This window comes from Pelobates fuscus, chromosome 11 (genome assembly GCF_036172605.1).
Source record: "Pelobates fuscus isolate aPelFus1 chromosome 11, aPelFus1.pri, whole genome shotgun sequence".
Classification (NCBI taxonomy): domain Eukaryota; kingdom Metazoa; phylum Chordata; class Amphibia; order Anura; family Pelobatidae; genus Pelobates; species Pelobates fuscus.
Genome location: NC_086327.1, coordinates 21,062,251 through 21,128,187, shown reverse-complemented (window position 1 = coordinate 21,128,187; position 65,937 = coordinate 21,062,251). Strand labels below are relative to the sequence as shown.

Genomic DNA, 65,937 nt, shown 5'->3' with positions numbered 1-65,937 from the left:
GCCTTGCTTTCTGAGTGCACTGTAAGGGGGGGCCTTGCTTTCTGAGTGCACTGTAAGGGGGGGGGCCTTGCTTTCTGAGTGCACTGTAAGGGGGGGCTTGCTTTCTGAGTGCACTGTAAGGGGGGGGGCCTTGCTTTCTGACTGCACTGTAAGGGGGGGCAGTGGCTTGCTTTCTGACTGCACTATAAGGGGGGCCTTGCTTTCTGACTGCACTGCAATGGGGGGGGGGGCTTGCTTTCTGACTGCACTGCAATGGGGGGGGCTTGCTTTCTGAGTGCACTGTAAGTGGGGGCCTTGCTTTCTGAGTGCACTGTAAGGGGGGGCCTTGCTTTCTGACTGCACTGTAAGGAGGGCCTTGCTTTCTGACTGCACTGTAAGGAGGGCCTTGCTTTCTGACTGCACTATAAGGGGGGCCTTGCTTTCTGTCTGCACTGTAAGGGGGGCCTTGCTTTCTCACTGCACTGCAATGGGGGGCCTTGCTTTCTGAGTGCACTGTAGGGGGGGGGGCTTGCTTTCTGACTGCACTGTAAGGGGGGCCTTGCTTTCTGACTGCACTGCAATGGGGGGCCTTGCTTTCTGACTGCACTGTAAGGGGGGGGGGCTTGCTTTCTGACTGCACTGTAAGGGGGGGGGCTTGCTTTCTGACTGCACTGTAAGGGGGGGGGCAGTGGCTTGCTTTCTGACTGCACTATAAGGGGGGCCTTGCTTTCTCACTGCACTGCAATGGGGGGGGGCTTGCTTTCTGACTGCACTGCAATGGGGGGGGGGCTTGCTTTCTGAGTGCACTGTAAGGGGGGGGGGCTTGCTTTCTGAGTGCACTGTAAGGGGGGGGCCTTGCTTTCTGACTGCACTGTAAGGGGGGCCTTGCTTTCTGACTGCACTGTAAGGGGGGGCCTTGCTTTCTGAGTGCACTGTAAGGGGAGCCTTGCTTTCTGACTGCACTGTAAGGGGGGCCTTGCTTTCTGACTGCACTGTAAGGGGGGGCCTTGCTTTCTGACTGCACTGTAAGGGGGGGCCTTGCTTTCTGACTGCACTGTAAGGGGGGGCCTTGCTTTCTGACTGCACTGTAAGGGGGGGGCCTTGCTTTCTGACTGCACTGTAAGGGGGGCCTTGCTTTCTGACTGCACTATAAGGGGGGCCTTGCTTTCTGTCTGCACTGTAAGGGGGGCCTTGCTTTCTGACTGCACTGCAATGGGGGGCCTTGTTTTCTGAGTGCACTGTAAGGGGGGGCTTGCTTTCTGAGTGCACTGTAAGGGGGGCCTTGCTTTCTGAGTGCACTGTAAGGGGGGGCTTGCTTTCTGAGTGCACTGTAAGGGGGGCCTTGCTTTCTGACTGCACTGTAAGGGGGGGGGCCTTGCTTTCTGACTGCACTGTAAGGGGGGGGGCTTGCTTTCTGACTGCACTGTAAGGGGGGCCTTGCTTTCTGTCTGCACTATAAAGGGGGCCTTGCTTTCTGTCTGCACTATAAAGGGGGCCTTGCTTTCTGTCTGCACTGTAAGGGGGGGCCTTGCTTTCTGACTGCACTGCAATGGGGGGCCTTGCTTTCTGACTGCACTGTAAGGGGGGGGGCTTGCTTTCTGAGTGCACTGTAAGGGGGGGCCTTGCTTTCTGAGTGCACTGTAAGGGGGGGGGGGGCTGATACCGGAGAAACTGACGGAAGCCAAGCACAGAGAGATGGACACAGGTTTCTTCAGGAAGGAAGAGATTCTTTATTGGATCACCGATCGGGACTCAGAGGGACTAATGTCACCAAAATACAGCAAGTTCTGAGCCCCGGACAATAATGCAGGCTCCTTATATAGGCACATAACTCCTCCCATATTAAACTCCACCCGCACATTCTCTTGACCAATCAATACAAATAAGAATTAACTTCCTGCTTGACCGCATGGCTTGTCCAGCACAATGGAGGAGGGGAATACTATATCCTGTATTCTTGCACATGCTCCGTACACTACTGATCGTATCTTGCCTCGTGCAACCAACTGATCGATACGTCAGCATATGCACGTACACATGCCACGTGGTAATCTCGGCCTACTAAATTTATTTTTACCGAGATTCCACCACATTCCCCCCTTTGATGCCTCTTGATATTTCACAATTACTTGAGGCATCACTTAACCTTGGTTTGCATACACCGCAAGTTACCTTGAACCAGACCAGACTTATCTTATGATGTGAATCTTCAACACTCATCTTCCTGCATTGGTTCTCCCTGATCTAGAGCCTTATATTTATTAATTGCCATTATCTGTGCAGCAGCCTTCCTCTCTGCTATATTTTCTATCAGGCTTTGCACAGACCTAACTACTAAGGGTATAAGACACGACAGGAGTAGACACAACATTAAAATCAGTAGGACTCCACCTACCACTGCCTTAAGCCCTCCAAACCACTCATACCAGCTACCAAACCAACTACTTGGATTGTACCCTTTCCATACCTGAGTAGGCACATGCGCTAGTTTAACCATATGGCTAGTAAGCTCAGCTATTGCTTGCCCTTCGTCATCTATTTGAAGACAGCAATTGCTCAGGTTAAACTTCCCACATACACCTCCCTCTACTGCCAAAAGGTAATCCAAGGCTAATCTATTTTGGTATACTGCTGTCCTCATCCTGGTATTGTGCTTCGCTAGAAGATTGAGCGCTTGTGAGGTCTCAATAGTAATTATCTCAACCACCGCCTGTAATCTTATAATACGGTTGAGCATATAAATTGGGGTTCTATAACCAAAGGTACCGTCCTCTGCCCACGTGGCTGGCCCATAGTAATCTATAATACGCTGGGGAGGCCATTCATTATCTTCCCAGGCGCCTATCTCTATGGGTCCTCTTTTCTTCCTATGATTCACATCATACACTTTAACACCTAAAGTCTCACCTGTTTCAATAGGTAACAAGAAGAAGGATGGTTTGAGCATACCCAACACACATGCCCCTTCCCAGTCCTGTGGCAACTCCGAATAGGCTTTCTTACCACAGATCCAGTACAAATTTGCTGGGGCTCTCCAGTTAGATGTGATGGATAAATCAAACCACACATACTTTAAATTGGCGTATCTAGCAAACGGGTTAGATGGTTCTGAGACATTTGAAGCCGACCACCAAGTTGTATTCTTCGTATCATCATCATAAGCTTTTTGCCCTAGACAAGTTAATTCTCCTACAGAAGTATTATACATCATTCCTTTCCTTGCTATGCAAACATAACCTATGATGGAGGTCTTTAATCTCCACTCAGATTTACCTCTAACACTCATATGATAATCGGCTTGTGTAGATATTAATTGGTCAACTGCCTCAGAACCGGACATTACCTCCTTTGCTTCCCAAGGCCATTGGTCTCCCATGTTAGTACCTCCACACACATAGCAGTTGGTAACATTAAGACTACCGGCAATACTTTCAGCTAAATCAATAAACAGGTTTTTAGCATTATGGGGGATCTTATTATCTATGCTCATCTCTTCATAAAAGGAATGGTATACTTGATGAGTCTGGGAGGATACCGTATCAGTCTCTATCCCTATAAACAATACTGTCCCAGGATCTAAACCCGTCCCATATATTTGAAACCCAAATAAATTACCATATTTATCTAAGAACTTGTCGGGGTTATTTATAAGTATATGGACTGGATTGCATTCCATAGACTTACAATTGGAATTGGAACCGGGAAAGGAAAGACCCGTCCGCGTGCACCAATAGTGATCCCCCAACCTCCGGCCTCCGGGCCAGGTACCCCGCCACTGGGCACAGAGTGGAGCCCGGCAGGGCCCTCAGTGTCACGTCCCGGCCCACGCCCTTTACGTCCGTCTTGGATTTTTCCAGGTGTACCACCAATTTCCCCTCCAGAACTCGGACCCCCGACACCTGTATGCCCCCGGCCGGGGCACTCACCAGCTCCCCTATCCGGAAAAAGGCCAACAGAAACGCTGCCTGGAACAGCGACGCTTCGAACCTGTCAAAGCAAATTTCCGGCAACACTCACACCGATACCAGGCGTCTAGTGTCAGGAAGTCTGCGGCCCCTCCGATACCCCTTTAGCGCTTACCTAATGACGAAGGTCTTAGTAATATCCTCCATCCTGTGTAGCTTAAACCAGAAAGCCATCGCCGCCATGGACCTGTCAACCATCGCCGGGGACGCACCCCTTGCAAGTAATTGACAGGTGTACCAGAAGAACGCGTCCGTGAGCGATTCCCCCACCGGCGCGCGGTCCAGCCCTTCCCATGACCGTTCCCATGACCCCCAGACCTTACTGTATGCGACCCACGTGGCCGGTGCCAGCGAAGCCTTCACAAGTCCCCCAAGCAGGACGCTCCTAGCCGCCATATCTCATCTGGGCACGCCTGACCCGCTTCCTGTGCCTCCGGTGCCACCGTCCGAAATCAGGACCACTGAAAACGAGAGAGCGTCAGCCACTTCGTTCAGGAACCCAGGCACATGGCGCGCGCGAAAAACTACATATAGTGACATGCACATTAAAATGAAGCGCCGCAGCAACCTGACCTCGCCGATTGATTATTCACTGCGTGCACCACGGCCATGTTATCCGAGAAGAAGACCACCTTCCATTCCCGCAGCCCCTCCCCCCACAGAGGCATCGCAAGGACCAGCGGGAACAGTTCCAGGAAAGCCAGGTTACGCATGAGGGGCTCGGTCCCCACTCCTCCGGCCACCTCTCTGCACACCATCTCCCCCCGAAATAGGCCCCGAAGCCTACACTGCCCGACGCGTCGGTGAACAGCTCCATTTCTGCCACTAACACGCCCTCCTGTCTAAAGAACACAGTCCCATTGAAATCCCGCAGGAAGGTATCCCATAGGGCCAAGTCGGCCCTCATGGCTGACGATACCCGTATGAAATGGCGTGGGGACCGCACCCCCACCGTCGCTGCCGACAAACTGCGGCTGAAGACCCTACCCATTGGGATCACCCAGCATGCAAAGTTTAGCATCCCGATCAATGACTGCAGCTGCCGCAGGGGGAACTTGCGTGCTTGCGCCACCACTGCCACCTCCCCTGTGCCTGTGCAGCTTCGCTATCGGCAGCCGACACTCCCCTTGCACAGAGTCTATCTCCATCACTAGGAAAACAAGGCACGCTGCCGGGCCCTCAGTTTTTTCTGCCGTCAGCGGGACCCCGAAATGGCCCGCCACCCACTCGATCGTTCTCAGCAAGTGCAGGCAAGTGGAGGAGTCCGCCGGCCCTACACAGAGAAAATTGTCCAGATAATGCACCACTGTTCCACTCTCCGCCTCAACCCGCACCACCCACTCGAGAAAAGTACTGAATTTGTCAAAGTAGGAGCACGAGATTGAACAACCTATTGGGAGGCATAGATCCACGAAGTACGCCCCCTCGAAGAAACACCCCAGCATGTGATGACACGCTGGGTGGACCAGAAGCAGCCTAAATGCCGCCTCAATATCACCTTTAGCCATCAGCGCCCCGCGCCCGGCCCTCCTTACCAGCTTGACTGCCCTGTCGAATGATGCATAGGAGACCGAGCATAGATCCCTGTCAATGTCATCATTCACCAACTCTCCCTTCGGGTAGGAGAGGTAGTGAATGAGCGCGAACATCCCCGGCTCCTTCTTGGGGACCACCCCGAGCGGGGAAACCCTTAGGCCCTCCAACGGTTGTGCTGGTAAGGGGCCCGCCATCCTTCCCAACCTGACTTCCTTACCCAGTTTTTCCCGCACCACTCCTGGGAACTCCGCCACCGATTTAAGGTTGCGCAGTACCCCCGTCCTCCCCCTGTCCCGGAAAGGAATAAAGAACCCCTGCCCAAACCCCGCCCGGAGCACCGCGGCGTCCGCCCTATTACCATAGCGGCTTAGCCATGGCTCCATCACGTCTAGCCTCACTGGGGTTAGGCCCCGGGGCAGGTGGAGCCCCTCCTCCCGCCCCGACCGCGTTGGAGACTCCGGCGTTCCCCGACTTTCCTTTCTTGAAGCACCGGTTGAGCCCACGGCGCCTCCACAGCCTGAGCACTCGTGCTTAAAGCGACAGGTGTTTCCCCATTTGCACTGGCCCTCGTTGAAGAGCCAGCATAAGCCCTTTTGCAAGGCGGCCAACGAGAAGGACTGCCCCTTTGCGCCGGCCATGGGCTGAAAGGGCTGCACCTTCTGCGCCATCATCAGCTTCATCCAGAGAGGTAGGTCCATTTGATCCCACCTCATACCTGGATTGGCCGCCAAACGCTGCCGGAACTGCTCGTCGTACCGCCACCATGCCAGCCCGCCATAAGTGCGGTACGCCCCCCAAATTCCATCCAAATAACAGAACAGGGAGGAGCATAAACCCGGCGATTTTTCAGCCAGAATGCTGGCCAACACGCAAAACGCCCTTAGCCAGTTACCGAAAGACCTTTTCTCCTCCTCCTCTTTCTTCTCGTCTTTCTTATCTTCCTCCTTGAGGTCGATAAAGTCTTCCAAAGGGAGGAGAGAAAATATCTCGCAGAATTCGCCTTTCCAGATCTTATCCTTCACCTCCTGCTTGAGGTATGCGTGTTGCCTGGCCGCATTGGGAACCCCCCTGCCAACTCTGCCCGCTCGCCCGTCGTGTCCGCCCCAGCAACCGTCGCCCCGGTGTCCCCGCCCGAACTCTGTCCCACGGAAGTAACCTTGCTAGAGCCCGTTACCCCGGCCCCCTGTGCCCATACCTGACCCAAACCTCCCCCCGTGTCACCACCCGCTCCCAGCGAGTGGAGAAGCGCTTGTAGTGTGTGAATTAGCGTACTGGATTGCAATGATGCACAGGACTCACCGGCCAAGCCCCTCGCCTCAGGAGCGCCCGGGGCTGCGTTGTCAACTGTCCCATGTCCTGGATGAGCGGCATCTTTCAATGACCCTCTGAATGGGGAGCCAACCCAGTGCAACCCCTGAGCTGCCATGTGCCCCCCCCCCCATGCCCCTCTGTACCCAACCCTGTAGGGGCCTGTCCGCTCACCCCCCCACCCCTGGGCCTGGCACTCCGTTTTCCGCCCACACCAAGGGGGCCCCTGCCGAAGCCCCCTGCACTTGCCTGTGGTTCCAGGGGCCCTCCGTGTGCTCCTTCCACTCTGACCCCGTGGTCCCCCGACATGGGTGCAGGGGGCGCCCTCCCGGGCCGCAACCCCGCGCCATCTACGAATCCAGGGGGCCGCCGATGTCCCATGCGGCCCCCGCTCCAGGTGCGGCCCTCCCTAAACTGGGAGCCGCGCCGTCCTCATCTCTGGCAGCCGCCCGATGGTTCCTGCTCCACCGATGCCTCCGGCGCCGTCTTCACCGGGCCCCACGCCCGGGCTCAGCCTGCTCTGTGGCCTCCTGGCCCGCACTGGACGACCACCGCCATCAGGATCCGCTGCTCCTACCAGGGCCGGTCCAAGTTGGGCCCGCAGCCAGTCCACTCCATGCCCTCGAGCCGCCAACCGGATCCTCTCCAACAGCTTCTCCATGTCGTCCATCGTCCCTGCAGAAACGAGAAAAACAAGGAACCCACCAAGCCAAATCCGTGGACACAGGAGTGTACACAAACTCGGCCAGGTAGGAAATTAAAAGTGAATCACTTAAATTGGATGCCTATTTAAATAGCCAAGCCTACTTACCCATAACTCCATTCCTTCCTTGCTTCCTCCTATGCCCGCCTCTTAACCTCTGTCAAGGCCCTTTTCTGCTTAGCTGTGCTTCAGCTACATGGGGCTACATTACATTTTGCAAAGTTACCACAATTACCAGATTATCAAACTCCCTGTTTAGGTAGTGAATAGTCACCTTTTAATCAGTAAATATGGAATGATTACTGTGCAATTGTATTCATCCTCGAGTTAATAGTTGTATGCATCCCTGTGCATGGAAGAAAACAGGAAACAAGAACAAAGCAAGACAAGACAGTGCACAGCCAAACCTTATAAATAAATGAATGTCATTTGAGGAGCAGTGTCAGAGTACATAGGCCATTGTTATTAAACTGCAAGGTATCCTGGAGTTGGCAGATAATGTATGTCTATGTATATATGTGTGTAGCAGCAAACTGTGTGATCATTTGACTTTACAGGATAGGAGGGGTATGCTTCATTTTTTTTACACTCGAGAAGTGCATATCATAAAGGTTGCAAAGTTACATTTGAAATTTCAAGTTTGAAATATAACAAATATATTCATTTGAACAGGCTTTTCTGTGTAATGCAAATATGTTGTTTTTTATTGAATACAAGATGTATTCCTAATAGTATAGTGCTGGACTACCTATTTAGGTGTCCGACCCACCACATAATGGAGTAAAAAGGTAGCTTACTTACCTTTTCTCCATCGCCATAATGGTCTTGCCATGGCTGACCCTGCCTCCATGGCTGAGATCCTCAATCTTGATGATCTTAGCCAATCCAATGCTTTCCCATCCATAAGAAAGCATTAGAAGGCTATTGCACATGCACGAAGAAACACCACTGTGAGCCAATCATCATCTCCTCATAGAGATGCACCCCTTTACTTCTATCCAGTGGCGGAACTACCCGCCTGCCAAGTGTTGCGGCCCCGGCCCGCACAGTAGAACCGCTGGGGCAGCGCGTTCAGTGGCCCATCGGGTGGTCCATGCTGTTAGGGCCACCCGATGCGAATTTATTTCCAGGGGGCCCGGTCAGCATTGCGGCACTTTAAAAGCGCGACCGGGCCCCCTGTAATGAGGTCAGAGGCTGGGAGGAAATGACTGCCCTGGTCACTTCCTCCGAGCAATCACCATGCCACATAGGAGGAGGAAGGAGAGGAGGGAGTCAGAGTAGGAACTTTGACTCCCATCCGCCTGAGCCACTGGACCGCAGGGAAAGTCACCCTCCTGAACCTAAAAGGTAGGAAGCAGAAGGGTGACTAAAATATTTAGCATGTTTGTGTGTTAGTGTATGTGTGTCTGTATGTATGTTTCTGTGTATGTGCATGTACATGTGTGTCTGTATGTATGTGTGTCTCTATATGTGTGTATGTGTGTGTTTGTATGTTTGTATCTGTGTGCATGTGTGTCTGTGTGCATGTGTCTGTATGTGTGTGTGTGTCTGTATGTGTGTATATGTATGTATGTGTGTCTGTGTGTGTGTTTGTATGTATGTGTATGTGTGTCTCTCTATATGTGTGTGTGAGGGACACACACACGTATGGAGGCGGTGGGGGGTGGACATATGGGTGGGCCCCTAGGGCAATTTTCGTATCGGGGCCCAGTGGTTTCTAGTTATGCTCCGGCTTCTTTCCTGCCTGGCTCTCTGCTGAGCTAATGTAAGCTCCTGCCAGGAACCTCCATATGCCATGGCTAAGCTCTGCAGTACATGACTAGTTCATTGGCTGAGATTACTAATAAACTAATAAACTTGCAAATGGGAATTCAGGCAAGTAAATACATGCATGCTTTCATTGGGGGTATCCCAGCTCCAGGGAACATACAGTTTTCTACAGGCAATATTATATGTTATTACTAAGGAGTATATCATTTCAGTAGAGTGAAATATTCATCTCTTTAAACATGCGTTGTTTTCTAATTTTTCTGAAGAAGTGAAACATAGGATCTTAAAAGCTACACCAGATTTTCAGAGGGGGTGAAGATTCTTTACCCATCCCACCACCACCACCTAACACACCAATGCCTGCTATTCCTAGTTACTGTCTCCACTGACTCCCCTTTCTTTGCCTATTAACCCCGGCTCTGGGGTATCGTTGTAGCACATCGACAGCTGTACATCACCAACTCTGTCTGTAACTCTACACTCTCTGCAGGATACCTGATCTTTCTAATGATTCATCTCCCCAGGATGTGCTCACGACACAGAGGAGGGTGTCAGTGTTTTGTGCGTGCTGTCATTGGAATTTTATGAACTGTTACAGTTATCGGTCTTATTCGTGACCAAGGTGGGATCACAGGTACCAGGAAGAAGATAAGCCATGGAGTTGGCACATAATGGTCACCTTATGGATGTGTTTGGCCCAGAGGACTAAAAGGATCTTCTGCCAAACTTATCTTCATCCATCCCAGGGCTTGAAAGAAATAACTGGAATGGACTCCTCGCCATGACCAAGGTACAGGAACAAGGGGAACTCTGTATTGTGAGGAGAGAAGATAGAAGTATTTCGAGTACGATGATGAGGGGTACATAATGGGCTATGTGCAAATCTGTTTAAATGAGAAAAATATTCCCTGCTGAAATACTATGTTTGCACATATGCAGCAGAACAGCACTAATTACTAATTAATTGCATTAAATTAGAAAATAGATCTAATTTGGGGGGAGAAAGGGGCATTTGTGTATATAAAAAAGTTAATTACTGGGCATCAAATTTGAAGTCTTATACTACTAGCCAGGCCTTAAAGGTTACTAGCCACTGCAAGCCATAGCATACTCACCAAGGGTAAATTTCTACTCGCCAATGGCTAGCGGCAAGTGGATATATTGTTGTTATTATTATTATTCTATTATTTATATAGCGCCAGCAAATTCTGTAGCACTGTACAATGGATGGACTAACAGACACGTAATTGTAACCAGACAAGTAGATCCACAGGAACAGAGGGGTTGAGGGCCCTGCGACACCCGTAGAGGTGACGGAAGTAGGTTGCTAGAAAAGTATTCACTGAGGGCTTAGTAGGTAATTTTTGACAGTTGCAGGAGAAGAGTCATGGGTGGGGGGGAATGAAAACCTGCTAACAGTTTAGTTGATAGGCTTTCCTGAAGAAGTGAGTTTTCAAAGATTTTTTTGAAGGAGTGGAGACTGGGTGAAAGTCTAACGGAGAAGGGAAGGGAGTTCCACAGAAAAAGTGCAGCCCTGGAGAAGTCTTGGAGGTAAGCATCAGGAGGAGGAGCACCAGGAGACAGCAGTATCCCGTAGACCAAGATTACGGAGTATGAGAAGAAACTGTTGATGATCAACAGTGTAAAAGGCAGCAGAAAGATCAAGGAGAATTAGGATAGAATAATGGCCACAAGATTTAGCAGCGATTAAATCGTTGGATACTTTGGTCACAGCCCTTTCGACAGAGTGACTAGCGCAGAATCCAGACTGAAGGGGGTCAAGCAGAGAGTTGGATTCGAGGAAGTCTGTCAATCTCGCATACACAACTCTCAAGGATCTTGGAGGCAAATAGCAGTAGCGAGATTGGCGGTTGTTGTATGGGGAGTTGTGGTCAAGGCTAGGCTTTTTCAGAATCGGGGTTATGGTTGCATGTTTGAAGGGTGAAGGAAATGTGCCAGAGAAAAGGGAGAGATTGAAAGTTTTAGTGAGAGGAAGAGCAAGAGAGTGAGACAAAGTGCAGATGAGATATAAGGGAATAGGTTCTTAATATGCATTAATTGTTAGATCAGTATTGTATTACAGTTCCCATCACTCTCTATCCAGCATTATAATTTTAACAAGGGGCCCCACAGATGCACCTATTGGGTTTATGTGAGATGCCTTTTGAGATTCAGTATCAAGTCAGTAATGGGTCCTAAAATAACAGTCAACCACAGCTGCCGATAGCAACCCCTATCATGCCAGCCACTGATAATAGCTGGTATAATATACACAGTTACAGTGTCGGATTTTATTCTATTGAAACTGACAGTCACTTTATCAAGTACATCTTTAATGAACTACAGCATCTTTCATCACGTTCATCAGAGGATGTAGGAGAATGATCGGAATTTTAGCCCCAGTTCTGGGAATTTTTCCGCCTGAGGATATTCATACCATGTATGGTGTACAGGTATATAGAAACAAAAAGCTAAATTGTTATTTCTTCATATTTATTGCAGACACAGAAAAGAATCTCTCTATTTGATATTTTTTCGGGAATCAATGAAGAAGAGGTAAGATTTCGATGTGTGTATAATAAAGTCTATCTATCTATCTATCTATCTATCTATCTATCTATCTATCTATCTATCTATCTATCTATATATCTACACATATGTATACAAATTTAAGGTGTAATGTTGAATGCATTCATGCTAAACTTATTAAAATCCCAAAATTCATTATTAATAAAACAGTATTATTTATTTTCACCATTGCATACATGTTCATTCTCAAACATTTACTGTCTCTGTGTAACTTTATTCCTTATACACACACCTGTATTATTTTTGCATACCTGTACTCTCTGGGAATGCCTGCCTGTATGCTCTACATACCTGTACTGCTTCTATACCTGTACTTTCTACACACCTGTACTGTTTCTCTATACCTGTAATATGTACACACCTGTACTGTTTCTCTATACCTGTAATATGTACACACCTGTACTGTTTCTCTATACCTGTAATATGTACACAGCTGTACTGTTTCTCTATACGTGTAATATGTACACACCTGTATTGTTCCTCTATACCAGTAAAATATACATACATGTACTGCCTCTCTATACATGTAAAAAGTGTACACTTGTACGGTTTCTCCCTAATATATGTATACCTGTACTGTTTCTCTATACGTGTAATATGTACACACCTGTACTGTTCCTCTATACCTGTAATATGTACATACCTGTACTGTTTCTCTATACCTGTACTTTCTACACACCTGTACTGTTTCTCTATACCTGTAATATGTACACACCTGTACTGTTTCTCTATACCTGTAATATTTACACACCTGTACTGTTTCTCTATACGTGTAATATGTACACCCCTGTACTGTTTCTCTATACGTGTAATATGTACACACTTGTACTGTTTTTCTATACGTGTAATATGTACACACCTGTACTGTTCCTCTATACCTGTAATATGTACACCCCTGTATTGTTCCTCTATACCTGTAATATGTACATACCTGTACTGCTTCTCTATACCTGTACTTTCTACACACCTGTACTGTTTCTCTATACCTGTACTTTCTACACACCTGTACTGTTTCTCTATACCTGTAATATGTACACACCTGTACTGTTTCTGTATACATGTAATATGTACACACTTGTACTGTTTCTCCATCCGTGTAATATGTACACACCTGTACTGTTTCTCTATACCTGTACTTTCTACACACCTGTACTGTTTCTCTATACCTGTAATATGTACACACCTGTACTGTTTCTCTATACCTGTAATATTTACACACCTGTACTGTTTCTGTATACATGTAATATGTACACACTTGTACTGTTTCTCCATACGTGTAATATGTGCATACCTGTACTGTTTCTCTATACGTGTAATATGTACATACCTGTACTGTTTCTCTATACGTGTAATATGTACACACCTGTACTGTTTCTCTATACCTGTAATATGTACACACCTGTACTGTTCCTCTATACCTGTAATATGTACATACCCGTATTCTGTTTCTCTATACCTGTACTTTCTACACACCTGTACTGTTTCTCTATACCTGTAATATGTACACACCTGTACTGTTTCTCTATACCTGTAATATTTACACACCTGTACTGTTTCTCTATACGTGTAATATGTACACACCTGTACTGTTTCTCTATACCTTTAATATGTACACACTTTTACTGTTTTTCTATACGTGTAATATGTACACACCTGTACTGTTTCTCTATACCTGTAATATGTACACACCTGTACTGTTTCTCTATACCTGTAATATGTACACACCTGTATTGTTTCTCTATACCTGTAATATGTACATACCTGTACTGCTTCTCTATACGTGTTAAATTCCCCCCCTTAACTGTTTCTCTATACGTGTAATATGTACACACCTGTACTGTTTCTCTATACCTGTAATATGTACACACCTGTATTGTTCATCTATACCTGTAAAATGTACATGCATGTACTGCCTCTCTATACATGTAATAAGTGTACACTTCTACGGTTTCTCCCTAATATGTGTATATCTGTACTGTTTCTCTATACGTGTAATATGTACACACCTGTACAGTTTCTCTATACCTGTACTTTCTACACACCTGTACTGTTTCTCTATACCTGTAATATGTACACACCTGTACTGTTCCTCTATACCTGTAATATGTACATACCTGTACTGTTTCTCTATACCTGTACTTTCTACACACCTGTACTGTTTCTCTATACCTGTAATATGTACACACCTGTACTGTTTCTCTATACCTGTAATATGTACACACCTGTACTGTTTCTCTATACGTGTAATATGTACACACTTGTACTGTTTCTCTATACGTGTAATATGTACACACTTGCACTGTTTCTCTATACGTGTAATATGTACACACTTTAACTTGTACTGTTTCTCTATACGTGTAATATGTACACACTTGTACTGTTTCTCTATACGTGTAATATGTACACACTTGTACTGTTTCTCTATACGTGTAATATGTACACACTTGTACTGTTTCTCTATACGTGTAATATGTACACACCTGTACTGTTTCTCTATACCTGTAATATGTACTCACCTGTACTGTTGCTCTATGCCTGTAATATGTACACACCTGTACTGTTTCTCTATACCTGTAATATGTACATACCTGTACTGCTTCTCTATACGTGTTAAATTCCCCCCTTAACTGTTTCTCTATACGTGTAATATGTACACACCTGTACTGTTTCTCTATACCTGTAATATGTACACACCTGTATTGCTTCTCTATACCTGTAATATGTACACACCTGTATTGCTTCTCTATACGTGTTAAATTTCCCCCCCTTAACTGTTTCTCTATACGTGTAATATGTACATGCCTGTACTGTATCTCTATACCTGTAATATGTACACACCTGTACTGTTTCTCTATACCTGTAATATGTACATACCTGTACTGTTTCTCTATACCTGTAATATGTACACACCTGTACTGTTTCTCCATAACTATATTCCATATACACATGTATTGTTTCTGTGTTCTTTCTTCCTGTTTATTCAGGATGTGACTTCCAATGCTTTATCGGACCATGGTTTTGGGTTCAGGATCCCAGTGGATGGATGCACCCCACCAGCAGTGGATGAAGCTGCCATAATTATACCAACTCTACCCGATCAGCTACACCAGAGTGAGACATCCACACAGGGTGAGAGAGGGGAGCAGAGATGGGATGAACATTCAATAGTCAGATAATTCACATTCGGTCTACTGAAACAGGCTTATTATCTTCCTATACAGATATTCCCGGATCAGACGTGCCCTGCACTCCCAAAGAGCCCACATCATTGTGCTCCCTGCAACACCTCTCCAGGATACTAATTCACATTTCAGTGATACTATCTATCGCAGCAACTTCCCTGTCAATCTGTCTCCTCTGTGAGTCTTAGGAACGTCCTTCACCCCATCCTGTCTTATTCTATATACACCCTGCACCCCATCCTGTCTTATTCTATATACACCCCGCACCCCATCCTGTCTTATTCTATATACACCCCGCACCCCATCCTGTCTTATTCTATATAAATCCCACCCTGCCTTATTCTATATACACCCCGCACCCCATCCTGTCTTGTTCTATATACACCCTGCACTACATCCTGTTTTATTCTATATACACCCCGCACCCCATCCTGTATTATTCTATATACACCCCATACCCCATCCTGTATTATTCTATATACACCCCGCACCCATCCTGTCTTATTCTATATACACCCCGCACCCCATCCTGTCTTATTCTATATATACCACGCACCCCATCCTGTATTATTCTATATACACCCCGCACCCCATCCTGTATTATTCTATATACACCCCATACCCCATCCTGTATTATTCTATATACACCCCGCACCCATCCTGTCTTATTCTATATACACCCCACACCCCATCCTGTCTTATCCTATATACACCCCGCACCCCACCCTGTCTTATTCTATATACACCCTGCACCCCATCCTGTCTTATTCTATATACACCCCGCACCCCATCCTGTTTTATTCTATATACACCCCGCACCCCATCCTGTATTATTCTATATACACCCCATACCCCATCCTGTATTATTCTATATACACCCCGCACCCATCCTGTCTTATTCTATATACACCCCACACCCCATCCTGTCTTATCCTATATACACCCCGCACCCCACCCTGTCTTATTCTATATACACCCTGCACCCCATCCTGTCTTATTCTATATACACCCAGCACCCCATCCTGTATTATTCTATATACACCCCGCACCCCATCCTGTCTTATTCTATATACACCCCGCACCCCATCCTGTTTTATTCTATATACACCCCGCACCCCATCCTGTATTATTCTATATACACCCCATACCCCATCCTGTATTATTCTATATACACCCCGCACCCATCCTGTCTTATTCTATATACACCCCACACCCCATCCTGTCTTATCCTATATACACCCCGCACCCCACCCTGTCTTATTCTATATACACCCTGCACCCCATCCTGTCTTATTCTATATACACCCCGCACCCCATCCTGTCTTATTCTATATACACCCTGCACCCCATCCTGTCTTATTCTATATACACGCCGCACCCCATCCTGTCTTATTCTATATACACCCCGCACCCCATCCTGTCTTATTCTATATACACCCCGCACCCCATCCTGTCTTATTCTATATACACCCTGCACCCCATCCTATCTTATTCTATATACACCCCGCACCCATCCTGTCTTATTCTATATACACCCCACACCCCATCCTGTCTTATCCTATATACACCCCGCACCCCACCCTGTCTTATTCTATATACACCCTGCACCCCATCCTGTCTTATTCTATATACACCCCGCACCCCATCCTGTCTTATTCTATATACACCCCGCACCCCATCCTGTCTTATTCTATATACACCCTGCACCCCATCCTGTCTTATTCTATATACACCCCGCACCCCATCCTGTCTTATTCTATATACACTCTGCACCCCATCCTGTATTATTCTATATACACCCCGCACCCCATCCTGTCTTATTCTATATACACCCAGCACCCCATCCTGTCTTATTCTATATACACCCTGCACCCCATCCTGTCTTATCCTATATACACTCTGCACCCCATCCTGTCTTATTCTATATACACCCAGCACCCCATCCTGTCTTATTCTATATACACCCTGCACCCCATCCTGTCTTATCCTATATACACTCTGCACCCCATCCTGTATTATTCTATATACACCCTGCACCCCATCCTGTCTTATTCTATATACACCCCGCACCCCATCCTGTCTTATTCTATATACACCCCGCACCCCATCCTGTCTTATTCTATATACACCCTGCACCCCATCCTGTCTTATTCTATATACACCCTGCACCCCAACCTGTCTTATTCTATATACACCCTGCACCCCATCCTGTCTTATTCTATATACACTCTGCACCCCATCCTGTCTTATTCTATATACACTCTGCACCCCATCCTATCTTATTCTATATACACCCTGCACCCCATCCTGTCTTATTCTATATACATCGCACACCCCATCCTCTTATTCTATATACACCCCACACCCCATCCTGTCTTATTCTATATACACCCCGCACCCCATCCTGTCTTATTCTATATACACCCTGCACCCCATCCTGTCTTATTCTATATACACCCTGCACCCCAACCTGTCTTATTCTATATACACCCTGCACCCCATCCTGTCTTATTCTATATACACCCTGCACCCCATCCTGTCTTATTCTATATACACCCTGCACCCCATCCTGTCTTATTCTATATACACCCTGCACCCCATCCTGTCTTATTCTATATACACTCTGCACCCCATCCTGTCTTATTCTATATACACTCTGCACCCCATCCTATCTTATTCTATATACACCCTGCACCCCAACCTGTCTTATTCTATATACACCCTGCACCCCATCCTGTCTTATTCTATATACACTCTGCACCCCATCCTGTCTTATTCTATATACACTCTGCACCCCATCCTATCTTATTCTATATACACCCTGCACCCCATCCTGTCTTATTCTATATACATCGCACACCCCATCCTCTTATTCTATATACACCCCACACCCCATCCTGTCTTATTCTATATACACCCCGCACCCCATCCTGTCTTATTCTATATACACCCTGCACCCCATCCTGTCTTATTCTATATACACCCTGCACCCCAACCTGTCTTATTCTATATACACCCTGCACCCCATCCTGTCTTATTCTATATACACCCTGCACCCCATCCTGTCTTATTCTATATACACCCTGCACCCCATCCTGTCTTATTCTATATACACCCTGCACCCCATCCTGTCTTATTCTATATACACTCTGCACCCCATCCTGTCTTATTCTATATACACTCTGCACCCCATCCTATCTTATTCTATATACACCCTGCACCCCATCCTGTCTTATTCTATATACATCGCACACTCCATCCTGTCTTATTCTATATACACCCCACACCCCATCTTGTCTTATTCTATATACACCCTGCACCCCATCCTGTATTATTCTATATACACCCTGCACCCCATCCTGTCTTATTCTATATACACCCCGCACCCCATCCTGTCTTATTCTATATACACCCCGCACCCCATCCTGTCTTATTCTATATACACCCTGCACCCCATCCTGTCTTATTCTATATACACCCCGCACCCCATCCCGTCTTATTATATATACACCCCGCACCCCATCCTGTCTTATTCTATATACACCCCGCACCCATCCTGTCTTATCCTATATACACCCCGCACCCCATCCTGTCTTATTCTATATACACCCCACACCCCATCCTGTCTTATCCTATATACACTCTGCACCCCATGTTGTATTATTCTATATACACCCTGCACCCCATCCTGTCTTATTCTATATACACCCCGCACCCCATCCCGTCTTATTCTATATATACCCCGCACCCCATCCTGTCTTATTCTATATACACCCCGCACCCCATCCTGTCTTATTCTATATACACCCCGCACCCCATCCTGTATTATTCTATATACACCCTGCATCCCATCCTGTCTTATTCTATATACACCCCGCACCCCATCCTGTATTATTCTATATACACCCCGCACCCCATCCTGTCTTATTCTATATACACCCCGCACCCCATCCTGTCTTATTCTATATACACCCCGCACCCCATCCTGTATTATTCTATATACACCCTGCACCCCATCCTGTCTTATTCTATATACACCCAGCACCCCATCCTGTCTTATTCTATATACACTCTGCACCCCATCCTGTATTATTCTATATACACCCCACACCCCATCCTGTCTTATCCTATATACACCCCGCACCCCATCCTGTCTTATTTTATATACACCCCGCACCCCATCCTGTCTTATTTGTAGATGTCATGTTTTGCTATGCATTAGCCTATTGTGTTCTCATATACTGTGCTCCACGATGATATTGTCCTCAGTGCAGTATTTCTACCACCCTGAGATTCATCAAGCCTGTCCTGATTTTCTGGAGATTTGTGCTCTTTCGTTGAACTGCTCCTTTGCAGAAGGTGCCAATCTCTGTCCTCCAACCAGACTCCCAAACAATCGGACCGTTGCCAGTGGTGGTGAGTAGAAGGGAGGAAGACATTTTGGGAATTTTATAAGATACAAATGAAATCATTGTTTTAATAGTTTATACATCACAAATAAGTGTAAAATTAGTAATTATTCCATAAAGAAGCACTAGGAAACACTCATATTGACCCATTTTCATGAAACATTTCTCTAGACTTTAGCATAACCTGAGTTGCAAAATTAATAGATTTTTTTTTAAAATTTTAGTTACACAGAGACTACAAGCACTAACACAATGCTTATGTTTAACTGTAAAAACAAGAAAAAATAATAGCTGTAATTTTTGCATGCTCAATTTATATATTTTTTAAACATTTTTGCAATATTCTACATTGTGTCTACATCTACATCGTAACATCTGCCTCCTCTCTCTGTCCCACCAGCTCCAGTTTAAAAAAATGTTTCTTTCTGCTTTCTGTGCCTGTGTACAGCTCATTGTCTGTCATTGCATTTGTGTGTCTCTTTCTACCCCAGCCCCTTTGTGTGATTTTCTTTCTCCTCTTCCCACCCCCTCTATATCTTTTTCTACCTTCAGACCCTTTTGTGTCTCTTTATCCCCTAGCCCCCCAAGTGTCTCATTTCCTCACCCCGTGTGTCTTATTCCCTCCTCCATGTGTCTCATTCCCCCAGCCCCCCAAGTGTCTCATTTCCTCCCCGTGTGTCTTATTCCCTCCTCCATGTGTCTCATTCCCCCAGACCCCCATGTGTCTCATTTCCTCCCCTCCCTCTATGTGTCTTACCCCCTCTCCCCCCATGTGCCAGCTCACCTCCCTCTTGTAGCCTGGCCAAGCCGCAGTCTGAGGTAGAGGAACCTGTTTCCCTTTCCGTGGTCTGACAGGAAGCAGTTTGGTGCTCCCTGCACGAACTCCCTGTCAGACAGGGTAGAATTAAATAGAAGTTCCTTTACCACGGTCGAGGGCTTGGCATGGAGTGATCAGCAAGAAGGGAGTGCTAGCTATGCTGTGTGTTTTCATCTTGCCAATCAGCCAGATCCTGCGCCCCCTGGGCAGGTGTGCCCTAAAGCGGTCGCCTGTGCTGTAGTGTCGGCCCTTCTCATAGGAAAACACTGAATCAATGCTTTCCTATGTAGGCTTCTGGGTCATGTGAATGAGTTTTATTCCATCAATGCAGCAGAAGTGCCTCTTGTGGCTGTCATACTCACTAGCATTGGACTTTGCAATGTAAACATTGGAGTTTCTAAAAATACTGCAATGTTTTACATTGCAGGGTAAAAAGGACAGGGACACTGCACCCAGACCACATCATTGTGAAGAAGTGGACTGGGTGATTATAGTGTCCCTTTAAAGGGTTACTCCAGCCACCATGACCACTTCAGTTATTGGAAGTATTGATTGTGGTAGGAGTAAGTATGTTCAGTTTTTATGCTTAAAAAACTGCACATACTGAGATATTTTAATTGTGTGCCAGGGGCTAGTTGCACCCCCAGCAGATGACATTAGGTGACATTAGCAGTTGACATTGGCAGCCCAGAATTCGGTTCCGAGCTGCCAATGTCAAATCTGTGCAAAAAAAATATCTGTCGTTAGTGAGCACTGCCCGCTAACAACAGACGTCCTAATATTCCCCCTTGCAGAAAATGTCTTCCTCCCCCTATTGTATGCTCCTCCGGCCTCCCTCCATTTCCCTCAGTATTAAATTTTTTTTTAAAAACACCTCCCTCCCTCCCATTCACTCGCTGGCCCAAAGCGTGCATGAACTCTGAGCCGGTGAAACAAACAAAACAAGGCTTCTCATAGAGCTGATTGGACCGTGCAAGGCTCCAGTGACATCAGAGGAGGTGCGGAAGTCAGCACTGGTTGCTTTGCCAGGTGTTGAATTCCAGGTAAGTAAAAACCTTTTCATTTTCAGTTTATCGTACAAACGGAGGGGGGGACCTTCTCCATAGTACACAATATGGCATTTCACTCTGGAAAGGTCCCTTCCCTTTCAGAAGGGTTAGAGTAGCCCTTTAATGTAATGTTTTTAATTGGAGACTATAGGGATTATCCAATAAATATTGAATTGTGGAGAATCAAAAAACAAATTGATTTGCAGGTCATTGCAACTCACTGTTTAGTGATTAAACCCTAATCCCTTTGTCTTTCCTGATCTCTCAGTGACTCCTGTCTCTCAGTTTTCCTAGTCTCACACTGATTAACTTGTCTCTAGAATTAGTCACTGAACGCTTTATCTTCCTGCCGGATCCCCAGAATACAGGAACCCGGTGTTACTGCTTACAGAGCGCTCCTTGCTGCAGGTATACAATGTGGACGCAGGGAAATATTACACTGTCTGTCACCAAGGATGGATGACGACCCATGGGTGGACAGTATGCCGAGAGCTGGGGTTCAACAGGTAATGTGTGCTGTGTGGTGGCCTCTTCTCTGTACCTTTTACAGTGTGATTCCAAATTCCTTCTTGTCTTTTATACAGTTTTAGATGGATGGGAGGATAGATAGAGAGATAAAGAGATAGATAGGTAGATAGATAGATAGATAGATATAGAGAGAGATAGAGAGATAGATAGACAGATAGACCACGCAGATTGGGCTCATTCCCTGCCTCTACCCTTTCTTACCCCCTGCACTCTTCCCTGACTTCCTGCTTCTTTCCTCTAACCCCCTGCACTCTATTTTGACTTTCTGCTTCTTTCCTCTAATCCCCTGCACTCTGTTTTGACTTCCTGCTTCTTTCCTCTAACCCCCTGCACTCTATTTTAACTTCCTGCTTCTTTCCTCTAACTCCCTGCACTCTGTTTTGACTTCCTACTTCTTTCCTCTAATCCCCTGCACTCTGTTTTGACTTCCTGCTTCTTTCCTCTAACCCCCTGCACTCTGTTTTGACTTCCTGCTTCTTTCCACTAACCCCCTGCACTCTGTTTTGACTTCCTGCTTCTTTCCTCTAACCCCCTGCACTCTATTTTGACTTCCTGCTTCTTTCCTCTAACTCCCTGCACTCTGTTTTGACTTCCTGCTTCTTTCCTCTAATCCCCTGCACTCTGTTTTGACTTCCTGCTTCTTTCCTCTAATCCCCTGCACTCTGTTTTGACTTTCTGCTTCTTTCCTCTAATCCCCTGCACTCTGTTTTGACTTCCTGCTTCTTTCCTCTAACCCCCTGCACTCTGTTTTGACTTCCTGCTTCTTTCCTCTAACTCCCTGCACTCTGTTTTGACTTCCTGCTTCTTTCCTCTAACTCCCTGCACTCTGTTTTGACTTCCTGCTTCTTTCCTCTAACCCCCTGCACTCTGTTTTGACGTCCTGATTCTTTCCTCTAATCCCCTGCACTCTGTTTTGACTTCCTGCTTCTTTCCTTTAATCCTCTGCACTCTGTTTTGACTTCCTGCTTCTTTCCTCTAACTTCCTGCACTCTGTTTTGACTTCCTGCTTCTTTCCTCTAACTCCCTGCACTCTGTTTTGACTTCCTGCTTCTTTCCTCTAATCCCCTGCACTCTGTTTTGACTTCCTGCTTCTTTCCTCTAATCCCCTGCACTCTGTTTTGACTTCCTGCTTCTTTCCTGTAATCCCCTGCACTCTGTTTTTACTTCCTGCTTCTTTCCTCTAATTCCCTGCACTCTGTTTTGACTTCCTGCTTCTTTCCTCTAACCCCCTGCACTCTGTTTTGACTTCCTACTTCTTTCCTCTAACCCCCTGCACTCTGTTTTGACTTCCTGCTTCTTTCCTCTAACCCCCTGCACTCTGTTTTGACTTCCTGCTTCTTTCCTCTAACCCCCTGCACTCTGTTTTGACTTCCTGATTCTTTCCTCTAACTCCCTGCACTCTGTTTTGACTTCCTGCTTCTTTCCTCTAACCCCCTGCACTCTGTTTTGACTTCCTGCTTCTTTCCTCTAATCCTCTGCACTCTGTTTTGACTTCCTGCTTCTTTCCTCTAATCCCCTGCACTCTGTTTTGACTTCCTGCTTCTTTCCTCTAATCCTCTGCACTCTGTTTTGACTTCCTGCTTCTTTCCTCTAATCCCCTGCACTCTGTTTTGACTTCCTGCTTCTTTCCTCTAACTTCCTGCACTCTGTTTTGACTTACTGCTTCTTTCCTCTAACTCCCTGCACTCAGTTTTGACTTCCTGCTTCTTTCCTCTAACCCCCTGCACTCTGTTTTGACTTCCTGCTTCTTTCCTCTAATCCCCTGCACTCTGTTTTGACTTCCTGCTTCTTTCCTCTAATCCCCTACACTCTGTTTTGACTTCCTGCTTCTTTCCTCTAATCCCCTGCACTCTGTTTTGACTTCCTGCTTCTTTCCTCTAATCCCCTGCACTCTGTTTTGACTTCCTGCTTCTTTCCTCAGATCTCCTGCACTCTGCCCTGACTTCCTGTTTCTTTCCTCTAACCCCCTGCACTCTGTTTTGACTTCCTGCTTCTTTCCTCAGATCTCCTGCACTCTGCCCTGACTTCCTGTTTCTTTCCTCTAGCCCTCTGCACCCCATGCCACTTTTACCTCTACTTGCCTGCTGTCTATAGTGTGACAGCTTTATATACGGCCACCTGCGGCTTACTATGTAAACGTGACCATTTCCTATCATTTTGAATTATGTCAGGTTTTATTGATCCTTATCTGAATGTTATCTGTATTTATCAGTGTTGCTGCCTCACTGAGACTGACTCCATTAAAGTAATTCATTAACACAATCTCTCCCTACAGTCACTGTTTGTCAACACCAGCGCCGCTCATTCCCACAGACTCCACCTTCCTGCAAGGCTTTGCTGTGGTCAATAAAAGCACTGCATTGACCAGTAACCTGGACAATTTTCTGAGCCCAGTGTAAGTAACCCCATCTGAAAAACAGAAAAACACATCACTGCCACCGGGGGGCGCTGCTTTCAAATCATTAAGATTTGCAACTCCTTTTTACAACTCTGAGAAGTATAAGACTGAAAATTGTTCAATAGTTGTCTCCGGACACTGTACTAGCAGAGAAGATAAATAATGTGCTCCTTTCCCCCTCTGCTCGTATTGGGCTGAGGAATTTTAATGATGAAAAGTGGGGGGTCCATCGAACACCAATGTTTTGCAATTGGAGGTGGGTAGGCCCTTCTATAAGCAAATTCAGAAATTAGCTGTCCAGGTATTGTCGTTATCTCATAGGAGCAATAGTGGAAAATACCTAATTTGTGGATTGTCTTTTGTTTTGTTTTTTAATTCTTTATTTTTTCTGTGCACAAGATAATACAGAGGTTCACAATGCCACGACAGCATAAGCAAACAGTGATAACAATGTAGAGCATATACATGGCATGAGAAAGTGGCACAGTTTTTAAGTATATTAATATACAGGCTAGTCGTGTTTGTCGTTATAGAAGTCACATGAGTAAAAATAGATGCAGGCATAAGACAAGTAACAATAAAGACCTCGCTTGGTATTGTGGATTGTTTTTAGGGATGAGAGTGGGGTTCTGACCAGGGTCGGGGCTGTTCTGAGAAATTCTAGGTAACTTATTAATAACAATTTATGCAGCTAAAATGTAGTTTAGGACAAGAACAATGTATCTTTATTTACGAAGAGTGATTTCTAAACACATTTATTGTCATTTAAAGAATTAAGACTGTGAGTATTGTTGCTGTGGAGCTCTGTTATACACTCAGACACATTACTGGGAGTATTATTGCTGTGGAGCTCAGTTATACACTCAGACACATTATTGGGAGTATTATTGCTGTGGAGCTCAGTTATACACTCAGACACATTACTGGGAGTATTATTGCTGTGGGGCTCTGTTATTCACTCAGACACATTACTGGGAGTATTATTGCTGTGGAGCTCAGTTATACACTCAGACACATTACTGGGAGTATTATTGCTGTGGAGCTCAGTTATACACTCAGACACATTACTGGGAGTATTATTGCTGTGGAGCTCAGTTATACACTCAGACACATTACTGGGAGTATTATTGCTGTGGAGCTCAGTTATACACTCAGACACATTACTGGGTGTATTATTGCTGCGGAGCTCTGTTATACACTCAGACACATTACTGGGAGTATTATTGTTGTGGGGCTCTGTTATACACTCAGACACATTCAGGGGAGGGCTGGCAGCCTTAGGCCTGGGGGGCAAAACCAGTCAAGTGGCCCATTGCGCCACCAAATCAGTTCACCATCCATGCCCACCTTTTTCTGGCTTTATAACGGATATTGATGTTATGCTAATCAGTAGCTCTTTGCCATACCCACTCGTTCACGGCTCTGACTTTCAATGTTGTCAGAGCATAGGCTGAGAATCTCTGAGCCTGTGCTCTGACTCACTAACTGAGCGCTGGAACCACGAGGGAGAGGATATGATCTGACTGCACCTACTGCTGGTGCGCACCAGTGGACCACCAGCGAATCGTTTAAATTAAATATGCTGGTGTACCCAACTTGTGAGCTGTGCTGGCCGCCGGGTGCCTCTGTTGTCATGGCACCCTGCGTGACCGCACAGCTTGCCCACCCCAACGGCTGGCCCTGCTGACACACACTGACGTTACTACTTAGACATCCCTCAATATTAATACAGACATCAGGCACCAATAAACTGTGGAAACAGAGCTGATCCCCCCAAATTTATAAAGGTTTGCTTAGAGGATTTATTGTAAGATTAAATCATGCCTCCTCCTCTCTCTCCCCCATGCGCTGCTCTGTAGGCTGGGAGGAAGTGAAGAGTAATCACAGTCTCCCAGCACAAGGCCACCTGTGGCTGCATGGGGAACAGCTGTTTAATGTAATGCTTGCAGGACGGCCAGCTGCCGCAGAACCTCTTTGTTTCCGTCTCTGCAAAGGGCTCCAGGCACTGCTTGTTGTGAGTGTGAGCCACTGTAAATTAGGGGCAGAGGGCAGAGGGCACTTGCACTGCGGTCAAGACGGGTCTGGGCAGGAGGAGAGTGCAGTGCAATCAGTGAACTCCCCTCCTGTGGGTCACCAGTAGACTGGTGTACCTGCCCAGGATCAGAGCCGGTGCAAGGATTTTTGACGCCCTAGACAAAATATAAATTTGCCGCCCCTAACATGTGACATCACAATGCCCCACCCATATGATCTGCCATATGAACTAACGCCAGTGCTGCACACAGTGTGTGTTTACATTAAAAAGCCTGCAGGGACCAGCTTTAGACACCACAACCACTTCATTAAGCTATAGTGTCCCTTTAATGTGAGGTAAATTATAGATTAGTGTCACTAATAATATTACTAGATTGCCTACTTACAATTAGATGAGGATGATGATGGGCTGCAGTTTGGCTCCACTGGTCTGGTGTAGAACAGGATCTCTGGAGGCTGTTTGCAACTGTGGTCACAAAATTCAACGTTCTGGGAGAATTGGAAGCAGCTCCATTTTTTGGGGGCCTCTTACACAGCTCAAGGTCTGGGCCCCAGGGCCTGACGGTGAGTATGCCCATAAGGCCCACTCATAAGTCCACTTATATGTTCCACCCACCCATGAGTTCGCTCACAGGGAGTGGAGTGTGTAGGGGATGTGTTATGTGTTATCTCATATGTGTGCTTATGATATGTAGTGTATAGGGATACCAGTTTGTGCAGGTGATGCAGTGTGTTTGTGTGTAGTGGAAGCAGTGTGTATTTGTGTATAAGGGATGTATTATGTGTTTCTGGTTGTGTGTAAGGGATGCATTGTGTGAATCTGTGTTTGTATGCATAAGGGATGCAAGGTGTGTGTCTGTATGTGTGTGCATTGAGTGTAAGAGATGCATTGTGTTTCTGTGTGTATGTAAGAAAAGCAGTGTGTGTGTGTTTGCATTGTCTGTTTCTGTGTATGTGTGCAAAGGATGCATTGTCTTTGTGTGGGGGTTGCATTGTGTGTGTGTAATGGATGCATTGTGTGTTTCTCTGTGTGTAAGGGAAGCATGTTGTGTTTCTGTGTATGTATAGGGATGCATTGTGTGTTTCTGTGTATGTATAGGGATGCATTGTGTGTTTCTGTGTATGTATAGGGATGCATTGTGTGTGTGTGTGTGTGTGTGTGCGCATAGTGTGAAAGAGCTCCCTGTCTTGCCCTCTGTCCTATAGAGCTGTCCCTTCGAGCTTCTTAACCCTCCTACTTCTTCTTACTCCCCCTTCTTCTTCTTCTTCTTACCCCCTTCTTCTTCTTACTCACCCTTCTTCTTACCCCCTTCTTCTTCTTACTCCCCCTTCTTCTTCTTACTCCCCCTTCTTCTTACCCCCCTCTTCTTCTTACTCCCCCTTCTTCTTCTTATCTCCCCTCCTTCTTACTCCCCCCCTTCCCCCCTCTTTTTCTTATCTCCCCTCCTTCTTACTCCCCCCTCTTCTTACTCCCCTTCCCCTCTTCTTCTTACTTCCCCTTCTTCTTCTTACCCCCCTCTTTTTCTTATCTCCCCTCCTTCTTACTCCCCCTCTTTACTCCCCCCTTCTTTTTCTTATCTCCCCTCCTTCTTACTCCCCCCTCCCCCTCTTCTTATTCCCCCTCCCCCTCTTCTTCCCCCCTTTTTCTTATCTCCCCTCCTTCTTACTCCCCCTCCCTCTCTTCTTACTCCCCCTCCCTCTCTTCTTACTCCCCCTCCCTCTCTTCTTACTCCCCCTCTCTTCTTCTTACTCCCCTCTCTTCTTCTTACTCCCCTCTCTTCTTCTTACTCCCCCTCTTCTTCTTACTTCCCCTTCTTCTTCTTACCCCCCTCTTTTTCTTATCTCCCCTCCTTCTTACTCCCCCCTCCCCCTCTTCTTATTCCCCCTCCCCCTCTTCTTCCCCCTTTTTCTTATCTCCCCTCCTTCTTACTGCCCCCTCTCCTTACTCCCCCCTCCCCCTCTCCCTACTCCCCCTCCCTCTCTTCTTACCCCCTCCCTCTCTTCTTCTTACTCCCCCGTCCCTCTCTTCTTACCCCTCCCCTCTTACTCCCCCCTCCCTCTCTTCTTACCCCCTCCCCTCTTCTTATTCCCCCCCCTCTTCTTATTCCCCCCCTTCTTATCCCCCCTCTCCCCTCTTCTTAACCCCCCTCTTCTTATCCTCTCCCCTCTTCTTATCCCCCCACCCTCTCCCCTCTTCTTATTCCCCCCACCCTCTCCCCTCTTCTTATTCCCCCCACCCTCTCCCCTCTTCTTATTCCCCCCACCCTCTCCCCTCTTCTTATTCCCCCCACCCTCTCCCCTCTTCTTATTCACCCCCTCCCTCCCCTCTTCTTACCCCCTCCCCTGTAGCGTGGCCGAGCTGCTTTCCGGTCCGTGGTCCCGGCCGGAGTGATGGGAAGGTGCACGCTCAGTGTGCACTTCCTGTCAGTCCGGCCGGTTACAGGAAACAGAAACTCCGCGCGGAACAGGAGTTTCTGTTTCCTGTAACCGGCCGGACTGACAGGAAGTGCACACTCAGTGTGCACCTTCCCATCACTCCGGCCGGGACCACGGACCGGAAAGCAGCTCGGCCACGCTACAGGGGAGGGGAGGGAGGGGAGAAGCTGCTGCAGCCGTCTGAGCGCTCTGCTCAGGCGGCTGCAGCATTTAAAGGGCCGGCCCACCGCGGCCGGTCCTAAAAGAATTTCGGGCGGCCTGGGGGGCAATTGCCTCCCTGCCCCCCCGGCCCAGCCCGCCCCTGGACACATTACTGGCGTATTATTGCTGTGGAGCTCTGTTATACACTCAGACACATTACTGGGAGTATTATTGCTGTGGAGCTCTGTTATACACTCAGACGCACCAACAATATGGAGCTCCTAGAAAAGAGGGACAGTTGGAAATGGTCCAAAATATGGACTGTCCTTCCTAAAAAGGGACACTTGGGAATACGGCGGAGTCTTGAGGAATAGTGGGGAACCCCTGGTCTATGTATCCTTCACACTGAAACCATTCATTCACTCTTTTTAAGTTTTTGTATAATTTAGGTACATAGTCCATATTACATGTTTATTGTAGTATTTTTGTGTTTACACAGGGTGACATGCCCCACTCAGGAAGGTGTCTCACTGCAGTGTACAGGTAAGAGGAGGAACAGGTGTTTTGTACAGGTGATAGAAAGCTACCACTATCAGCTTTTATTGCAGCATGGGACAACCTCTGAAAACTCAACACACCAACAATTCACACCCCATACAAGGCAACAAGTCTGTCTTCACTGGATAGCTGAGGATGATATAGTATTTTTTGTATGAAATATAGTATTTATTAAACTATGAAAACCATTACTCGGCAATGAAAAGGAATTCCTAATTATAGTAGGTTCATTTGTTTCATGCATTGATTTCTAATATTTTCATTCTTTGTGCATGCATGGGGATTGTCATTATATTTGGGCTTCTGCACCCTAAAGAGAACATATGGGACTAAAGAATATAGGCAGTGTTCCAATTTTATAACCTGTTTTATTTATATTATATTATTAGAAATTCTGACACCCTGCGCTTGCCCAGTTTCTCTGTGTGCATCTTATTTATATGATATTAAGTGACGCAGTGTTTAGAATTAGTTTTTTGGTCCCTCTTCGTCAGGGTTTCTTTTTTGTTAATTATCACAAGCTGATATGATTCACCTATTTTTTTGGAAAAACTGGGCTTTTCATGGCTGCCTTAGATGATTGCTGGGTTGACTGTCTAGCACCATGTTGTTTTTCTGCTTTCTTCCATAGACTGTGGACGTAGTACCGCTGACAGTAATCGCATTGTAGGGGGCTCACCATCAGCCTCGGGACGTTGGCCTTGGCAGGTCAGCCTGCGTTGGGATGGCCGCCATGTTTGCGGTGGGTCTATCATCTCTTCCCAATGGGTGATGAGCGCTGCTCATTGTTTTGTGCTGTGAGTAGCTTTGTTGTTCCTTTGCGTTGCTCTCACAGTCTGCATTGGATATCGGTAATGAGTATGGTTCTTTCTCTATCCTAGATCCAGCTTCCTCACTGTTAGTAGATGGAAGGTCCATGCAGGGTCTCTGTCTCTAAACCCAGCAATCTCCTATTCCATCCGTAGCATTTATTATAATGGTCAATACAACTCAGAGACAAATGACTATGATGTGGCACTGCTAAAAACCAGCCAACCAATGGGTTTCTCAGGTGAGCCATAGAACCATGAAGACTTCGCCCATCTTGTATTAGAAAAAATAAGGGTCTCTTTGTGCAGATATTCAAATTAAAAGCTGAGTGACGGGGGCGGAGCCTGACCGCGAGCTGGAGCGGATGCAACCCTGCATCGTTCCCGACCAAAACCTGCTTAAAAGTCTAATATTTAAGGCTTCAAACCCTCAAATAACTCACTCCTGACTGGGGACACTAGCTGAGCACAACCAAGCTGCCCCCCATGCAGTTTGTGTACCCGGCGCGGGTGAATCGGCGGAAACGCAGACCTGAGGCCTACTGAGTGGGTTTGAACCCCTGGAGGACCCAGAGGTGGAAGACTTCAACGCAGCTCACATACCTGCCCTAGCTTCGATGGGGCGTCGGTCCCAAAAGTCGCCACCAGAGTCGCCGTCGAGGTCCAGGGAAATAGGTGCCATGCTGCTACGACAACTGCCTCCCAAAATGGCTGGAGCGGCAGACCACAAAGTCACTCAGGTACCAGCAGACCCCGTACCGCCTGACTTACCTCCTGAACAGGCGCAAACACCCACTGGGAATCCCGACGGGTCTGCCCCAGTTACCAACGGGACTTTCACAATCTAGTTGTGGAAATCAAAAACCTCCTGGCAACCAGCGTGGCGGCCATTAAAGCGGACGTGCAAGCCGTCACTGACAGGGTGCAGTCCACGGAAAATGACATATCAGGCATTAAACAGGGACTGACAATCCTTCATGACTCTGTATTAGCTATACAAGCCCAGCAACAAGCACTCTCTCTCCCTTGATGACAGGACTTAAGCTCAGGGGGGTGCCCGACACCGTCACACCCGACAAGCTGCCTCACTATATGAGGTGACTTGTGGCATCCTTACTGCCACCAAAGCATGCCAAATTTAACATAGACGGGATATACCGCCTACCATCTTCGGGCAGAGCAGCCCCAAACATAATCCAAGATGTGATTGTATGCGGCGCCACTTCCCAAGACAAGAGAATCCTGATGACGGCACTCCGGGGCAAGACGCCACTAACATTAGAAGGAGTACAACTCTCCGTCTATCAAGACCTCACCAGATCCATGCTACATTGGCGCAGATCACTGAACCCAGTCACCAGCATCCTCAGACAAGCGAGAATAGAATACCACTGGAGATCTCCCAGATTCCTGGTGGTCACACATAAAATCTCCACACTGGCCGTTTCACCGACATTCTGTAATGCCCTGGGCCTCCCCGCTCCCAAGCACAAGCAGGATATCAACCAACGTCCCGCACCGGATATCTGAACTCACTGAGAGCCGATTACGCTGCAGCAACCAGAACATAAACTGTTTAGCTAAATATGTGATTTACGTTACTTGTTTGCTTTGAGCCATACCCAGTTTAATTGTTTCTTTACAATAGAGAGTCTCCTTGCCAGCGACTGTACGCTCCGGCACCTAGAATATTGGGGCCTAGTCCCTCTGAGAAGGAGTGTACTGCCACTCCATTGTAAGCCTATGCTCCCCCCCCTCCCCAACTCCCGTGGGCTAAGGGCACATTTAGAAGAAGGCAATAACTCCACAACCCGTTTGGGTTGCAATTAAGCCCCCTTGTACCACACGGCCATTCTCCCTAAGCAACTCACACACTCCTGATAACGTACCAATGTCGGCTCGCAACTTTTGTGATACATACCTGTTTACCGTTTACTGTGCATCCTGTTTCTGAAAGCATATGTATACTTTTATTTTACTTTCTTTGTGTAACACGGCCTACATACTGCGATAAAAATGAAAAACTTCAATAAAAAGAGAGTGACAAAAAAAGCTGAGGGACCAGGGAGACCCTCAGACACACTGCTAAGAAGTATACCAGCTGTGAATAGGTTAAGGACACATCAAATACTTCTAGAGCTGTACGTATCAAACGTACTTCTAAGTTTAAAATACAGTAGGTACCACGTGGCATTCGAAACCCCGTAGGCAATCCCCCAATAATGTGACTATTCAAAATGATCTCTGGTAACCTTTTGGAATACAATTCACAGGAAATTGTGGTTTTCTGACCACGAGGAGATTTTACGACAATAGACAAAGGAATTGAACATTTTAGAAAAAAAAAAAATTCAAGCAATATTAATAATGGAGTTGAAAAAATATTCCTAGTTCGTCTTTTGGAACCCAAAATTTCCTTTTTCTCCAACTGTGTATTCATTCTTCACAATTCGTGTTTTCTTTGTCAAAAGGAGAGGGACCTCCGGTTCTGTGATTCAGGGAAAAAACAAACAAAAATGTAAACGCTAGAACTCTGACACTTAAACCTCTATATAGCAATAATATAAATCTAGAGGTGTTTTTAATTCTTCATTAACTGGGAGTTATGGATCATGGTCTCAGTCATGAAAACTGGATTATCAGAGAGTGATGCTGTATTTAATTAGCAGCTCATTAGTTACAAGTAGCATCCTATATACTATTGACTAGTAACCACCATTACTGCAGTTGATGCTAAGACAGGCAACCTGTGCTAAGCTTATTTTTGGTCCTGGGTTCCTTTGTAATTTTTGTTTCTCATCCTTTTCCTCCATCAGAAACCCTTCGTCCTGTTTGTCTCCCTAGAACCCGCCAACAGTTCCAGTCCACGGGAAACTGCTGGATCAGCGGCTGGGGCCACGTGAGCGAGGGTGGTGAGGAGTCAATGGAGGCCTTGCATTGGTGGAACTACTGGTTTTTGACTATTTTTACTAGACATAAGACTTTATTTCCACATTAAAAAACAAACAAAAAAACAACAACTTTAAACTACTGTTCCCTCTCTGCATAATTCTTTGAGCACTTCATCACTGGAATAGTTGAGAGTAGAATCTTTATAAAGACCACATTACAATTTGTGTAACACCAAATGGTACTCAATGTAAACTGTAAGATACCATTCTTTCTTAATGGTTTCAGTGGCAATCACATACAACTGAATTCCATGATTACATTTACAATAGAATTGCCATGATTTTCTGTGAAAACCCCATAATAAATTAGAGCTACAATAAGTTTGGTTTCTTTACACTTTACAGTTGTGTTCCTTCAGCCAATCTCTATTTCCCCATTGTTTTGTTTGTCTGCTTCTTCATCTGTGTCTCTTTAGTCCTTCCAGCTGTCTGCTCCATTTTAATTCTGTTCACCCTCTCCCTTGTTCTCCCCAGGACAGCTGTCACCCGTCCTTAGAGAAGCCAAGGTCCATCTAATTAACAGTGCTATCTGTAACCAGTCCTCCCACTACCCTGGTATGATCAGCCCTCGCATGCTGTGTGCTGGGTACCTGGATGGCAAAGTAGACTCCTGCCAGGTACAGTATACAAGCAGTGAGAACCTACTTATTGATCAAGCAGGTCCATTTTTACTTCCTCAAAGAGTCACTTTCATTCAATAACCATTTTATCTCAAAAGAACAATATTACATTCTATCTGTTGGCTGCATATAATGTTCATATAATGTTTTAGAACAGGTGGCATTACCTGCAGCAGTCAAAGCAGCTTGCCAAATACCTATTTCCAACAAAGTGTTTTCAAGCATGTATCTTGTATAGAAGAAATATTTATATACAAATTGTAACGTGACTATGTTTTTTGTTTGTAGGTTTTTTTTTTTAAATGCACACTCTTTTTTTGACAAAATCAAATGCACCTTCCAGTACACACACAAACACACACACCTGTTGTCGGCCACCATTAGACTCTGATTTATCTACTTTTCCCACCATAAATCACAATATTTACATACACATACCCACTTTAACACCAACTCACATATCTAAACACATTCACACACTTGATGGTAGTCAGTCAATTAATGAATGAGTCCCTGGTGGTCAGGTAGAAGGAAGAAGCCTGGTCCTGAGTTCATCAATGTTATTGTCACGGGAAAGCAAAATAAGCCTTGGATAGTGGGCAGAGGTATGGTTTGTGGGCTAATTGCATAATTATTACACGTAATGTATTGACAAAACAGGGATTTCTGGGGAATTGAAGATACAACTGCACAATTTGGGCCAAAATAACTCAAAAGCAAAAGTGGCTAAACTGGAGATTATTCTTCTACCTAAATTTAAATAAACATTATAGCGTCAGGAATACAAATCTGTATTGCTTACGCTGTAGGGTTCCCCTCCCCCCCCCCCATTTGCCATAAAAATTACTTAAAATAGGGTTTTTATTTACCTTTTGTCCAGCATTGAGACTCCTAAGGCATTTTGTCCTCTCTGCCTTCCGTGATGTCATTGAGGAGGTGTCGCTTCCTTCATAGTTGGTCCAATCCAATGCTCCTCAAAGAGGAACTTCCTATGAGCTGCAACATTACTTGACCAAGTTGTGCTCAGTTGTTGCAAAGGAAGCACCTCTAGTGGCTGTCCAGAAGACATTCACTAGAGGTGTGTTTAACCCTGCATGTAAACATTGCAGTTTCTAGAAAACTTAAATATTTTACATGGCTGGGTCAAAATGACCACTTCATTAAGATGAAATGGTCTTACCTTTAAACACAATTCTCTCACCTGTTTAGTGAATTAAAAGAAAATCAATTGGACTTCAAGTTGTATAATTATCATAATGTCAAGGACAAAGCTTTTAATTTAGACAACGTTAGTTTAGCCATAAACTTTCACATCTCAGATATTAAGCTGAAAGTAATTTATCATATCAGGTATTCCTTTAGTTTTTTATTAGTGTGTGAGTGTTTTATCAGTGGTGATTGATGGCTTTTGTATAAGTCGATAGCGATGCATGCCAAATGAGTTATAGTGTATTTGCTAATTGTATTACAATATATATTGGTTTAAAACCATATTAAAGGGACTCTCCAGGCACTAGAGAATCCTGGAGTGCCCCCCTCCCTCCCGCCCCCCCATCCCATTTCACTGAAGGGGTTAAAACCCCTTCAGCCACTTACCTGAATCGACGCTGGGTCAGGCTCCACCCACGCTCCTCCCCCACTGACGTCAGCCAGCGAGGGAAACCTAATGCGCATGCGTAGCAATGGCCACGCGCGCATTAGACCTCCCCATAGGAAAGCATTTTTTTTTATTATTTAATGCTTTCCTATGGGGAAAATCTGACGCTGGAGGTCTGTGAGGATGTACAGCGTCACATAACCAACCAAAGGTCAGTTTGGATATCCGAAGCACCCACAGTGGCTGTCTGGTAGATAGCCACAGAGGGCAGACTTAGAGCTGCAATGTAAACATTACAGTTCTCTGGAACTGCAATGGTTTACATTGCAGCACTAAGTGCAAAAGGGTGACAGCACCCAGACCACTTCAATTAGCTGAAGTGGTCTGGGTGCCTACAGTGTCCCTTTAAGAACAAACCTGCTATAGTCTCTCTGCGAGCATTAGATACAAAAGAGATGACCAACAAAGACCTTGATTGGTTAGTGGATACCTGCATGTTTGTGGCACGGGACCGAACCACAGGTTATAAGTTGTTGCTCATAAGAGTCTGGGTCTTCTGGCCTAAGATGGCCTTTTAGCAATGTCTCAACTCAAGTTTGTAGAGCTGGAGATCCAGACTGTACAGAGACAATGATGAATATGTTCTTCACCATGAGATAAGGTACCTGAAAATAACTGGAGGGTAATACTGTCATCAATAACACATGAAGAGGGTAACAGTAAGCGGTCTACCTACCACAATAAGATTAAACATTACTGATACACTTACATTTATAAATAGGGAATAGAACTGGAGTGGGGAGTTCTTGACGTTAAAATTTGGGGCTAATAAAAGTTGCTGGATCCTGACTCCAGCTCACAGGTTGTCCTTACCTGCATCGCTTATTGTAGATACTAACCACTGCATACTAGGAACACCTCACAAGACCTGCCTTTTTGGAGATACTCTAATCCAGTCGTCTAGCCATCACATTTTGGCCCTTGTCAAAGTCACTCAGATCGTTTCGCTTGTCTGTTTTTCTTGTTTTCAACACAAGAAACTCAAGAAAAATTAATCTCAAGAACTCTCTCCTTACAGTGAAACCCTGTGGTAGTGCTGTGATACATTATTGAGCATCAGATGCCTGGCCCCATGACAGGAGAATCAGCTGGCTTGTGAGGGAGATCTTTGATCTCCCCTCTGGCTCTGCCGACCCTCACTTGCCCTCCGCCCCAAGGCCATAGCCTCGTGGCTTTATGGCAAATCCGGCCCTTACAAGACCAGCCACTCAGTGTAGCACTTGTTCTAATGAAATAGGCTATTTGATCCCTAAATTTGAAATATCCAAATGTGATCCAGTGTCATGCTCTTGCGACCTGGAAGAAAAAAATAACATCCTTGGTAGGCCATCCCCAATATTCAGCACCCTCATGGCCTCTCTGAATCACTGATCGCAAGCGACAACTTCTGGACCTGTCCTCCTGACCCTTACGGCCGTACCTGTCTCTAGCTGATTCCCTCGCACACCTGCCCTGGGAGCCCCAACTGATGGACCTGGAAGTGCTTCTCCTGGGACTCGCAGCCCTAACCGGTGAGCCGTAGTGACTTCTGTCCTAGCTATAGTAAGGGGAGCCCTAGTCGGTGCTGCCATGCCTGCTCCTACGACAGCTCCTGGAGCGAGTACAAGATGCACGCCTACCATCCCCGATACACACCAAGGAACCTGGGGAGCTGGTGAAGCGCTCTGAGTGCGGCTAGTCCTGTCCACTCGTTTTCCTGTAGTCCTATGGTCACCCTCATTGTCTATTTTTTGACTGTACTCTTTTTTGTGCTCCGTCTTGCCACCTGAAGTCGCTGCGCACTATGGGGTGGTTGATGGGACGCTGGGGAAACAAGCCATGGAGATCTTGGAGCACCCTGGGACAAATCTGGCCGTGCAAGGGTCCCCTCAGCTCTCCCCCCCCCCCCCCCCCCCCCCCAATGTGTCTTCAGTGTCCCTGCTGATGCCTCCATGGGGGGGCCCAAGGTAAGCTTCCTTTGTGCTTTCTGTCTCCCAGGAGCGCCTCCCCGATGGCTGGGTGCCTCCCGCAGCCGAATTCCGGTTCTTTTTAGCGACTGCAGTTATGCGAGGAGTCGTGTGATCCTGGCCGCACATCTCACTTTGCAGTGGACGTCCTTGGCATGCGGCCCCACATGCTCTTCGCCCGCGACTGCTGTGAGTATGTACCTGGCCATCTCTACTCTCCATCCTGGAATCGGGGGTCAATAGGGAAGGGCATTGTCCTCTATCCTCCCCAGGACTCAATCTTTGTGGTGGCCTAGTCCATCGTGCCGTCCGTCATGCCTAAATTCCAGAGGCTCCTGCTTCTCAAATTGAAGTCCCCAAACGCTCCTGCATCCAGGCCACACCACGGTCTGTTATAGCCGTCCAGACATTGGTAATGAAGGCCTCTACATCCCGAGCCGCATCCAAGGAATCCATCCAGAAAAACAAAAGAGAGAAACTCCACACCGACGTGTTGCCGCAACAACAAATAAGTGGGAATAAAATTAAAAGGGGGGTCTCCCTAAAATGGCCGCTATTTATGTGGCTATAGGCCACCCCTTCCCAAATTCACTAATCCACTCCCCCTATCCATATGCCTGCCTCCTAGCTAAGTCAAGGCACACACCATTTAGCATAGCTTTTCCCTGGGCTCCATAATAGTATGAAAGCTTATCACATGTCGGTGAAAAATCAATGGCATTCCAGAATCTGCCACATTCCAAATGATTATCAACAACTTCCATTCAGTCAGTGAAAGTGGTCCTAGAAAGGAACTGTCATTTCCAGAGAGGTTTATTGACTTGAATACTTCAGAAGAGGCTAGCAATGGAGGCTCGTTCACAAATTTCGCAATAGTTTAGAAACTCTAAGATTCTTTTTTTGGGAAAGGGGGGATAATCTGAAAAAAGGGAAAAATCTAAATTAACATACTCCAGCTATTGCCTGTTTGTGTGTGAAAATGAAAAAAAAAAAATTCTCTTTAATTCAGACATGTAAGTTCTGCAGGGCCACTCAACCTTCATTGGTGGCTGTGTAGAGAAACTTTCTTGAGAGCAACTAGGCATGTGAAGAAAAATGGGACAAATTTGACATACGCCCTGTTTCAGCAGATTTTGCACATGCCTAGTCTCCATTAAGGAGGGATTTTAGGGGACTCCCATTGTATGTCTGTATTGTACCTGGCGGTGTGTATTGTATGGGTATCTCTGTGTTGTACTCAGTTCTGTTTAATGTATAGGTATCTCTGTATTGTTCCTAGGTTTGAGTAGCGATATGTCTACATAATAACTAGCTCTGAGCATTCTATGGGTAACTCTGTATCTGTTACCATTAAGTGTTAAGTATATGAGATTAAGTGGACAGATGCCACATGACAGAAGATGATGGCTATAGAGTTAAAGGGTAGAATAAAATTCTGGGGGAGGAGTCTGGTACCCGCCCCCCCCTTCCACCTCCCATCTCAAAACTTCACCATCCACCACTGGAGGCAAATAAAAACTATCTTATGGGTAAGCCTGATATACGCACATCTGTGCTCTGTCATCTAGTGAAGACTTTTTCTCTGGCAGTGCATTATATTCGCTGTGCATAAGGCACTAGGAGAGTTAAAGGTGCAGTCCACACACCTAACGCACTTTAGTGTGTCCTTTTTAAAAAAAAAAAAAAAAATTATAAAAAGATTTCAATAGAAATTTATACTTTTATAAATTTACATGGTTACTCCCCCCTTGCTGTCAATCAGACAACCAGCCCTGTTAATTCCTGGATATGCAGCTCAGTGGAGCTAAACTCTAGAGGCAGCAACTGCCCAGAGCACCTGCTTTACAAGACTTCTTATTGAGCTGCATTGGGGATTCTGTGATTGGTCAGCTACAGAAAGTCTGGGCGGGGTTTGAAGGGGAGGACTTGCAGACAAGAAAATTGCTGCTTTAGTAAGCTTTTTATAGATATATCCACAATAAAAAAAAATGCATAAGTAAATGCATACATGTTTTCATTGATGGTATATCTACTAAGTAGTGATTTTTTGGTATTTGCAAAGTATGTAAATAAAAAAAAAAAATAATAATAATTTTTAAAAATATAGCTCAACCAGTTGCTAAAATTAGCCTAGTGACAGTTCCTCAAAATCTCTTCCTAAAACTTCTGTGTCAAATAATTCACCACACCTTGCTATGCGTGGAAATAATCAGCAGCCAGCTATCAAACAGGGTTAAATAGAAACTCTAGGTGTGTCAATAAACTTTATTGCAAGAATGATCAAGACCAAAGGTGCAAAACCTGATTGTGTGTATTGTCAAACAATCAGTCACAAGCAACATACTAACCTGTATATCTGTCCTTAAAGGAACACTCATAACATTAGGATTACAAACATATATTCCTCATGTTAAAGTGTTATAGTGGCCTGTTATATTATTGTCCCACCACAAGTAATAAAACAAGATTATCGCCACAGACGCCAATCCCCATCTTACTGAGATTATCATTACTGAGACTGCAGGGACAGTCTTTTTGCCCTAGAAACAGTACATTCGACTGTAGTGGATCTGGTGCCTTAAGTGTCCCTTTAATTTGATGACATCTGATGAAACGAATAACTCATTCGATTATTAAATTTAGGACTGGCATTTTAGGCGCTGTCTGTAGATTGCAATAAAAATGACCTTCTGCCACACTAGTATATCAAATCAATGCAGTTATATATTAGAACCGAAGTCTGTACAGAGGACAGAAATCTACATTCCATATTCTCGTGTTTGAAAAACAGAAACAAAATTGCCGTGAAACACACTGATAAAGAAATGGTTATCTTTGTTTTGGTCATTCACAGTAATCAGACTCATTTACAGACAGACAATTTAAATAAATCAACACGTTTTTTTCTCACATCACTTGACAGACGTTGATAAAGTATGTCGCTTGACCTGCTTATCTTGCAGGATATGTTGTAAAAGCTTAAATTTAAAATCCATACAAAAAACATTTTCTCAAATGACAAGCTATAGTAATAAAAAAAAGAATGATGTGTAATGTTATATTTGAATGTACGAGTACTGTATGCAATGTGCTTGACTGCAGACCACTTACATTCCCGTTGCCCCCCAATAACGACAAGACACCTGAGTATTGGATAAGGGCAACGGCCACAGCTTTATTATTCCAACATATCAACTCAGCCAGCTTTATCACCACCTGTCGGCTGTTGGGGTGACTACCCAACAGACAGATATACCGGATAATTCCAAGAGTCCGTACAGTCTGCCTTCTGCCATCAGCCCTGGCAGCTGCGACTCCCCATTACTTGCGCTGGCCAGGACCTCCGCCACCGCGGTGCCGACCCTGATCTCCATTTGTCGGCATCGCGCCCCCCCGCAGACAGCGCCGTTTCAATCCCACCTTGGATACCCACATTAAGTATATCCAGCCCAATCGGATTCAGATGAACCCCATCAGCCCTCATTAAACTCCGATTGTCCCCTTCCAACTCCGTGTGTCGAACCGACACACCGCCAAGGCAGCGAACAAACCATTTCCCCCTGCATGGATTACAATGACCACTGACCCAGACACAAACCTGCTGAGAGAAACGCACTCCGGGTAGATTTGGCACCATGACAGACCCCGGATACCCCTCCAACGAACCCTTGCTAACTTGGCTGGGATCCCCAAATTTCGACCATATGAACATGACTCTGCCCGGCGAGCAGCCCAATAGATGAAAGAGTGTCCTACAATCCAAACATACCAGGAAGAACACCCTAAAACAAAGGACAAGTTACAGTAAATTATGCCGCATATACAGCTGATACCTACGAGATGACCATCTACCCAATCGCTGCACCTGCGACACCGAATATCCTAACACACTAGCCTGCGTGGCTGCTCCAATCCTAAATGAATGGGGAGAGAAACCGGTTGGATCCCGACCACAATACTGCAATGCCTTAACCAGCATTGATGCAAACTGAAAACGCATCAATGGAGACCCATCCGCATGAACTAGCAAGTCCACAGACGACGGCCGAATGGCCAGATACTGCCCAAACAGCCGCACCGGTCACAACATCCCACCAGTACGCCCCACACGCAACCACATGCCTCTTGCCGACTTATCCGTCTTAGACCTACGGATATGCAAGTCCACAAACATATCAGACCAGCGGACATCCGACAGCAGTAAAGGGGGGGTCGCCTGCCGGGAAGGGGCCACCAGCATACTTATACGGTCCCCCATATTGCCACAATTGTATCCCATAAGTCCACACCCCTTACTGTGTGGCAGCAGTCATGCCTCCCCTTCCTTACAGTCCAGGGGATCCCTATTTTGTCAACCCCTAAACGTAACGTTTTACTCACATAACAAAAACTCCCGTAACACATACTGTGTTGTACAATTCCGTTTACAACCTGAGACAGAGTTATATCCAAGCAGTAAGGGTGAAAGGTTAGTTACGTTTCATGAATTACCTTTTCTCTAGTTGGTTAAAATTAAAAGTGGATCTGTCATTTTTCTTTTTCCATTCCTCTCCTTATGTATCTTTTTTTTTATTTTATTTTTTATAAGCTTTAGCTTTCAGAGTCACAATAAAGCCATTAAAATGCCTCCATCTATCTTACTGATTATAGCCCCCCCCCCCCATGCCTTTATTTACATTATTAAACATTTTGTTTCCCTCTGCCTATGATGCCTGCTGTTTGCCCTACTGTGGGTTTGATTTTACTGATGGATTGTGGGTAAATTTGATTGGCAACTAAAACAGAACCTTTTGTCAACTTGACTGCTATACGTAAAGGGAAATAGTCCCTGCTTTTCTGTATGTATTTTATGAAAATTAGAGTGTTCAGGAAATAAATTAAAAGAGATTCAGACACTGGGAGCCAAATAGAATCAGATATATAGAGTTTATTTTTAGTGACAGAAGTGCTTTCAGTCATGTGCATCATAAAAATCATCATAAAATATAGACAGAGGACAGAACACTGGTGGACATGACACTCAGTGTCACGATTCGGGGAACCCAACACGCTAACACACACACACACACACACACACACAGAAAAGGTGCATTACCGGACCTTAGAGTGGCCGAGCTAAGCACACAAAGAATAGTCAGGAGACAAGCCGAGTAAGGGGAACCAGAAGACAGAATAACGAGAAACAAGCCGAAGTCAAAGGGTAGGAGAAAGTCACAAAGACAGATTAACAAGCCAGAGAGTACGTAACCAGAAACACAAGTTCAGTAGCAATACTAGCAAGCAAAGACCACAACAGGGCAGGGAGGAACAGGACAGGTAAGTATTTAAACCAAAAGGTTAATTCTGATTGGATAATTTCCAATCAGAATTAACAATCACACGTGGGAGATATCTAAACCTCCCACTGTGATTGAGGCACTGTGCCTTTAACACCGGGTCAGGTGACTGACCCATGCATGTAATATATTGGGCGGTTTCCCAGCGTGCAGCGTCATGCATGCTGCCGCTGGGGGACGTGGAGGAAGTCGCGGGCGGCATCCGAGGCCGGAAGGATGCCACTCGCCGAGCCCACGAGGAGGAGGGGACCGCGGACGGCTGGAGGGTGAGTACTGCGAGCGGAGTGCAGCCTCCCCTCACAGCCGCCCGCGGGATCCCGACACTCAGCAAGGGATTGTAGAGAATTGACTAGGAGATTTCAAATTCTACACCAAAATAGGCACTTTTAGAAGTTGAAGATTTTTTTAAGTTTGGCTACTTTCAGCCTAAAGTTTACCATTCACTTGTCAGTCTTTTATAATCCTTGTTATAGTGAATGAAATAATTCAACGACTTGATTAATATAGAAGTGATTTAACTAATGTAGTAATTAGAGGCTAGATGCAAAGCTCACTAATTTGATATCACTTTGATATGTATAGTAATTTTAGGCTTTGAAATACAAAGGAATAAGTATTATGAATTGCGAAATAGACATGAAGATACATAGGTCTCAAAAAAGTCAACATAGATGGTAGTGTGAGGAACATAGACAACCTAGATGATTATGATCGAAAGGCAGAGCTTCCCACATCAATGACTGGTCTTTATAAATTTATCTATTTGAAGGGAGACAGCGGAGGACCCTTGGTCTGCCAGGAAGAGGGTCTTTGGTGGCAAGTCGGCATTGTGAGTTGGGGAGAAGGCTGTGGGAGACCAAACCGGCCTGGAGTCTACACTAATCTCACTGTGCTTCTAGACTGGATTTATCACAGACTTCAGGTGAGTCACGGGTTGTCCACAGTAATGAAACATACAACTTCTTCTATATGGAGAAGTTAAATCTCAATACACTACTGATATGGGATTATACACTTCACGAGACTTACTGGCACTTTCCAGTAACCACCCACACATGACAAGCCATCTTCATTCATTGATATGAAGTGAAATCAATCTCAGTCATTGGAAGAAACAAATATTTACTGTTTCGTTGAATGTGTTGTAAACCATAAAATGTTAGATTGGTTGTTCCATGTTTAAAATTGATTATTAGTGGTTCGAGAACTAACTTTTTAAGGAACTAGGATTTTAAGAAAATCAATGGTGTACCAAAGACCTTCAATAAAGCATATCTCTCTTTCTCTCTAGACGGACAGCGAGATTCCATAACAAAGAGAGAAGAATACATCGGTACATCCCAAAACAAGACTCAAATAAATATAAAAACAAATATACATGTTCTCTTTGTTCAAACATGCGTGTAGAGTTCAACACATGGTATACAGATTTAGGCAACTTATCATATATCAGGTGCTCCTGATCTATAAATTCCAGTTTCCAATTAGCTGTGCAACAATGAAAGATGACAGGAATTTGACAATAAACTATGTTTGCTGTAGGTTTTTAATTCATGAGCGTTCTCTATTTTTGACGAAGCCAGGCCTAGGGTACAGCTAGCTATGTGAGCCTGGGAGGATTCTTACATTGTAAAATATCTTATATTACTGTGCAGGGCAATGCAAACAGTTCTCGGGTAACATGTTCATTAACAGGACAGCACAGGACACAAAAGGTCATCTGCAGAGACTTGTAGAAAATACATTATGCTTATGGCAGAGGAAAGAGTTTCTTTAAATTAAGAAGACTACAGATGTGGAATTCTCTGCCACAAGGAGTTGTTTTATCAAACACTGTAAAGATTGTTAAAGGAACACTATAGGGTGCGGAACACAAACTACTTACTATTATTGCAGTCTGCTGCTGCTGGCTCTGCCCCTTATCTGCCTGCTTGGCTGACATAATCAGAAATGATGACCTGAGCAAATCACAATGCTTTACCATAGGAAAGCTTTGGATTGACTGAGAGTTTCAATTCAGAAATAAAGAAACAAATCCTAAAACACCATCAAATAGAAATCCAATTCATGCATGTGCTGTCTATCATACAGTGTCTGACACCACGTATCAATCTGGTGTTGTGCGGGACACTGCTCCTTTAAGTATCATACCTTATGTATTATTCAGAGCTCACAAGCCGATCTATCGTACATGCGCAAAAACACATATATGTTCTGGGAGCACAGGATTGATGTTAGTCTGTCACAGCTCACTTATACCTAGGTCAGGGGTCTGCAACCTTTAAGACAAAAAGAGCCACTTGGACCCGTTTCCAAAGAAAAAAAAAACTGAGCCGCAAAACCATTGCGACATTTAAAACAAATATAACACTGCATATATTGTTTCTTACCTTAATGCTATATATACAGGATCGTGCAGTCAGCTGTCAATCTGAAGAAAAAAAGGACTTTCACTTAACAATGTAAAATATATTTTTGCAAATTAATAGCTAATTAAAATATTTAATTTACCTGGTTAATGGGACTTTTGCTCCTGAACCTCAGTGCTCAGTGTCTGCACATCAGGGCTGTAAGATGTCACCTTCATTTTCACACAGGCTTGCAAGCTGTCATCTGTGAGGCGTGATCGATGTTTGTTTTTAATATAGTTCATGTTGGAGAAGACCTGCTCACATACATATGTGGAACCGAAGATCGACAGGACTCCAAATGCATACTTTTTCATGTTTATATAAGTGTTGGGGATGGCATTCCATGTTTCGAATACAAGTTTGTCCTGTTTGGAAAGGCTTTCAATATCACTCCATTTATGATTCTGAGCCAGAATGGCCTTCTGACGGGCAACATCCTCAAGAGTAGCGGTCAAGTATTTGAACTTGGACACCCATATATCTTTGTCGGCTATATCGGCCAGTTCCATCTCAAGATCAGGTTGACTTGCACCTGCAAATGCAGTCATATTCAATAGGGATGGATCGATCGCCAGGGGAGTGACAGGGAAGGATAATGTGGTTTTTTCCTCTCTGAACTCACAGAATCGTTTCCCAAACGAGCTTTGCATTGCGGTGATTGCAGACTTGAAATATTCCAAATGTATCGTATCATGACTTTGTTTGAACTCTCTCAAAGAGGGAAAGTGAGACAGTGTACCTCTCTGGAAATCTTTGACAAACACTGTCAACTTGCGCTCGAATGCCAAAACCTCCTCCAGCATAAATATATGTGTAGAATTAATATATACGTATGTGTGTATATATATATATATATATATATATACTTTTTTTTTTTTTTAATATTTGTATTTATATATAGGTATATATATATATAGTGATATATACGTATATATTTATGTATATAGATATATATATTATTTTGTTCTACGTGTATTTTGATATAAATATATATATATATATTAATATTACAATACAGTTAGAACGAAATAACACACATATATATATATTTTGTAATTTATTTGTAAAAAAAAAATTTAATTTTGTTTTAACGTATTTACATATTTTTTTTATATTGTATATAAATATATATATATAAAACAATAATTATATATATATTTAATCAGTATCAGTCTACGTGTAATTTGATATTAATATATATATGTTATGGTACTTTTTGAAAGTAAACCAAAATGTTCAAAGTCTATCTGTTCCTGTCCAAATCAATAAAATTAAATTGCGTATATACGCTGAAGTAATTAAGTCTGACACACGAGGTTCAGGTTAAAATAACTTCGAGAAAGTTTATTGGCAAGTGAAGAAAAAGCGGGCGCGCAGGCCCTTTTAAGAGGCATTTTGCGTCATCATTGATTATTAGAATATCAGCAAATAAACATCATCAATTGGATTAATTGTTAAGTGACGGAGTTAGTGTCTTACCTATTGGTTAGTAAAATTAAGAGGTTAGTCCCGTGCCCACCCATCAGAGGTGGGATTATTCTGGACACGGGTGGGGGACAAGGGGGTCCTAAGCGTCATTTTACACGGTCAGTGATATCAGGCTTTATGTCCAGGTGCAAGGTCTCTCATGAATAGAACATTTCATTACTACTGTGTTCTGTGGCCTTCAAACTGTACTATCTTACAAGCTCTTAAGGAGTAGCCAGCAAGTCTTAAGGAGTAGCCAGCACCTCCTGGTACTTGTCCTTGAAGGAAACACGGTCTTTGTCTACTGTATTAATTGGGTTGAGAAGTTCAGTCACGTAATGTAGTTTTAAAATGAACAAGTTAAGTCATGAGGACAAAATGGAGGATTGAAGAAGTCAGGTTAGGAGGACAAAATGGAGGACGAAGTCACAGTATAAAGTTAAAATGGAGTTAGTACAATAATTCAATACAGGTACAATAAAGATTTTTAATAATTCCACATCAGTCCCCCCTATGAAATGTTAGATTCTAAGAGATAAAACTTTATTATGTTAGTATCAGAAGACGTGTTAACCCAAAGGCACAGAAACCCCGTGGCTGCTAGCTAGATGTTAATGCAAAGTGCAAGGCTGTCCCTAGATCTGACCCTAATAGGCTAACCATCCGTCAGTATGGCTCTCGAACGCTTCACACCCAAGGGTATCCCATGGCAGCTAACCCACCACTTCTCCACATGGGGCCTTTACCATTCACTGACAGATGCTGTCCCTAATCTAGTCCCTTCCTAGAATTCCTGCACTTTATCAACAAAGGGGATAATTTGCAGCGGCAGACAGGGTGAGTTGATGTCTTGGAATTCTTGGTCATCAACTTCGAGATGGGTCAAAGTGGGTGCTGCTTGGTCAACAGTCTTCATGAGGGATTTTCTCAGACATGGGAGGACACAACAAAAGAGAAGAGCAAAAATAAAAAGAAAAATTAGTATAGCCATACCAATCTGCATTAAAGCCTTTTGCCATCCTGTCATCCAACCAAACCATCTTTCCCAGGGATCTTTTATCCCAGAATTCCTTTTTAACTCTTCAGACAAGTCATTTAATTTTTCTATAGCTAGTGTGACTTTACCATTAGGGCCTGTGTTTTCTGGGATGTAGGTACAACATGTCATAGTGTCGGGCAAAATCTTACAAACCCCTCCTTTTTCGGCTAAGATCATATCTAGGGCCATTCTATTCTGAAAAGTCATTTGGGATGTGGCCTGTAACTGTTCGGCCAACCCCTGGAGGGCGTCTCTGGTGTAATTGACAAAACGCTGTTGATTATAATAAATGTAATTTATCCAATTTAGATTCTTGTTTGCGGTAACTATGGTAAAAATTGATTCAAATCCTGCAGCAACTTCATCCCTAGCTTTAAACTCGTTGGGCACCCCCCTGGGCACTCCAATGGCATCAATGTATACATGAGGATCAAAACTTCCTTTCACTGGGGCGTCACGTTTAACCTTAGTGTGGCTGAACTCATGGGTGTTGAGGTGTGTGTCAGAAATAATATGTATAGGCATAATGGCCTTAGTCAAAGTACACTCTCCCCACCATTCTGTGTCCATTCTGGATCTTAGCTGTAAATCCCCACACAACCAATAAATGTCTCCTAGTGATCTAGTGTGATGTTGCAGCAAACGTACAGGGACAGTTCTGTATGTAGCACAATAGCCTTTGGAAAAGTTACCTACAAATTTACCAATACCATCGTACATGGCATAGCAAGTGTAATTACCTTTATATACGGTAATACCATCAGGGGGTTTGACATCGTTGGCTAGGAGAGGATACTCCTTTGTCCATGCAATACATATGGACCTGTTAAAATTATAGTGATAGGCAAAAAGGCTTAAAATACATTCTTCTATATCTACAGGTAGGATTAAAGGTACGGTACCCAGGTGAGGTCGGGCACCTCCACACACGTAACATGCAGTTCTATTATGCTTATTAGCATTATATTTCATCCATTCTAACCATAAATTTACATCATTAAAACCTGTTTCAGCGGCCATGGTATCTTCAAAAGTGGGGTTAGCAATGGCCATCATGTCCTGAAAGGTCTGGATATGGGGTTTTAATGGGTTAGGGACCATATGGGTGGCCCCTTGCCACTCAGAAGAGTTGCACATATCTTTGAGGTAGAAATGCCCTAATTTTTGGTAGGAACCCTTTTTCCAATACATTCCCATCACATACTGGTCTGCATCTGTTGGGCTTGGATGCTCAATGTTAAGGATTAATTTCATTGGTGTACTCCCCCCAGGCTTTCTCAAAGTCATTCTCTGGAGGAGGGATCTACCATGATCATCTACTTTAGATACGGCACTTTTTGGTTTGTAACCCCAGGCAGGCCCGGCATTCCATCCCGCCGCCCCCCAATGGTCACAATTGTGCCCCCATTGTTTGTCAACTACACAAACATATGGGTCTTTCGAATGAGGGATATCTCTATAGATGCTCTGGATTTGTGGTGTGGGAAATGGGCATTCTACAATATCACAATAGTCAAAGGTATAAGTAGCCACCTGGGTGCATGATGAATTATACCAGAAGGTGTACCCACTAATGTCTTTGGTAATGGCTACTTGCTGGGCCTTCATAAGGCTAATTAAGGAGAAGATGTACCAGAGATACATGTTTGTGCGATATTCGCTTCCTCTGGGGCAGGAGATTTCTTGCAGTGGGAAGCGTGGACCCAATTTGGCCTACCGGCCAATTTGACGGAGGTTGCGGTAATCAGGAGAACTTGGAATGGACCGTCAAATCTTGGTTCTAGGGTATTTTTCCGCACAAACTTCTTGATCAGGACCCAATCTCCGGGAAGCAGGTTATGGGAACCTGTATCCAATTCAGGATCTGGAATTGAAGAGAAAACTTGGGCATGTATTTTGTTTAAAACACTTGCAAGTTCAGTTACATAATCTACTAAAACATCTGATTGGAGCTGTAACTGCTGTGGATAATAACAACCTAACCTGGGTGCTGTCCCAAATAGAACTTCATATGGGGACAGTGAATGCTTCCCTCTAGGTGTGTGCCTAACACTAAATAAAGCTACTGGCAGGCTTTCTGGCCAGGGCATCTTTGTTTCTTGTGACATTTTTAACATTCTGGTTTTTAGGGTGCCATTCATGCGCTCCACTTTACCACTACTTTGTGGGTGGTAAGGGGTATGGAAGGCCAGAGTCACCCCTAGAGCAGTCCAAATTTCTTTAGTCACAGTTGCTGTAAAGGCTGGGCCTTGATCACTCTCAATGACTTCTGGGAGTCCGAATCTACATACAATATCTGTAATTAGGCGCTTTGCGGTTGTCTTTGCAGTGATATTGGCCACTGGGTAGGCTTCTGGCCAGCCTGAGAACATGTCCACTATTACTAGTGCATATTCATGGGGCCCACTCTTGGGCATTTGGATGTGGTCAATTTGAATTCGTTGGAAGGGGTACATGGGCTTTGCCAGGTTCTTTGCAGGCACCTTGACTGGTCTTCCCGGGTTGCATTTTGCACAAATAACACAGGCTTTGCAGAAGTTGCTTATCAATGTTGTGATTCCGGGTGCTTCATAATACTTCTGTATGAGGGCGGCCATCAGTTCTTTTGACAGGTGTGCAGGCCCATGTGCCCATTGGACCACTGCTGGGTACAAATTTCTGGGAAGACAAAATTTGAAGTTGTTGTAATATATTCCGTCCTTTTGGACAGCTCCTTTCTTTTTCCATTTCTGGATTTCCTCAGGAGTGACTGCAGCTTGTTGTTCTTGTAAGATTCGCAAATCAGTAGGAAGAGTTTGCAAAGCAAAAATAGGGACTTCTTCTTCTTCTTCTTCTTCTTGTCCGGACACTTCTTCATCCACTTCCTGCAAATCCCTGGCCGCTAACTTAGCAGCTTGATCAGCCAAATGGTTGCCCTTTGCTTCATCTGTATCCAATTTCCCATGGGCCTTGACTTTCAAAACGGCCACCTCTTTGGGGAGTAGGAGGGCATCCATTAGCTCCTTGATTGCAGTGCTGTGTTTGACTGGTGTACCGGCGGTGGTAAGAAATCCTCTAGTCTTCCAAATAAGGCCGAAGTCATGTGCCACACCCAGAGCATATCTTGAATCTGTATAGATGTTGGCACGTTTTCCTTCGGAAATTTTGCATGCTGAAGTCAGAGCCTGTAATTCAGCTTCTTGCGCAGACATTGCTGGCGGTAAGGATGATGATTTAATGACTTCATCTGTTGTGGTTACGGCATATCCTGTGTGATATGTTCCTCCTTCATCGGCATATCTCGATCCGTCCACAAACAGGGTAAAATCCGGATCTGGTAATGGGTTCTCATGCACAGTTGGTAAGTGCACTGTTTCCATTTTCATCTGTTCAAAACAGTCATGAGGTGTTTCTGGGTCATAATCATTCTTTATGACCAGGTCTTGAAATTCCTTTTCCAGGAAATGGCGTGGCCATGCTTCTAGAAGGTCAGTTGTTGGGTATTTGGCAATACCGTTTTCCTGTAGCTGTTCTTCATTCATGGTGGCCCATAGTTTTGCCATGGGCCCAAGGTCATTCCATGACTTTGTCTTCAACTTGGTAACAGGAATATGTGGGATAGCGGTATCCCAATGGCGGTAGAGGTAGTTAAGTTGTTGAGGTAGTTGGACCAAGACCATGCTATTACCTTCAGAGTCGCAATAAAAGTCTTGTGCAGTGAGCTTTACATCGGTCCAGTGGTAAAGCTCATCTTCATAGCAAGGTTCGGGAGTAATATTTGGCTTGTACCACATGGTACAGAAGGCGTAATCCGGGCCTTCACAAAGAGGTGTCTCATCTTCATGAAATGACAAATGTGGATGCATGACTTTCTTGATACATCCACAGAGCAGGTAGATGTAGGTTTCATCTGTGATAAATCCATAATAGATACCCCCCTCAGGGAGTGGAAGAAGAGTGGACGGATTAAGCACTTGACATCTTTGGATGGAAATGTTGTCAGGCAAAAGAAGATGACACTGTAGGCGCAGGTGTCTGGCTGGAGACACGTGCTTGAGCTGGACTTGGTTGACGATGGCAGAGATGTCATGAGGGGCCAAAACAACCAGAGGGTGGCCAAGGACCAGGTCTGAGGTCCTCTCTATGAGTTCTCTTGCAGCAAAAACAGCCCTGAGACAGGAAGGAGTCCCTCTGGCCACAATGTCCAGTTGACATGAGAAATATCCAATAGGCCTCTGGCGGCCTCTTAAGTCATTAGTTTGGGTGAGTACTCCTGTTGCGTGGCCTTGTCTTTCAGAGACAAACAATTTAAAGGGTTTGGAGTAGTCAGGTAGGCCCAAGGCAGGAGCAGAAGCAATGGCCCGTTTTAAAGCATCGAAATTGGCCAGGGCTTCATTGGTCAGACAGAACGGGTCAGACTTAAGAGCATCATAGAGAGGTTGCATAAGCAGAGAGGCTTCTGGGATCCATGCTCTGCAGTAGGAAATGAGGCCTAGGAAGGCATGAAGAGACTTTGAAGTCCTTGGAGGTGGAATGTCCAAAACAGCTCTTACCCGGTCCCGAGTAAGATGTCTGGTACCTTGAGATAGGCAATGTCCAAGGAAGATCACTGAAGATTGACAGAATTGTAGCTTGATGAGTGAAGCTTTGCATCCTTGTTCTGCCAAATAGCAAAGGAGACTAAGTGAACACCTTTCAGTAGTGGGTACATCATCTCCACATAGCAATAGATCATCCACATACTGAAGCAGGACAACTTCTGGGTGCTCAGCTTGCCATGGGTCAAGGATGGTGCCCATGGCCTTAGCAAATTGACTTGGAGAATTTTGTGCCCCTTGGGGCATGACAGTCCAGGTATACTGTTGCATTTCATGAGTGAAAGCAAACAGGTATTGACAGGATGGGTCCAGTGGGACACTGAAAAAGGCATTGGCCAGGTCAATAACTGTAAAGAATTTTGCAGATGGTGGGACTCCAGAGAGCAGAGTATGAGGATTTGGTACAAGAGGGGTGTCCAGGACGGTAGCTTCATTAACAGCACGGAGATCCTGAACCATCCTGTACTTCTCTGGTTCACCCTTCGGAGTTTTCTTTTTCACAGGAAATAACGGGGTGTTGCATTCAGATTTACATTTGACAAGGGCACCCTTCTCCAAGAGTGCCTTAATGTGGACAGAAATTGCAGCAGACTGTGCTGGTTTTAACGGATATTGTGGTTTTCTTGGTAACTTAGCTCCTGGAATAAGCTTTACCACCACAGGGGGAACATTTAGGTGACCTATGTCCTCTGGGCCTGAGGACCATAACTTGGCGGGCACCTGTGTTTTTAATTCCTCCGGGAAATTGGACCTTAATTCTGCTGTCTCCTCACGGGGCTTTTCTAAATGCAGCATCAGAGGCAAAGAGCAAAGGGCTGAAGTGTCTGATACAGACAGAGGTGTAAACATTTCTACCTGCCCATCCGGGGTAAAGGTGATGGATGCTTGCAGGCGTGAGAGAACATCAGCACCTAACAGGTTAATGGGGCATGTGGAGGATACTACAAAGCGAGCAAGCAGGCTAGAGCCAACTCGTAGTGGAGTTGTTAAAGGGCTACGTCTTGGCTGGCCATCCACTCCAACACAAGAGACATCAATACTGGACAGGAAGGATGGGTCTGGCAGGTCTTGTTCTCGTAGAACACTACGGGCTGCACCTGTGTCAACTAGAAATGTGGTGGGGTGGCCTTCAATGGGTAAAGTCACTGTGGCAAGTGGCCCCCCTTTGTCCCCTGTAGACACTGCCATGACAGGGGTCACAGACACAGGCTTGCCAATTTCCTATTCATCGGGTTCCTCAACTATTGGAACCTGTTTGGTGGCTTTGGGAGCCGGGGCAGGCTTGGGTAGTTTTCTGGGTTCCCTTTGCTCCCTTTTAGGTTCTGGACAGTCATTCCTAAAGTGACCCTTTGCTCCACAATTAAAGCAATGTCCCCCCTCCTCCGGTCTGGGACCTCTTGGGGCTGGAGCGGAGCGGGACACCATGAGAGGAGCTGAAGTAGGTCTCCTTGGGGTCTGAACGGATTCCAAACCTCTAGCAACTAAAAGCAGGGTATCCAGGGGAACAACCTTATATTCAGGGCGTGCGGCAATGATTCCCTTGCGTATAGAGTCTTTAACACCTTGGACAAACGCACCTGACAGCATTTGTGAATGAATCTTATCTGTAAGATCAAACCCCAAATCTGTGAACATTTGATACAGTCTTGCATGAAACCTTTCCACTGATTCTCCTTTATCTTGAATAACATCAGTAAGGCCAGCAGCCTGATCCGCAAGTTTGTCCTTAGCCCATTCTCTTAATTGGGTGCAAAAAGTTACTCCAGAGGGGTAATCAACATCACTGCTGAGCAAATCTGTACTGAGGTGTCGGGCCATACTTGGCCAATATGCATCCCCTGCTTTGATAGCACAAATGCTCAGCAGATCACGCCATGCGGCGGAATAAGTCTTTTGAATTTGAACTATCCCTCGGTAGAAGGGCATAGGCTGTTTTTCTGGGTCAGGGAGTGATTTCATTAGAGCACTAGCTTGAGTGGGATTGAAAGCAACATATTTAGGAGGGGCCTGTTCTCCCCGACCCTTGTGGCCAAAAGGGTCATCGATAGAACGGTGAGTTGGGGCTCCCGCGGCAAGCTCCGATGAGACATGGGACACCCTGTCCATCTCGTCATCATCGAATTCTATGATATTGGCTCTTTTGCGTGGTGCAGGGCCTGAATGAGGTGAAAGGATCGGTGGTTGGGAACGAGCCCCAGATGCAGGGGTGGCTAGCGAGTCATAACCTGGGGATAGGTAGTCACCGGGAATTACCGGCATCAGGGCCGAACTGGGGGCCGCCATATTGGTGGCCGGAGAAGGTACTACATTAGGGTTAAGGGAAGAAGTGGCGGCCATGTTGGAAGAGGGCACATCCGGGGCAGACTGTGCCGGACTGGGCATGACCGGAACCTGGGGCGTGGCTTGGGGAGTGGGGAGTGGATATCCGGGATAGGGCAGGGCCATGGGATATGGGAAGGGGTAGGGCCAGGCTGGGGAGGGGAAGGAGGTGGGGTATTGAGCTGGGGTGGAGATGGGAGGGAACGGAGAGGGATTGGTAGGGGTGGGTGTAGAGGGAGGAGCCGGGGCAAGGGCGGAGGAGGTGGTTAGTTGGGTGGAAGAAGAGGGGAGGGGGTCATGAACAGAGAGAGAGTGTAGGGCAGGAATGGCAGATGAAATGTTAGGGGAAGGTATAGCAGGTAGCGTAGGGATGGATGAGGGTGATGGGAATGTTAAAGATGGGGCAGGGGAAAAGAAAGATCCATCAGAATTCAGGACCGGGCAGACAGGGGAGGTGATGGGATGGGTATTGGGAGTGGGGAACATAGTCAGCTGGCTATCACTTATTGCTGACTGAACCTTGGGGATAGACATTCCCTGGGCGCCGGTTTTGGGCGCTGGCTGAGGATAGACCCCAGCAACACAATTATTATGATACACAAACAATTTCACACCTTTGTGATTTATCTCTTCCTCAACCCAACCTTCTAGCTGAATAGCCTTCGCTACTCTATACCATGCTTCAGCAGTCTTTAATAAACCATTATCTGTAAGCTTGCCTTTCTTTTCTGTCAGTAACCTACGCCAACTTTCTGGTTGCAATCTTCCACATGTCGGTACAGCAATTCTACATACTTTTGCAATTTTTTCAACACCTTTAACCATTTCCTCACCCTCTCTGTCTTCGACTAAATCACATGCTAACCAGCCCTTACTGGGCTTGCTTAAATCCTGTCCCATAATCCCTTTACCCCTATACCAGCGTCCTAGATATAGGGAGAGAGAGGGAAAACTGAACAAGAACGTCTACAATGCTCGACTGCCACCCGAGAATCGTGGGATTTTCTCAGGTGCGTCTTCCCAAAACGTAGACTAGTCACTGAATCCGCCTACCCGGGGTGGTAGACACGGATTGGAGCGAAGTGAGAAGTGTGTGACCAATCACTTCTCTTTTTAAGAGGAATGGGAGTGGATAGTATAATAATATAGGAAGTATAGAAAAGATGAAAGACAAGGAAAATCCTTAGAGACAGACACAGGAGTTCATGAGACTCCTAATTAGACAAACAAGACAACAATACAATTGAAATACAGTGCATGCATCACAGTTCAAATGAAATCAACAATAATCCCTTTCCTTTACTCGTGTGCTTACTCCAAAGTCACCTCCCTCAACCCCGTAGTGTCTCCGCTCGGAGAACGACTTTCGTAAGTCTCACTACCAGCGGCCACGGAAAACAACTGACACCGGTCCGAGTTCCGTCAGCCTCTCTCTACTCTGCAGTCCACAAGAATGTGGCCACGTCTATCCTCACTCCCGTAGTGCCCCTATAAAACCCACTTATAAGTCTCACTACCACGTGATGCGGAAAACAAGCAATGCCTACTTGAATCCCCCCAGGAAACAAAGTCCTCTGCCACAAGACTAAGCCCCCTCACAAATAAACAGAAATACCATGTGCACAAAGAAGCTAGCTAGGCTCTCAAAGTGACACAAGAAGGATCACAGGAAATTATGAGTCTACACAAAATCCACAGTTCCAACACCCCTCTTTTTCCTTACAGCCACAGCCACGAGGCTCCTAAAAGAGGTAAACAGGTAAAGAAGACCCCCAGGAACGCATCCGCAGGTCAACCCCTCTTTTTCCTTACAACCACAATACCGTGGTTCCTAAAAGAGGTGAAACAGGCAACAGAGACCCCCAGGAACGCATCCGCAGGTCACCCCCCTTTTTCCTTACAGCCACAGCCACGAGGCTCCTAAAAGAGGTAAACAGGCAAAGAAGACCCCCAGGAACGCATCCGCAGGTCAACCCCCCTTTTTCCTTACAACCACAACACCGTGGTTCCTAAAAGAGGTAAAACAGGCAACAGAAGACCCCCAGGAACGAATCCGCAGGTCCACCCCCCTTTATCCCAAAAGAGGTAAAATACAAACAGATAGACACACACACTGAAGACCCAGGCAAGTCCCCTCAGGTCCACCCCCCTTTATCCCAAAAAGGGGAAAACAAGCAAGACAGAACCCCAGGCAAATCCCCTGTAGGTCCACCCCCCCTTTATCTCAAAATGGGGAAACAAGCAAACAATTCAAACACACCCAGGCAACAGATAGACTAAAATGCAGGTAAACAAGTGAGTAACGAGACACCGGGCAAGATATTACCTGTCTTTGATGTCCTCCCGGGAAGCAGTCACAGACACGTGGACGGGTCAATCAAAGGGGCCGGAACGTACCGGTGGCTCTGCAGAAGTCTCTACCGTGTATCTGGAGGTGATCAATCTCCCTTCCTTCCCCCTGGATTCCTCCGTCCACCCTTGTCTTCCTTAGGACGGCTCACCGGCCGGACATAGCCCGATGCCCCACGTTGGGCGCCAAGTTGTTATGGTACTTTTTGAAAGTAAACCAAAATGTTCAAAGTCTATCTGTTCCTGTCCAAATCAATAAAATTAAATTGCGTATATACGCTGAAGTAATTAAGTCTGACACACGAGGTTCAGGTTAAAATAACTTCGAGAAAGTTTATTGGCAAGTGAAGAAAAAGCGGGCGCGCAGGCCCTTTTAAGAGGCATTTTGCGTCATCATTGATTATTAGAATATCAGCAAATAAACATCATCAATTGGATTAATTGTTAAGTGACGGAGTTAGTGTCTTACCTATTGGTTAGTAAAATTAAGAGGTTAGTCCCGTGCCCACCCATCAGAGGTGGGATTATTCTGGACACGGGTGGGGGACAAGGGGGTCCTAAGCGTCATTTTACACGGTCAGTGATATCAGGCTTTATGTCCAGGTGCAAGGTCTCTCATGAATAGAACATTTCATTACTACTGTGTTCTGTGGCCTTCAAACTGTACTATCTTACAAGCTCTTAAGGAGTAGCCAGCAAGTCTTAAGGAGTAGCCAGCACCTCCTGGTACTTGTCCTTGAAGGAAACACGGTCTTTGTCTACTGTATTAATTGGGTTGAGAAGTTCAGTCACGTAATGTAGTTTTAAAATGAACAAGTTAAGTCATGAGGACAAAATGGAGGATTGAAGAAGTCAGGTTAGGAGGACAAAATGGAGGACGAAGTCACAGTATAAAGTTAAAATGGAGTTAGTACAATAATTCAATACAGGTACAATAAAGATTTTTAATAATTCCACATCATATATATATATAATTATATATATATTAATAGTAAAATACACCTAGACAGTGTATGTGTGTGTATGTATATGTGTATATATATACTTAGATCATATATATATAATATATATGATCTAAGTATATATATATTTTTGTTTACACTGTTTTAACATTATTTTATTTTATTTCCAGCCAGCAGGGGGACTAACTGTCATTACAGTTAGTCCCCCTGCTGGCAATGCCTGAACCAGCTAACCCGGCCATGTGATTGTGAGGTCCTCGCAAGGACCTCACTCTCACATGGCTGGGGGGCCCCCAGGAGGAAGGATGTGTTGCGGGGGGCTCCCTGGGATTCCCCCAAACCGTGATCGCTGGCGTGGGATCGCTGGCGTGGGATCGCCGGCGTGGGATCGCCGGCGACCGGGTAAGTAACAAAAAAATGGAGGGCGTACTATTACGCCCGGCGGCCTTTAGAGACGCTTAAAATAGGGCGTAATAGTACGCCCTCCGGTCTTAAAGGGTTAAAGATGTATTTCTTGTTTTTTCACATCAAAGAAAGAGGAAGTTTTTACTAAACTTTATTAAATCTATGCTGGTGGAGTTTAGTAAAGTGAGCTTGATGCAAAATATTCACCTCCTGTCATTAAAATTAAGATTATAGGTACACTACGTTAGCATAATGTACAATTGCAATTGCCTTTATAAAGGCACTTGAGGCTCTCAAGCCTAGCTCTCTTGATTTATCCCAGGACTACAGGGATCGTACAATTAAATAAAAGTATTGTATGTTATATTTAGTACAATTAAATAAAAGTATTGTATGTTAGTTCCATTTTGGAACTAGGTGTACTGTGTGGATTTTTAGGGATCCCAGTGACATAGCCTTTGGACCTGTTGACAGTAGTGATGTTGCGAACATAAAATTTTCCCTTCGCGAACGGCGAACGCAAACTTCCGCAAATGTTCGCGAACGGGCGAACCTGGCGAACCGCCATAGACTTCAATAGGCAGGCGAATTTTAAAACCCACAGGGACTCTTTCTGGCCACAATAGTGATGGAAAAGTTGTTTCAAGGGGATTAACACCTGGACTGTGGCATGCTGGAGGGGGATCCATGGCAAAACTCCCATGGAAAATTACATAGTTGATGCAGAGTCTGGTTTTAATCCATAAAGGGCATAAATCACCTAACATTCCTAAATTGTTTGGAATAACGTGCTTTAAAACATCAGGTATGATGTTGTATCGATCAGGTAGTGTAAGGGTTATGCCCGCTTCACAGTGACAGACCAAACTCCCCGTTTAACACACCGCAAACAACCACAAACAGTCCATTTGCACAACCGCAAACTCCCCATTTGCACAAGGTTGGATACCAAGCTAGTCATGTCCCGTTCCTTTTCCTCACTGATGTAATTGAAGGTCTCTTCCTCCACCCAGCCACGTACAACACCAAGGGTCCCCGAAAGGTGACAACAAGCCCCCTGTATTTTTTTTTTTTAAATGTACACTACTGTTACACCAGATATGAGCACTGGTGTGACACTGTGCCCTGGCAGGCCCTGAAACGCACACGTGTGAAGGAAACTGACTGCTATTATATTACAGTCAAAAAAGTTTTTTGTTTTTTTTTAAATGCAAGCTATTGTGCCCCCAAAACGTTCGTGTGTGGGGGTGCTGGAATGACGTGGGCCAATGGGAGCCTGAATCAACTTTTGGCTCCCACTGCCTTTTTAAGAGCGAGCTCGTGACTCGAGCCGTGCTCCTAGTGCCAGGCGGGCCACGTGACCGATCACTGCGGTCAGTGCACGCGGCTTAGTCAGAAGAGGAGATCAAGCCGCATGCGGCTCATGTGGAGGCAGGATTGATCCAGCCAGGTCGGCCCCAGGATAAGGTAAATACAGCCACAACCACTTATCCCAATCACACACCTTTCCTAACGTCCTATACCATTAAAAGCATATTACCGCGTATTTAATAAAACAGATAGACCCCCTACTTCATCCAGGTTACCGATCGATGGTTCGATATTCTGAGCCCTCTCTGATTTACTGTACACGACTATTCGATATTCCCACAAATGTTATATAGCATTTTATGTTTGTTTGAGACCACCTTAAAAATATTGGATATCACTAAAAATCATGATCACTATATACTTTCTCTACAAACCTCTAAAACGAACCAAACTACTCATCCATCCGCTATACCACTTTATCCCACCTAGAACTAGTGCCCAGTTAAAATACTTGACTCTTACTTACCCACACTCAGTCATGCCACACACATTTCACCACTACTCTCACTGAATCCCTCTGACTACGGCTAAATTTATCTTCTACATCAGAACACTACTCCTAAGATTGGCTTGTATCCATGTCTCGGGTCTTTCATTTAGAATAGGGGCAGCTTCGGTCTCCTTCAACACTGACACTCCAGTGCATATTATTAAAAGATTGGGTAGATGGAAATCCTCAGTCTACAACCGATATATTCCTAATCCCGAGAAAGAAATGAGGAAAGCTTTTAAAAGTTTGGCTTTGTAAATTTGATGCAATAAGTGTGTTTTTCTTTAATACCTTTTCACCCTCTTTGCATGAACCCGATTTACATATATTACTAATATGTTTCTGAACATATATATTATATTATTCACTCACTCACTCACTCTCTGGGCCGGCCTAAGACATCATGCTGCCTAGGTCCAACGATAAATGACTATGGGGGATAATGTATAATAAACACAGGTTACTGGCTATGGGGGGGATAATGTATAATAAACACAGGTTACTGGCTATGGGGGGATAATGTATAATAAACACAGGTTACTGGCTATGGGGGGGATAATGTATAATAAGCACAGGTTACTGGCTATGGGAGGATAATGTATAATAAGCACAGGTTACTAGCTATGGGGGGATAATGTATAATAAACACAGGTTACTGGCTATGGGAGGGATAATGTATAATAAACACAGGTTACTGGCTATGGGGAGGATAATGTATAATAAACACAGGTTACTGGCTATGGGGGGATAATGTATAATAAACACAGGTTACTGGTTGTGGGGGGATAATGTATAATAAACACAGGTTACTGGTTGTGGGGGGAAATGTATAATAAACACAGTTTACTGGCTATGGGGGAGATAATGTATAATAAGCACAGGTTACTGGCTATGGGGGGGGATAATGTATAATAAACACAGGTTACTGGCTATGGAGGGATAATGTATAATAAACACAGGTTACTGGCTATGGGAGGATAATGTATAATAAACACAGGTTACTGGCTATGGGAGGATAATGTATAATAAACACAGGTTACTGGCTATGGGAGGATAATGTATAATAAACAGGTTACTGGCTATGGGGAGGATAATATATAATAAACACAGGTTATTGGCTATGGGGGATAATGTATAATAAACACAGGTTACTGGCTATGGGGGGATAATGTATAATAAACACAAACACAAAAAAAAAAGAATGCAGCTTCAGAATTAATCTAAATTGTATGCTGTCTAGGAGATGGGAGGGTCTTGGAGGGAGGGTCTGCTGCTGATTGGCTGGAATGTGTCTGCTGACTGTGAGGTACAGGGTCAAAGTTTACTCAATGATGACGAATAGGGGGCGGACCGAACATCGCATATGTTCGCCGTCCGTGGCGAACGCGAACAAGCTATGTTCGCCAGGAACTATTCGCCTGCGAACCGTTCGGGACATCACTAGTTGACAGGTCCAAAGGCTATGTCACTGGGATCCCTAAAAATCCACACAGTACACCCAGTTCCAAAATGGAACTAACATACAATACTTTATTTTAATTCAGAACTAGCCAATATGGGCATTACATAAAGCTTGTTGTGACAAACATAATAGAATTCAAGTTATTATTATTGCCAACAATAGAGAGCCGCGGGGTCAGAGCGTTGCCATGGGTTACCGTGGCAACGCTCCGCGCGGCCGCGAGAGTTGCAGAGGAAACTGACCTGGGAGCTGCACGGACGGAGGAGAGAGAAGGGAGCTGACAGGAGCTGCTGTGAAGGTAAGTTACAGCTTCCTGACAGCCCCCCTCCTACAGCCCATCCACTGGACCACCAGGGAGTGAGAGCCCCCGTCCCTGGCCAGCTAACAGGCAGGGATGGGGGACGAAAAAATAAAAATATTAATAAAACAACTAATAAGAAAAAAAAATATTAAAATAATAATAACAAAAAAAATAATACAATTAATAATAAAATAAAAAAATAATTACCAAAAAAAATAACAAAAAAAAATTATTAAGATAATTATTTAATAATAATTAATAAAATGCCCAACCCCCACCAATGCTCTGCACACACACACACACACACACTGCACTCACACATACACACACTGCATTCATACACACACTGCACTGCATTCATTATATACACACTGCACTCATATACACACACTGCACTCATATACACACACTGCACTGCATTCATTATACACACACTGCACTCATATACACACACTGCACTCCATTCATTATATACACACTGCACTCATACACACTGCATACACACACACTGCATTCATATACACACTGCATTCATTATATACACACGCTGTAAATAAATATTCAGTTAATATAATTTTTTTAGGATCTAATTTTATTTAGAAATTTACCAGTAGCTGCTTCATTTCCCACCCTAGTCTTATACTCGAGTCAATACGTTTTCCCAATTTTTGGGGGTAAAATTAGGGGCCTCGGCTTATATTCGGGTCGGCTTATACTCGAGTATATACGGTAAAAATTAATAGGACAATTACAAGAAAAAACGTACAGGAACGATAGGTTGAAGAGGGCCCTGCTCAAACGAGCTTACAGTCTATAGAAAGTGGGGTATAAAACACATTAGGACAGGAAATATGTCACAAAACATACAGGAAGTTATAATAGCATAATAACATATTTATAAAGGGACGAGGGAGACAATAAGCAGCACTAAATATCTGTCTTGAATGCAGCCAAATCCACCTAGTTGGTAGCAAGCATCAGCAGGACAGGAGAGTACACAAAACATATAACAATAAAACAACAATACACAACCTGCACCTACAATGGGCAAAGGGTGACTTAGACATAGGCATAGTCCAGGGTCGAAAACAAACACAGAAAGTGTCACAGTCCCCGACATGCAAGAGCCTGCATTAGCACCCGCTGCTGTCAGGATCCCATTATAAATACAAAAAATAGGGAAGAGAAAGAGGTCACGTTCAACTAAATAAAACAAGAAGTAATCAAACACATTAAAAAAAAAAATAAACCTCAGTGATTAATGAAACCAATAGATGGTAATATGTGTATTATACGTTGGTTCAGACCAGACAGGAAACAATGTAATCAAAGTGAAACTGAAAGCTCCATTAACTGGGTATTAGCAAAAAAAACATAAAAATACAAAAAAAAAAAGAGAAAGTAAAACACAGTAAAACATTATTAAGGAACAGCTCACATAAACAAAATAGAGAGTTTTACATTTTGCAAGGCTACCTAAAAATCACAGATCTTAGCAAACCTGGGCACCTATAGTGGGCGGGTGGGGTGCTCAACCCAAAAGGTATTTATTTATTTATATGTATAAAATATTATACCTGGAAGGATACATTGAGATTCCTCTCGTTTTCATGTATGACCTGGGTCCTATTGCATTGTTACAATAGGGTACAATATAATATCTGGTCTGGATCCCAAAAAAGGGGAATTATGGGCACACCTGAAACATGCATTTCTTAGTAGTGAAGACCAAAATATATACGAAATACAGAAAAGCACAAATACTGGATACTTGGGGGGCGGAGCTAAGCGGAGCTCCGAAGCAGACGCATCTCCAAACAGCTCCGTTTTAAAACACGGCAAAACTAAACTTTATTACCGCAAAACTTGCTAAAATCGGTGTAGACTCACCACCGATGAGAGAGGGAAGTACCAGCGAGCAAACGGATGCCCTTCACTTTCCCCACGCACGCCAAAACCAGGCGCCGAGGCTTTCGGGCCTACCACGTGGAAAGCCTGCGGCCGACCATCGACCCCTACTGGAGCGGAACGAGCCCAGAGGGAAACGCCCGCACAGAATACTGCAGACAAACCCCTCCAGACGGCGACATGGTACGCAAAACGCAGAAGCAGACCCAGTCTGCACCTAGGGAGGGCCAAGACATCGGCCAACTACTCACTCAGAAGCCCAAAGGGGCGCCACAGCCCGGCCCTGCAACAACCACAGACTCACCAGCAGGGACCCCCTCCACGCCGGAGACCGCGGCGATACCCGATGGGAATGCACCGTCCACCAAACAGGACATACACAACCTGCTGGTACACATACAGCAAATGTTTGCGGCAGAACTTAAAACTGTACGTGCAGAAGTACAGGCGGTTACTAACAGGGTCCAAACGACAGAAGAGGCCCTCACTGATCTGAAAAAGGATTTGGCCACCATCAATGATACCGTACAACACCTACAAACGGCTCAAGCTCACCAAGGTGTCAAATTGGCCTGAAGAAGTCCGACATCCAATAGGACGAAACGCGTTGGATATTATTACACTTCTTATGTACTTATATTTGTTTTTATTTATTTTTATTTGAATGCTGTATCTTCTCCCTGACTCTGGATTGTGGATACTCGACTATCACCACCAGGAGTTCCATATGTTTATGGAGAGATGCCTTTTTTATGCTGCTAATTTGTAAGTGCAATGAATAAATGTGAATTTATATATTTCTAAACATACTTCACTATATTGCATTTTTTACATCCACATATATCGTGTCGGAGGACATCTTTGCTCATCACACTACCCCTGAGAGGGTGAAAGGCCTGAATAATCGTTTGTTTGTGAGTGCATTTCTAATCTCACTTTAAACACTACTTATATTTACTTTTTTACGCTATGAAAGTGTTTTCAATTTTTACACAGATTCCATTCAAGGAAATTTGACCTATATCAGGTTGTCCTTTTGTATTTTATTCATTATATGTATTCTGGGTGGTTTCCACTTTTGTCTTTTTGCTACATATTTCCACAGGTGGTTGTGAAGTTCACCTGGAACTATCTCAGTATACGTGTATTCTCTTAGTGTATATACTTTATTTCTTTGTCAAATTGGCCTACCTGGAGGACAGAGAACGGAACAGGAACATCAAGATCCGCGGAGTGGCGGAGGCCCTTTCACCCGAGGAGCTTCCCCACTTCATGAGGCGCCTAGTCTCCACCGTTATGTCCACAAAACACGCTAAACAACTCAACTTTGACGGCATGTACCGCATTGCCAAATCATCGCAGGCACCGGCTACGGCCACCCGGGACATTATTTTACGCTGCCAAACTCAAGCCGACAAACAACAGCTCCTCAATGCAGTAAAGGGCAAGACCCCTCTACAATTCGAGTCACACACGCTCACGTTCTTCCAGGACCTGAGCAGGGCCACACTACTGTGGCGCAAATCGATGCAGCCGATTACAAAGACACTGCAAGATGCTGGCCTCCCCTACAGGTGGTCGTTCCCTAGAGCTCTGGTGGTCACCCGAGATGGAAAGACTTTCAGGGCCCAAGACCCCACAGAAGGAACTGCTTTCCTCCAGGCGCTCGGAATACAAGGCCAAAGTACAACGACGGACACAAGCCGAACCTGGGACGTATCCAGAGTCACCCCTTTTACACCCAGTGGTTCCAGTAACTCAGTGACCTGACTTAATAAGGGACACTAACCTATAATATGTTTCCTCCTGTTATGTTAATTTTTGCTTCTTTTAATGTTCTATTTTAATTTTCTTATTATACGCCCACGACATTACTACACAATTTGCTCACCGCCAATACCCCACAGCGGTAAACTAAGATCTGCCTATGAGAGCTATAGCCCAACACACACATTGCTCCCCCGTGTCACGTTCTTGACTAGTCATACCAACCGAGCAACATGTAAACCTCCCTCTCCCCCCCCCACAGCCCCACAGGTTAGGGGGCAAAAACACTAAGAACAGGAGCTATAAATCGCACATACAGTCGCACACAGGATAGACCGCAACATACACATAGCCTTACCTGGTGGTCGACACCTTTTATACCCTAATA

At 45.0% G+C, this 65,937-nt stretch overlaps 1 protein-coding gene across 1 annotated transcript; it reads left to right on the top strand.

Moving 5' to 3' along the window:
* The first annotated feature begins 8,607 nt into the window (after window positions 1-8,607).
* On the top strand, window positions 8,608-44,094 carry LOC134577407 (transmembrane protease serine 3-like). The gene is made up of 15 exons (XM_063436129.1): window positions 8,608-8,838; window positions 9,786-10,051; window positions 11,764-11,817; window positions 14,835-14,979; window positions 15,072-15,209; window positions 19,302-19,448; window positions 21,669-21,813; window positions 24,111-24,230; window positions 29,344-29,387; window positions 30,034-30,199; window positions 30,284-30,453; window positions 33,028-33,123; window positions 33,637-33,779; window positions 43,491-43,643; window positions 44,013-44,094. Exons 2-15 carry the CDS (start codon window positions 10,043-10,045, stop codon window positions 44,031-44,033), a joined length of 1,551 nt encoding a protein of 516 aa, XP_063292199.1. The 5' UTR covers window positions 8,608-8,838; window positions 9,786-10,042; the 3' UTR covers window positions 44,034-44,094.
* The last annotated feature ends 21,843 nt before the right edge of the window (window positions 44,095-65,937 follow it).

Bases quoted from the DNA above. Each gene is read 5' to 3' on its own strand.
- LOC134577407 (XM_063436129.1), top strand. The intron at 19,449-21,668 runs GTGAGTAGAAGG...CCGGATCCCCAG, and splicing joins TCGGACCGTTGCCAGTGGTG to AATACAGGAACCCGGTGTTA. The intron at 30,200-30,283 runs GTGAGTAGCTTT...TCTCTATCCTAG, and splicing joins GCTGCTCATTGTTTTGTGCT to ATCCAGCTTCCTCACTGTTA.